Genomic DNA, 72,089 nt, shown 5'->3' with positions numbered 1-72,089 from the left:
GTGCATCCGTCTACGAGAAGGCAGAGTCAGCCTGACATGCCGAATGAACAAATATCTCATCAAGAGACGACGGTTAAAAATTAAACAGTCGGTTACGCAATTGCAACGTGATTTTCAGATGTGTGTGAATCAATGTTTGATTGACGTTGGGGACATGTCCCTGAGCTTTGGGGAATGACAAAAGACAAAAAAGAAAAGTTTGGTTTGTGTGTTTGGTCTTTTGTCCTTCCCCCAAGCTCAGGGACATGTTGCCAACGTCAGGTATACAGCAGCTCGCTTGCATTTTGCTTCTGTGTTCAACAATGGTTGTTATAATGCCATGGCGATCACAGATGCGATCGCACAACCAGCAACCGTAGAGGAGGTGGTCTTCGTCCACACGAGTTCTGACCGGCGGTGATGGAATGTCCCAGGGGGCAGATGTTCGTGGCCTCACGACAGGACGGTGAACTGATTGGTTGGTACGTCGTCGTCTCCTGTGAAATGAGCAGGTAGGCCGCCACAGACGACGACGACGACGAATTTATCTTTTCGCATGACAGGTCACGTGACCGTATCGCGTGACGCCTGCACGTTTTCTGCGGCCGACCACGAGATGCTTGGTGGCTTTGTCCTTAACAGCTGACGCTGTAAACTGATTTTTAAAAACAGGCTGCTTGGTAGTGCTTGACAAAAACGATAAAATAAAGTGCTTGACAAAGTGCACGGTTGTCTACTGTAGCATCTGAAACCTACAGTCCGTTTGTGGCCGGCAACTTCATGGGTACGCGCCCGTCAGCAGTTATTTCAGGAGACATTCAGGAGCCGTGTTCAGCCGGTTGGATGAACGCCGTCGTGAGAAGACTGAGCCGTCATCCACCAAAAAGTCCGCTGCGCGGGTCCACCTGAAGAATCGGGAATCCACCTACGAGTAGCTTTCGTATAACGCAACAACCAGGAAGTGTGCCATCTGTCTCAGTGCCAGGGACAAAAAAATTCCGCTACCACGCACATCATGAGACAAGGATATACATTGCATATGTTCAAAGTGGTTTCCGGAACTAGAAAAAAGCATGCAACGCTTCAGAACCCATGAATATTCATCGCTTCATCGCGCAGCGTTCACGGCGTTGAGAGCGATCTCACAGTCAAAGCTATACCAAATGCAGGATAGTCGCCGAGCTATGTTGACAGTATTGTCGTCTGTTCGCTTTTTGGCATGCCAACGTGTCGCATTGCGCGGTCGCGGATGAGGACGAGGACAACTTGAGGCAACTTTTAATGTCAAGCTGAGCCGGTGTACCAGGTCTAGGGGCATGGCCCAACATTGTGGATGTCGCTGGAAGTGCACAACGAAATGCTAGAGCTGCTGGTGGTGGTGGGTGATGGTAACAGCTTGCCGTTGTTGGCCTCACAGCTATGGGGATCGTCACGACTGTAGCTGAAGTTGATAATGAGGTGATGATGAGGGTGATGATGACCGGAAGATGTGGGAGTAATGTAGGCAAGCTCGGTGGTTCATTGCGTCGTCCGATTAGAAGCCCGAGTTGGACTTGAGTCATTATAGAGGCCTCCAAGGGAGTCTCGTTACGCAGAGAAAGCGCCCTATATTTGGGGCGCTCATGCGTATCGCGGAGAGGGTGCCGCCGGAGGTGTAAAATGGCCTGCAGGATACCATTCCTGCAGTCTGCAAGGAATTTTTGGCGCACCCCTTCGTGGGCGCGGCAGCCCTTTAGGATGTGCTCGATGATTTCAGGCTCGTGGCTGTGTATTACCCACAGCATGATTCACTTCCTAATGAGAGATGTACATGATGCAGTGTTTTATGCGGTGATTGCTGACTTCCGACAGAAGCACACAGCTATCCTTTTGCCTCACGTATGTTAAAGAAGGTCTGCAAGTGGAGGAGATATTTGTTGGATTTGGTGTGATCGCGGACACCAGAGCGAATACCCTCTTCTCAATTCTAAAAGATGTACTCCGTGGATTCAATCTTGAATCGAAAAGTGCCGTGGGTAATGTTATGACGAAACTGCAAATGTTTCCCGCAAAAGCGGTGGGCTTCAAGCCCTAGTGTAAGAGCCATGTGTACGTCCGCTGCCTTGCACACACACAGAACCTGCTGTTGCAAGATCTGTGCAGGAAAACTGATGTGTGTCGGGACATTGCAGGCTCGTTTTCAGAGCTGGTAAATTTGTGAAAACTTCTCCAAAGCGCCCCAGTTGGTTCGAGCAGTTTCGAAAGGAAGGAAGAACTGCCCTCAGGGCTCAGGCTATTCTGCAATTCCAAATGGACGCCTAAGGCGTCGTCACTTCAAGGTCGGTGTCAATAAGTATTCGGAGCTATAGTCCGACTTTTTAATTTGTCAACAACAGCGATCTGTTCACACCATTACCACCACTAGTACCTGCGTCTGAACTACAGAATCTATACGTCGTCATTCCCGCTATTTCTCCCACCGTCGTAAATTTGATATCTCATCATTTGCATCGTCACTTCACACGTGGCCCCGTTTGTCTCAATATCGCTACCACTTTAATTCCGAGAACGCATTACGTCCCGTAAATAAACATGCGCAAAATTTCGCTGCTTTTCGCACCCCGTCGTTACGATGTCGTAGGGGAGGAGGAAACAGAAACGCGCAACATTGGGTTTAAATATGACGTCACCATGACAGGTCCGATCCTTCGAGATGGAGAAATGCAAAGCTAGACGAGGAGTAAGCGCATAGCCTTAGGCGATGCGGCGAGGTTTTTACCTTGCAAAGTAGACATAGGCGGCGCATCTGTAGCACGTATGAGTTCGGTAAGCAAATGCAAATTGCGCCTTACCTTTTGAAATTGCCTTGGTTTGCATGTCCTGCGTTTGCACGGCTTGCGTGTTGAAGGTTCCTGTCTGTCCCCTTTAGCCATTGATTTATTCGGGATCTGTTGTGGCAGGAATGAATACATTCCATATGCGGCACTCGTAGGAAAACACTCACACACACACAAAAGAAAAAACGTACACGTATCACTATTGTCGCAAGATGCATTTGAACGTTTCCATTCTTCCTGGATTTGCAGTTTCTCGCAACGATGCTGGTGACGGAACAGAGTATGCAGGATGTTGTACTCATGGACGGTCGTTATGCTCTTCAAAGGATGTGCACACACACACACACACACACACACACACACAAATACAAGAGAAGGAAATCAAAATAAATGCGGCGCAACTCTCTTTACTCTTCTCTGCTCGTCTTTACCCTGATCACCCCTCTTAGCCTTCCCGAGACGCGTTTACTCTGCCAAGACTCCCTATACACATCAGAGAACGAAAAAAGATATTATAGGCGACCGTGAAGCTACGGAGACGGAAACTGTTCTTTCCCGCTTTTCTTGTTAGATATGCGATTAGCTGACACGTATTGTTTCAAACTCCCGGGTTTCCTTCCCTAGTGCGTAATTTAGAAAATTTCATTGCGTTATGCGGTGCAGCGCACGGGATACACATCTTAAATAACAGGAAACATGGTTGTTTCAACCGTAATTAGAAAGACAACATCATTTGTGGTTGATGTACGCCGTACAGGGTGTTTTCTTCTTATCCGTTGCAGATTTAAAGGAGAAGAAGAAAAAAAAAGCTGTGAGATCAGCACTGATGCCATTTTTGCGGGCGGGTGACGGGGCCCGGCGGAAGTTTTGTGGGAAGGAACGTGTGACTGCTGCATGACTAATTACCTAAAACTCGTTAATTAACTCTTTAATTTGATGTTTTCGCGAAAATGGGGACAACACAATTGGGGGCGACCATTATTTGAATCCATCTTCTTTCCACCCTCTTTTTCAAAAGCCGTCAGGAGCGTCCGAACTTTGAGGAAGAGGGAGGAAGAAGGAAGACTTTTGAGTTTGAGGGAGTTTTGCCACTACACAAAAGGGCTAGGTGATCCATGGATTCCTGATGTCCAACTACAGACCTATTTAATCTTTGCAACATTAAACAAAGTGATCGAAACTTTACTTCTTACTAGGCTTACGGCTTATTTCGAAAATCACAATCTTTTAGCAGAATCCCAATTTGGTTTTAAAAAAAGGATGTAAAAATTGGTCCATTGAGTTAGCCCTTAGCAATCTTATCGAAAAAAAAATAAGAGAACCGTGGACTCTAGAATGCTTTGTATGGTGATTTTTGTTGACTTAACAAAAGCTTTTCACCTTACTGACCATGAAATTATTTTGAAGAACCAGAAAGATACGGAATAAGAGGACTACCATTGCAGTTGCTAAGAAGTTTTTTAGATGATATAGGAGGCAATACGTTACCATTGGCGAATCTCGATCAGTGTTAGCTGAGTCTAAGGTTGGTGTTGCTCAACGTTCCATTCCACGTCCCTTCTTTTTATGACTTGCCACACTTTCTAGCTAACGATTGTCTGCTTTATGAGATGACACGAATGTATTCATGTATAACAAGACAATTGGATGACTATTTCAATAGGCTAACCTAGTTCCGGATAAATTATCATTATTGGGGTCATCGAATAAATTGGTCCCAAATTTCTCTAAGTACGTCATATTCCACCCCTATCAGAAATGTTCTGAACACTGGTAATTTAACTGTTTCCTTTTCGTCTTATGTACCCGCCAGAGCTGATTCAATAGAATTTCTAGGGATTACGCAACATGAACATTTTAGCTGGAACAAACACGTTGCTGTTGTTAGACAGCATGTTGCAAACTTTATGTGGGTTATCAAGGATAGGACTGGGCATTTTCTTCCTCTACATACCCTCCTGATAAGTTGATAAGTTATATATATGCATAAGTTGATAGTTGGAAGTTTTTATCTTTTTGAAATATAAGGTTTGCTTTCTTGTACGCCGTTTAGCCTACACGGCAAATCCTCCCCACGTAGTTTTATTGTTACGTTTGTCTTCTAGATACTCTTTAAGAAGAGATAATTTCCTCTTAACGATTTCTTCGCAGCCTACTGGTTTCGGACAACATAACAACAACAACAACAATAAATGAAGAAGTGATGATGACGTGGGATGTTTCCCCGTGGTAGCCACAGGACCCTACCCCACTTCACAGTGGTTAATATTCGAGGAGGAATAAACATAAGCTAAACTACATGGGTCCAAAAATTTGGAATTGTCTTCCATTAAGTTTAATGAAACTAAATCATAATTTTGCGTTTCAAAAGCACTTGAAGGCACTACTTCTGTTTCAGCTATAGCGCTGCACTTGCTCAACATCAATGTGTACATACCTGAGTGTAGAGCTATTCTCTCTTTATTTATATTTTCCATGTGTGCGATGTACTTAAGTCCATAGTTACATATTTTCGCGTTTATTTGAGGTGGATCACGCACCAGTGTACTTATTTCTTGTTATTTCTTGTTTTTCATGCTAATTTTTTGCTCTACCTGTGGAAGTAGCAGTGTTGAGATTATTAGTCCCTCAGCATATGCCTTGCACACTACTTGATTCATTATGTTGTGTATATCGGTGACTGCATCACAGGCTAAAGTCGCAGTCCTACCTTAAAATCTGTATTCAACATGAGTCCTAATAAAAATTTGCTGACACCTGAAAAGTCGCAAAACTTTGGTATGCAAATGAGGCAAAACCAGAACTACGCACTTCTCGAGCGCAAAAAGGAATTCGCGTTGGAGGGACACGTGTTTCGTAGGATCGATCTGATTGGAATAAACGCTGATCTGCTGGCGAGATTGACAATTTTCCGGCCAAGATACGCCGAAGCGACGTCGTTTCTGCATGCGCTCGAGATATGTGTAGTTCTGGCTTCGCCCCATTTGCATACAGAAGCTTGGTGATTTATATCTCCAAGCATGTGCTGGTTTCAAGATTTTTGAGAAAGAGGGCAGATTCAAATAATGGTCGCCTCCAATTCTGCTGTCTCGCATTTTCGCGAAAACATCCTCTTAAACTCTAATGAATAAATTGTAGGTAATTAGTCGTCGAGTAGTTACGTGAACTTCCAGTAGACCCAGTAGTTCCCACGGGACGTCCGGCTGGCCGCGTAACCCTCCTGCAAAAATGGTTTCGTGCAGTGCTGCTCTCACAGCTTCCTTAAAAACAAAAAGAACTGTAACTGGTTTAAAAAAAAAAAACATCCTGTATACGGACACTATATATGTGGCAGTTTTGATAAGTGAAAGAAACAAAAGCAGTAAGGAGTTGACCGCAGTGAAGTACAGCAAAACAACTTTACTGCTCTCAGGCGCACATATGAGACGTGCCATGAGGGCTTTTGTAAAGATTCGCATTAAATCAAATACCAATGAAAATGGACCTCGTTTCAAGCGGAGCGCTAAGTGTCGCTCGAACAGTTTATCCACTGAGGTTATACGCTGTAACACGGGTGTGGGCGTGCATTTCTTTATTAACATCGATTTTGTTCATCAGTGTCGAGGCTAGCTTTAGTAGCACTGACACACATTCAGACCGACATACGTAAGGCAATGCCACGCCTCCGTTGATCCCACTTGGACATTTCTCGTGATGTTGCCCAAGCCCACGCTCTCTTAGCAATATATGTTCCTCGACCGGCCTGCCTAGGTATTTCATGTATTGTCAAACTCTTTTGCGACCCTTATGGAATTGCATTTCAAACATACACCTGCCGGCTTGACATAACGTGAGAATACAGAATTCAACGTTCGGCGTGGCGGCACCTATTCGGGCTAGTCATCAACACATCAGCACAAGCTTTTGTTCATGTGCTGTGTCGTGTCCAGCGGCCCGGCCGTGTAGATATAACATCGGCTCATTGGTGCTCTTCAATGTTTTGTTGAACACTGGGAGGTGCTGGGTTCGAATCCTTTCATCGACTGTGCTCTCATAAATTTGCCTCTTTTTTAAATTTGTTTTTTACTTTTCGATATATTTACCAGGTGCATGTGGGCACGGTTCCCACTGAAGACCGCCGAAGGACATCCACTGTCTCTCACTTCTTCCAGCCGTCCTCTCCCCAGCTGTCCCCGTCTCTGCGCCACTCATAGCCAAAGTTTCTTCGAACATTACGCTCCTTACGATCCTTCATTCCCGGCAAAGGAGAAATTGAATACCGACTTCAGCACGTTTTCAAATTCTCACAGCGCCCACCGCTTTGCGCGGCTCCTTCAAGCATCATTGACTTCTCCATGGACGCACGGAGCAACACACACGTAATGCGAGCTGACTTTTCCGTCTAAAGCTGAAACATAGGAAGTGATGACGAATGTTCTAACGGCGACGCACAGATTCAAGCACACACAAAAGCTGAAGGGAATAACGCAAAGGGATGCTCGTAGATGTGACACGGGAGAACGACAGTCGGATATACAATGGGACATTCTGAAAGGTTGCAGCTCCTTATCGTGCACTGTGGAGTGAAGAACCTGCCGGATTTCGATTCTCACGCGTTTGGCGAATCTCCATAGGGGGGCGTCGTCTTTTATCTCGCACGCTTGAAACATGAGACGTGCTGCGAGTAAAATCAAAATCGAAGCCCTCCTTCATCTCGAGCCGTTTCGGAGGATTTAGCTAACGCGTATTCGGGCATGGTCTTCCGTTAATATTGCTGTCGCCTGTGTCAGTTGCGTATGCATAAGATCAGTTGGCTCTTGTATGTTCTGTGCTTGTATTGTTCTGTTATACGAGGGGCGTTCAAGTCAAACCGGGACTTTTCATTTTTCGCAAAAGTAAAATGAGCTTAGAGGCGAGAAATTAGTTTTATTTTTCAACGTAATCTCCAGCTGCACTTGTCCCAGCGTTTCACGAGGGCTTGGATGCCAGCAGCATAGAAATCCTTACCGGCGCGTAGCAGCCATGATCGGACCGCATTCTTGACCTCGTCGTCGCAGCCGAACTGGCAGCCCCCAAGGAACGCCTTCAGTGTACCGAAGACATGGAAATGGCTGGGGGTGAGGTCTGGACTGTAAGGGGGATGTGGCAGCAACTCCCAGCCAAGTTCCTGTAACGTGCCTGTCGTGAGATGTGCGGTATGCGGGCGTGCATTGTCCTGTAGGAGGAGGACCCCTTTGGTGATGAGGCCCGGCTTTCCGAAACTGGAGTGTTCATGAATGATAGTATTCAACGTTCCCACAGAAAGGTCCGTCTTTCGAGCCAGTTCGAGACATGTTATCCGTCGGTTCTTGAGGATCGGGCGCTCCACAAGTTGGATGTTCTAGGAACTCTGACACTGGGCTCTGAGCCGTCCCGGCCGTGACCGTCCTGCATTGATGTACTGCCGTCACGGAACTGTTTGCACCACACAAACGCTTTGCTGCGGCTAAGTGTATCGGGGCCATACTGAGCCTGAAGTCTTCTGTGAATTTGAGATGACTTTACACCTTCATTCACGAGAAACTTCATGATAATTCGCTGTTCGATGTGCGCGCTCACCTCGTTGTCGGCCATCTTGTCCAGCACGTGTCTTCTGTTTTGCGCAAACTTTGGACCACCATGTGGTGAACACGGAGGCCTGTCGCGTGTGAAAATGACGAAAAAGAAGTAGCGCGAGCCATTTGTACACTCAGGAGACAGAAAGTCCCGGTTTCACTTGAACACCCCTCGTATGTTCTGTGCTGTGTTCAGCTGAATTTTTTTGGGCAGCGGCGTACGCTTTCTGCGCTACCACTGTGCTGCCTCATTCAACAAAGAAAACGTGGAACACAGAGTAAAAAAAAGAAAAGACGAGACACCGACAAAACAGTTTTTTTCTTCCTGTTTCTCTAATTTTCTTGCCGTACAGGCAGAAATGACTGGCAATCCTCCTCGAGTTCAACTACTCTCACCAGTTAAGCCCCACTGAACATAGTGGGAAATTATTCAATTCTCTTCTAGTATCCCAGAATCTATCCAATTTTTTCGCGTGCACGCGTGGACTTTTCAACGTTTCGCGAAATGCATAGCAGTATGTGATAGTGAGCACCGCCATAGTGAGTAATATTAACAACGGGATTTGCTTTTTAGTCGTACAATCAGCTGGTCAGGTACTCTATGCGCGTTGATGTTATAGTTCAGTTGTTCATTTGAGTGGTATTTTCGCCGCAGGTAAACAGTATGCTGTGTCATGCGCAATAGGAACACAGTGAGATATTCCAAACACAACAAAATGCCTCCATGCTCATTTGAGACAGCCTCTTCGGAAAACTAGACCCATTTGCTCCTGACAGAGCACAATAATTACTGTGGATGAACAAGGGGAGAAGAGCAAAACGTCCCATTCCATGTAACCACATAAGCGACATTCCCCAGAATACTCCAGCGGAAGATGCGAAAAACATCATTCATTTCAGCTGCCCTGTAAATACAAACGCTGAACGTGATGTCTTCTCATGCACTGATAACCGCGGGAAATATCATGGGGCGCAGCGTCAAGATAATTCGTTGCAGACGACAGGGAGATACGTATTCCAACGCGAAGTAAATACTCCGGCACGGTGGGAATGCTCAGTATGATATGCGGCAAAACTTTTGGACGTGAGCTGCTTTTCTTTTCTTTTTTTCTTTCTTTTTTACAGGGTCAGCTGTATAGTGGAGACTTTCCTGAGATCGCGGTGGCGTCGTCGGCATTCGCACGTCCGCACAAAACCCTGATCGCATGTGCGCTCAGCGCTGGGAGTAAGGAGGAGAATCCCGCCAGTGTACAACCGCTATCGATGAAAAGTGAGATAAAAACCGAAGTACGTCAGTTTTACAGCATGAGGTGTATAGTGCAGACTTTCCCGTGATGGCGTCGGCAGCGGCGACGACATGAGGGGGGGGGGGTAAGGAGGAAAGCCGCACCGGTTTACAACGGCTATCGGTAGTATCACCGGATTTTTGGTATATAGCCGAAAGCGTACACCATAAGGACCCGAAAACACGAGAACTCATTCACGCTCTTTAAAACCCTGTGTGCGGGGCTCCTGCCACCACTATAGGATGGGTCGCCCCAAGACTGTGAAAACATCCGAACAAGTGGCCGCCGCGCAGGCCCAGCACCGAGAGAGAGATAGGGAGCACCAAACGCCTTGCACGGCAGAAGTCAGACGTTCGCGCAAACCAGGCTGGTGCTAGCCATACCCATCGACAAGATCCCGCCGAGCAAGCCAGGAATAAGCGTCGGCGTGACGATGAAACGGTTCGGCAACCATTTCAGCGACCACAAATCAATACTCATCACGCTTAAATAATTTTGTCTACACGCTTTCATCTGGCCTCATTTCACGACACGCTCAGCTGACACTGAATTTCGCGTTACACGAGTCGTAAGCGTCCTGTATTTTTTTTTTTTTTTTATCTTCCGTTTCCTTCCATTAGAATGTTCCGTGGGGACGACAGGAAACGCACACTGAATCGCAGTTTGTGATATAGCATTAACGTGCAGGTGCATACAGTCATATGCAACATTCTGAGGACAGTTGCAAAGAAACAAAAAATTATCCGATCCCGTCCAAGGATCCTGGAATCCACATTTAGAAATCCCGAAATCCCGTGATTGTAAAAACGGCTCGGGATTCCGAACCGTACAGAGAAGGAAAGGAGCCGTCCAGACGCCCCGTAACTGTATGAGACGCCTGCACGGCATTCTAGTAAGCCGACCTTTCGTCAGGCTGACATTTCCGTAATAAACGTGTATCCCCCCCCCCCCCCGCGGCGTTCCTTTTCGCGAGGTAGCGCCCTCATTGGTTCTTAGGGAGTTCTTAGTGAGTTTTCTCGTTTTCCCAGAGTGGGAATACACCTCTACCCGTGAAACGTCATCATGACGTTGGTAGACAGACTGAAACCGAAACAAATCGGAAGGGAAGGGCTGGGTTCCACGAATGGGCACTTGTTCGCTGCCTCCTATTGAAAGAAAGGTAGGATCGAAGGTCGCATCCCTTTCAGGGACCATCGTAATCCCCTCAAGACCGTGGCTTTCAGGCGCGACCTTGTTCGCCCAGCTTCGAGTGTAGTTCAACTCTACCATTTGGTGGCGCTGTCGAACACTATGACGTTTACATACAGGAAGAGGTCTAGTTCACTCAACATCCGGCATCTGCTGTTGTGCTTGTGTACACTTAAAGTGTAGTATGAAACGACATTTTGGGGAGCATGTTATTTCCCCACGATGGTTTCGGAAGTTTATTTCGGTACTGTGTTATTTCGGCACTGTATCTTTTCAGTTCATGTTCAACTAAGATGTGTTATTCAAAAACGAGGATTACGGGAACGTGTTATTTCGGTACCCACCGGCTGTCGTCATGTATTCCGTCGGATAGCTCAAGCTACGGCAAGATACCGTGGTCAATGGTCCAGGAGGAATAAAATAGTTTCGAAATCGACTGGTCGACCGCGACCGTCCCTTCAAGGAAACGCCAATAATGTATGCCACACATTTAGAAGACAATGTTAACGCTCAGCAAACAGCCTTCAATGTTCTACAGAAATATTTCTTGAAAGCATCCTATATTTTTCGTGCTATTTTTTCCCGCGCTCAGCGCAAGTCAAGTCCAGCGCTCAGTCAAGTGCAGCAGGCATCATTTTCAACTCGTATTCTCCGTGATCCCGCGGAAAGGATTGCGATAAAGAAGAAACACACAAAACCACATTTTGTCACCAGGGGGAAACGCGTTTCTAGCGTTCGAATTTATTGCTTCCCAAGAGATAAATGACATAGGGACCCAAACTGAATTTCAGTATATCGGTGCTACGTGTACGAAATCGAATTTTAAATATTTTCTTTGGCAGGGCTAAGATTTAGTGAGGACGGTATTGAAAATGTTATGTTAAACTGGGCACCGAAATGAAGAGTAGTGGGAGTTTCTGACTCTCGACTGTGAAAAATAGAAAAGCGTAGAAGGTAAGAGGCGGGAGAGGCAAAAAAAAGAAAAGAAAGTAAGTATTGGCTCAACTCTTCTACATTGGCATTATGAGATTTCCCTCCTTGCCCTCTGGATACTGCCCCTATGTGTACTTTTCTTGGGATAGATGTTCGCCGTAAGTATTGTGGAAGAAAAATAACCTTATTTCATTTGACCCTGTCCACGTTTCGTCGTTTCACGCTCCCTTGAAACAATCTCCTACCCCTGAGGTTCCTTCCCTTTCTTTGCCATTTATAGCGTATGTCTCACGGCTTCGTTCGTACGTGTAACATTTTATTGCGATACAACATTTATTTTTCTTATTCTTTTTTGACGAGCCACCTCTTTCTTTATTTTATTTTTTTTAGTTTTGCGGGAAGGGTACTTGAGAAGAGGAGAACAAAAACCTCTCTTAGCGTTAAAGTAATGACCCCGCGAGGGCGTTCTACGTGAGGGAAGAAATCGTTTCGAGGATTTGTTTCCTGCTTTACGTTCTGTTTCGCTGTGTCGCGTATATAGAAATAAGGAATAATAAAGGAATTCTTCGCTATTGCGCCATGTGGAAGCGGCCTCACATATTTCGAAGCACAAGCGCCGCTGCATCGCAGGAGAGCAATGCGTGCCATCTGGGATTTAGCAGGAAGGATATAAAGAATGAAGATTCCCTTGGGAAACGGCGATATCAGGACCTGAACGAAAAGGAGAAGGCTGACGGTTGGTGTATGATACTGCCCAATACGAGCACGCAAACTGCTTTTCGCCAGTTGTACCCATTCCGTGAGACGCGGTGAGGCATCCCAACGGTGCGAAACGTATTACGCGAAGGAAGACCGATACGCATTGTGATTAACCGCACTGAAGGGATATGGGTGGAATTTGGACACAGCAACTCTCAGTTCCGTCCTGACGGTGAGCGGCGACCTGTACTTTGTTTTCATCGACGCCACCGCGGTAAGCCAAGTTCGCAAAATTATGTCGTGGTAAAGGGAAGGAGGATCCTCATGGCTTTAGTACTCAAGAACGTGTAGTTTCCTACCAACCCTGCCCGAAAATTCGGAGAATGACTTCAGCGGAAACTGTCTTTCGAGTTCCCGAGCCGCTTTGCGATCCCCCACTGAAGCTCTCGCGAACCCTCTGCGTGTCGCCACCCACAGTTTGAGAAGCACTGCCTTAGGGCGTGTTCGATTTACGGTTTGTTGACAGTGTATGAAATTTACGTTGTCGAGCGAGCAAATATTGTGTAATTGAAATTTTTATAAACGGACACGCTGTTCGCAGCCTATGGATCATGGTTTGCATGTTCCCGGCGAGTCCTTTCATGGTAAGATTTAGGCGACTATTTTGCAGGATTTTCCTAATACCAGGCTGTTCTGCTCGAACAACCTCGTTAACAAGCGTTTGTCCGTTGCTCTCTCCCGGGGTCGGCAATATTAGGCTGGCGCAGAGGTGCGCTACAGATGCTGGTCCACTTTTCGCTGATGCTAATACCGACATGGAAGGAGATCATACGAGGATCGTCCGCCCCCGTGGTGGTTCACGTGCTAATGGCTTACGGCAGAGTGTACGAAGCAGGCCACAGAGCAGTACTCCAGGGAGTTTTGTGCATTGTGATATTCTCCTGGTGTCCTTTTCTTTTCTTTTTACAAAGAGGACAGTGTACATGCATTGGTATTACGATCTAGTACTTCGCTCTGTGCGCGCGCGCGTGTGTGTGTGTGGGTGTGGGTGTGTGCGTGCGGGCGTGCTGTGTCTTCAAAATAGACACATACTCAGTTGATAACAGTTTATGCGATCGATCCAGCCGAGTTGAACTTTTTGTTTGTTTGTGCTTCTCTTTTGTCTGGCTTTATTTTTTCACCCTCAAACGGGTTTTGGAGTAGCCAGTTTTGACTGGGTCTGGACTAACCTCTCCATAAAAGATGAAAGTCACTGAAAAGGTTAGCCAGCTGTAGAATTCGAACCCACATCTTCTGGATTACCGGTCCAGGGCTCTACCAATTGAGCTAAGCTAACACGCCTTCTCAACGACTTCCAGGGTGCGTCATCTGAAGGGACAAACCAGCCACTCTCTCTCATTCATCCTCCTTTCACTCTTACATTTTTCCTCACTCGTACACACATTCATACGACGGGATCGACGCAGGCGGCAACTGCTGGACATGAGAGAACTGATGTTCTGATGAGTGAATGTGTGTATGAGTGAGCAAAAATGTAAGAGTGAAAGGAGGATGAGTGAGAGAGAGTGGCTGGTTTGTCCCTTCAGATGACGCACCCTGGAAGTCGCTGAGAAGGCGTGTTAGCTTAGCTCAGTTGGTAGAGCCCTGGACCGGCAATCCAGAAGATGTGGGTTCTACTCCTACAGCTGGCTAACCTTTTCAGTGACTTTCATCTTTCATCGTTTATTTCTTAGGCAAATTGAGGCTTTGCATGTATTTGTTCCTTCTAAGTTGTTCCAGCCTCAGAACATCAGCTCTCTCATAACCTCTCCATATTTTTCTTTCTATTTCAAATTCCAAATCCAGTTGAACGTTTTCAGGCCGGTCTAACGTTATTCTTCTCCGTGCTTTTCACGGGCAGGAAACGGACCCATTAGAGTCTATAGGGCACTATTCACACACGCACGTTTGTTAACGGACCCTGTGCAGTACTGCAGTACGGACTGCTCTAAAATTAATGCTGCAACCTTCAACCGCAGCGCCAACGTTATCCCCAGCATCTGAGCTGACAGCACATTGGAACACTATCTGTGTAGGCATTCCAGAAGGGCGTAGCCTCAGCGCCTTATCATTTACCCTCTCGCTCCTTCAGTCTCTGCGCCGTAAGAAAACACGCTCGTGTGAATACACGGTGTGTGTTCTCTCTCAGGGTCAAGGGAATGATACCTACATCGAATTTGCACCAGCTCGCTTGCACGCTTCTTCTCTGTTTATCACTCCCTCAATTCGTCTTTTCCCAAAACTGCACGGTACTCGTTGTCTATATACTTGACCTTGAACGCGCCCGAAAAATGCTGTTTAGATAAATCCCCTCGCGTCTTCTATCACACAAATATCTATCCAAAGAAGCAGAAGAGCTGAAATTTTATATTTCTGCCGCTTTGCATTTCTGCTTTTCCTATTTAAGCGTGCGCCCCAATTTCGGTGCAACCTCGCGGAATCACTCAGGTACCTCATTTTCGTCTTAGCTGACGCGAAAAATGACGGGCGCGACAGCTACGGCGTGCCACAATTTCTCTTCTTCTGACGGGAAGACTGCAGCTTCTGCGTGGGCATACTGTTGTAGATTGGATGGAAGGGAAAACAATGTCTGTGACGCCGAGAAAAAGAAGTTCAGACAGGCACGAAATAATACAGAAATAAAAATAAGCTAGAGTTTGTCAGAAGTTTACAGTGAACTGGACCATTAGTGATAGATTGCATGTTTAGCCTCCTGACGACAAGGCGGAGCTTCCGAAGAAACGTTGACTTCACTTTGATCGCCTTTTATAACACCAGAACTAACAGTTCCCACAGCTCGTGATAAATTACTCGAGTTCTGGTTCACTATAAACGTCTGGCAAAGTCAGCCATCTTTTGTGTATGTACTGTACAGGGTGTCCCGACTAACATGTATCAAGATTTAAGTAAGAAAAAGGGAAATCACGGAACGCTCTACATAAATGAAACGTACTGAATGTTGTTAGCAGTTATGTATCTTATTGGTCAGTACTTTTATTGTGCGTACTTCATTAATTAGATAAGACTAATTAGGCAACACATTGGTTTACGGGCCGTAACTTATCACCATGTGTGTTATAGGAAACAATCGGCTCGAGCATTTTGAGCACTGTGCCACACGCGTCTAAGTGCGGTACCTTTAATGGGCCATCGCTGACGGTAAATGTTTCGTCACGTGGTCACTGTGACGTAGTCCTAGAAAGCTACGGACGCACCTACACGACGGTTGGCCAAAAAATACTGGCAACTATATAGGGACCGTGGGACACCTAAAGGGGGCGCGTTGCTCCGTCGCGACAGCGCCGCCAGTGGCGGTCTTGGAAGTATCCGACGTGATACCACGCCGCCCGTTCTATGCATTCTCAGTGGAACCGTAGCTTGCGTGGCGACCGCTGTAATTAGAAGGGCTGATTTTCGAAGTGCAAATAATGTGGAACCTTTCTGGGGCGCGAACGAAGAGAATGGAGGCAAACTGCACAGAATCAACCACCGTATTTATAATATATCTAACAGTGCGGAAGGATAACAGCCACTCGCGTCTGTCTGGTCAAAACAGTTGTTAGTGATACGTCGAGAGGATGGTTATTTGACTCCTTACAAAGTCCTGGCTTGCTAGCGAAGGCTATATACGTTTATTTCTCTGATTCCAGCCACTTGTAATATGGTTTTAACTGAGTCTTGTATTCATTTCGTCCTCTTTGCACACACATAGCTTCGTCACTGAAATATACATCGTGCGTCCGTTTTATCCATACAAATAATCACGTGAGGTCACAACTTATTGTCTAAACTTGTACTGCAGTTTTTCTAGTATCTTCAGATACAATAACGCTAAAGAGATCCTCAAAGAAGAAATTATATGAGTTTTTACCTCGGCTACCGCCGTAGGCTTGCGGCACGACAGCTGTGAAATGGTTGGAGCGTACATACTAAAACTAAACCTTTTGGGCAACGTAGAACTTCCGTTCTCACTGTGAGACTCGTCAACCAGATTACCGGGAGCAATATCGGCTCTGGGCACTGGCGATGAAACACCTCAATCAATATCACGATCCAGCGGCGTGTCACCGTCACGAAAGTGTCAACTGTAAATCATTCATCATTTTGCAGGTCCTCATTCAGTTTCATTGAAACTAGAACAAAAGAAATAGAATATGTTGTGCACACCCCATGCAATGGCCGAACGTGCGTCACAAACGCTATTCGGTGCGAGTCTAGTGCCCTCGGTGGTATTGGAAGCATAGAAATCACGAGAAATGAAACATCAGGTCCCTAATGAAGAGTTCTTTTAGGTGCTGGCACAGTTAGCGATGCAGCAGTTCCAGTGTGGCAAAAAAAAAGACACCCGCACTTCACATGTAAACAAAGCTGGCTACCCGGCGGCTATCACGCAAGGTACTTTCTCCGGAGGCCGCATCGCGGTGCCACCAGTTTGTCGCACACTCCCTATAGAGCACACGTCCGCCAGTGGCATTCAGTTATTTCATTCCCGCATAGAGCACTCCGTCGTTTTTTAGCGCTGCCAAGCTACATGAAATTGTAACCAGCATCGTTTCTCAGTGGCCCTCATTACGCCGGGTGAAATGAAAGTTGGCGACACCTCTGCGCGTGCGTTGCGCTCTTGAGATGACATCCAACGTTGCGTCCCTGCGTTTCACGAGATGCGTTTTTCTGGTGCAGAAAATGACTGTCGTAATGCGATGTGCACCAAAAAAGAGACTGTGTAGGTTGTATATTTCTGCATGCAACCTGTGGCAAGAACTGTACGTTTCACGGTGACGGACGTCGAACGGAGCCAGACACTTTTACGCTGACACACAAATGGACATTTGCACACCGGTCCATGATTGATGACGTTGTCACGAAACCTCCGTAGCGGTCTTTATGTTTGTGTAGTCGTTTTTAGGTCTGAGAGCGTTTCAGTTCCCTCCCTAAAGTTCATTCACATTGTGTTATGTGCTGACACATTCCGTTCCGTTGTGTACATAAAGCGCAAGGAATGCGCTGTGTGCGGGAGAGAGATTGGAATACCGAGCCGTTTTTACAGTCCTGGGATTTCGGAAATGTGGATCCCAGGACGGGAGAGAATGGACAACGTGAACAGATTCCGCAGAAAGAGAGAGACATTTTGCAATATTTTGCCTGATAGATCAGAACACTCCTGCTTTCGTTGCCGTTCGAATGCTACCTGAGGGCTGTTCTCGGCTATGACCCTCGTAATTCACGTGAGTCAGCAGCTAACGTCTTTGCCATGTGTCGTGGATGACGAGGTTGATTCAATTTCGTATCGCAAATTGTATATTTCGGGGAAGGGCCGAATAACATGCCGCCAGCGTAGGTAAGCAGACCGCTCGTCTACCCAACGTTACACCCCTCCCCGGAGAAGGTACGCTTGAAACCAAAAGTCGGTAGACACTGGTCTTTCTTGTTCACTTGTGCTACCTAATGTCCGTTGCCAAGAAAGACGAAATATACTATCCCGGAATCACGGGACTTGGCCTCGTCAAATCCCGCGATTTCGGGACATGTAATTATGCCGAAATTCCAGAATTTTGAGATCCCCTCACCCGAACCCTATGTGGAACCGAGTGACCACAGTGTAATGCCACTTTGATTCGGAGGTTGTGTGGCGCATTTTGTGGATATTCAGATAAATATTTGCACATTCAATACGTTTTTATTACTACGTCTTGTGTGTACTTTCGTGTTGTCACCGCGAAGCAACCAGTGTTTCCATGGGTTGATAGGTATCGTGCAGATGTACGTAGTTTCCGTTTTTCCTGTAACAAGAACCTAGAATTTCTACCATTTTAATTTGATGTATTGATTGTTTGAAAAATAAATAAAGAATATGCAGATGTCAGACCCGGAAAGTCGGGTCATGCTACTCCAAAACTAAAGTAGAAAAACCAACCCCAACATGAGCAAGAGGCATAAAAAAGTACAAGGATGGTGAGCATTACTGTGTTCTCGACTGGCCTCAGAGCAGAGCAGCGGTTCGAGAGCCTGTTAGTTTACTTGTGATTCTCTTGGCTGTAGCTGGAGCAGTGAAACGCACTCCGCCGCTGCAACTTCAACGAGTGGGGTTAGCCGGTATGCTGCTATACTTGTGTTCTTGGTGTTAATGGTTCTTCTGAATATATCACGGTTATGCCGCCTTTTTCCAGACAAAACTGACCTAAGGAACAATGCTGATGTGACAGTACGGCTGTATAGGAGGAAGACCTAAATGTTGCACCCAAGGGGCTGCTGTAGTCGCTGCGCTGAAAGGCATTGGTCAGTACCAGTTGAATCGCGTATCACCTTTGGAGTTCCAGCTCGCCACTGGCAGATCATCATGTTTGTGCTGCATGGGAATTCTCGTGAGAAAACGTAGTTGCCTTATGATGGAACAGCAGGAGCCGATTCTTCAGCTTGGGTTCCATTGACTCCCGTCCATTATACCCAACGGTGAAGTATAACAAGCGCTCATATGAACTACAGGCAGGGATGGGCAGTATTTAAACATATTGTAATTAAAATACTATTTAAAATATTAATACATGTATTTATATTTTGTATTTAAATACAGACTTGCAAAATGTATTTATAATTATACTTAAAGGCCAATTTTCGGGTACTTACTCTTGTAAATACTTTATAAATACTCGTAAATACTGATGCACGTATACTGACTCATATCTGAAAGTCGCCTTGCAATTGACCTTTCCAGAAGAAGGGCGAGTTTGGGGCGCAGTTATACCATGCACACTTAAAAATGAACTTCACCGCATAGCACGCTCCTAGTCAACCATCATCTCGAATGATATCGTTATCTGCCCTAATTTGTTGAAAACGGGAGGCGTACGCGTTTGCGCTAGCGTATGGGCATTCGAAAAACCATTTTAGATGGCAAGTTTTTCACTCTTGTTGCAGACAGCGGTCGCGACTTCCCAATTACCTTGTTGTACGAAGCAGCTTCGTCAAATTTAATACAAGCATTTGTTCATCGGCACCTGTGGAGATGTTGTTCTCCTTTGCGAATCTGATTCTACGGCCGAACAGAAGATACCTAAAAGATGCAGTCTTCCAGAAACTCCTAATATTAAAATCGCCATGATAATCTAACAAATAAATGCTATATTGTTTCTTGCTCATTTGTTGTTATGATCATCGTTATTTCTGCAATTCCAGATGACATTTTCCTCACAGTATTTATGGCAGTAGTTACGGTATTTAAATACTGTATTTATATTTTGTATTTAAATAGTCATGTTGAAAAGTATTTATGAAGAGTATTTAAATATCCCTGTCAACAAAGTATGTTGTATTTATATTTAAATATTCAAAAAATGTATTAATGCCCGTCCCTGACTACAGGCCGGTGGAAGAGATTTTAAGAGAGAGGTGACTTCTCTCGAAGGATGCGGACCTCAGCGCAGTCAACCGATTCGACAGACCATCTTCAGGTGCGCTATTGGGAGTGGCGTCGTCGCTTCGAGAACCTTAAACCTGGCTACTGTATGTCTTACGCAGCGGCTGTAATCGCCATACCGGTGACCATTCCGAACCTGTACATGGATGTCTCAGGCATGAACGAGCTCATTAATCAATGTTCATATGAACAGACAGCAGACTCGGAATCCGAAGTACGTGCTGTCACAGCACCAGTGACAATGGTGGCCATGCATCTACTGCAGCGTGTGAAGCTACTGGTGCGGACACTGTAGAGCCCTGCAAGGAGTCGGTGCCCAGCCCCACAATCTCGTGAGGACGGCTCCGATCAAGATGAGCTGTAAAACGTAAAGATGAGCTGGATTCTGCCTATATTCGTGATGGCGGAAGTAGAAGCACGCTACGTCGATCGCAACGGAGGCGGGTCGCAACCTGCGGTTGAGGTTACCTTCATGAAGCTGAAGATGAAGTTGAGGGGTAGTATGCGCACCACTGCTGGGAGTTTGTGAATCCCGGTCGCCGAGCTTCGGTGTCCGATTACAGTGAGGATTCTGGTGAGATTAATGAAGCAGCTCATTCGCCATTCGCATTCTATGGCGACACATAATGCTAGGGCTTTCAATGTGCGTGGTATGTGTCACAAGCAGAACCGTTTTGAAGCATTTTGTACGTCACCAAATTTTGACCTTGTCGACCTTCAGGAGACCGTCAATAAGAGGACGACGCGCTGTATCAATGTGTATGTCTCTATGGTGACATCAGAGAGGATGTCTTTGTCTTCCTATACTTTCGTCTTCGGTATCCGTTCCTCAAGAACCATTCGTTCTGGGTGACTTTAATTGAGTTGTTCCAAAGGTGCCTTCATCGGAGGTTGCTTCTGTTAGTCGTCCAATATCTGAGGAGAAGGAGGAAGCGTGCGCTATCGCGTCGTTTCAGGCATGGAAAGCTCCTGGGACGGTTGGGTTTAGTTTCGATAAAACGGCATAAATGCACGCTAGCTGGTGGTTAAACCCCATACTAAAAAAGACTGAGTGTGGACACACGAAAAATACAACGCGACGCAGGTGACTCAGTAGACAGACGACTGGTCTGTGTTATATTTTTCGTGTGCCTACGCTCAGGGCTTTGTAGTATGAAGCTTACTTCAGAATCAATAGTTCCGTACAGCCCTAACTCCGGTACTAACCTCAGTGCATAGGAAGGCTTATGAGGCAGGTGTGTTGACTCGATCGCTCTGAGATACGCACACTGTTGTTATCCTAAAGAACGAGGACGATGAATGACTCAAGAATGTAGAAAACTACAGACACGTAAGAGGTTGCCAATACCATAAATACCAATCAGTACCAATAGACCTACCACGAAAAAGCTCCAATTGGCCGAAACACAGCGACTGCGGCGGTGTCTGGATATGAAAAGCTTCTAAACATGCATCGACGGGCGTTCGCTGCTGCCCGCGTGAAACATCGTGGTGCTCCTGTGCCAGAGTTGAAAAAAATAAAAAATAAAATAATAATAACGTTCGTTATCGGAAAATGCAAACGTCTGGTTTATTTTATTTCAGTCCGATTTATTTGATCTAAATTAGTACATAGCAGTAAGAACATCAGAATGTTTGTTATAACAAAGGTGCCAGGTTTGTGGGATTTATCCGAAAAACTCCACTCTTCGGGGTTCCAGGTTCCGGGAGTTCAGCAAGAAGAACCATGCATTGATTGACGGGGTTCGTTGCTTTTTATGTGAAGATTGCCTCTCATCAACGGGTTACCAGCCCCTGCGACAAGGAAGTGTGAGTCTCTCGACCCCGGCCCTGCATAGAGCAGTCTTTCACTTTACAATACGCGAATCTCCATCCTTGCCTAGAGGCACGTCGACATTGGAGTCATTGCGTAGGATGCCCCAGAGGGGCACCGTATTTAGTCACTCTGCTCGACATCGGGGCATTTTGGCCGTTTCTTCGGCACCCATGGTTTTCCTTTTCTGTGAATCCTGCTTCTGGACCTCCTCAAAGTGCACACGGGAGCACAGATGACACGCAAATTGTCTTCTTCAATGGACATCTGGTTGCTGCAACGCGAACAGTAAGGCATAGGCGCAAGCGAAAGCTGCTTTGCGACCATTTGCCAAGCAATACATGGATTCCGAGGTGTTAACGTCTGGACGTCCCGTAACGGTAAGTCCCGTATCAAATAACCGTAACCGTAACAAATCAGTTTATTCTTGACTCACTGGCGCGCTGTGGAAACCGGTTCTCCGCTCGAAAGTTCCCGTACTAATGGTAACGGTACTGTGATGTTACACGTAAGGTTTGTCTGCGCAGTGTGGCGACATGTTGCGCGTGCCGCAGGGTAGGACTGCGTTCCCGCCCTGCGTACTACTCTGTGTTGATTCCCCGCCGCATCTCATCGTCATCATCTATTGTTGTTGTTGTTGTGTTGAATCCGTGCCGTTACATCCATCGTGCTGGTACGTGCAAAAGCGAGACAGTACACCCACCATTCCTTTACATTCAACGTGTGCTTACACACATTTTTGGTTGATGGAACCACAAGTCACTATATCCATTGCCAGTGATGGCCACTAACTACTTCTACAGTAGTAGTAACTATAACTACTAACTACTTCGCGATGGAGTAGTTTAACTAGTAGTTCAACTACTTTTCAGGGGAGTAGTTAAAACTACTTCTTTAACTACTGCAATGTATTTTAACACATCTATTTTAACTACATCTATAACTACTTACCGTTGTCCATCAACACCAATCCCTTGTAGTGTTCTTGGACACCTAAATATGAATCACAAGCAATGATAAACTTTGGCTCAAGCCATTGCTACGATCGTCAGATACAAAGCTTGCGGTGGGATTCTCTCTGTGCCTACGCGATAAACTAAGTTGCAGAATTATTTCACAGCAAACGAAGCTTACACATTTAAGCTTAAACATTAAAAGTGAAGATTTAGTACACATGCACGACACAATTGCTCTGCACCTCCGTTCTCATCAAACAAGTAGCTCAAGGTAAAAGTCGGAAGCACAATCGTGCCGTACAGCTTGCGGCAAAATCAGAAGTAGTTGGCGCCTGCGGTAACCTAACTACTGTAGTTAACTACTCAAAGTAGTAGTTTAACTAGTAATCGCCACTACATTTCTGCAAGTAGTTGATAACTACTTTTTAACTAAAATCAGGTAGTTTAACTACATGTAGTTAACTACTGGCCTTCACTGTCCATTACATCCAACGCGTTCTTACATCCAAAGTGACTGCACGTCCAACGGGTGTGCATATACTTCGAAACTCTCAGAAATGCATAATACATACATAAAGGGTAAGGAATAATGGTAATTCCTGAACTGGAAGAGAACCGAACCGAAACTGGTGTAATTACTGCCAGACGGAGTACATACAAATTCACGGGTTGAGACGGACTTGCACAAGACCTCAATGTGTACAGGGTGCTTAATGAGAGTATGGCACTGAATTAAAAAAAAAAGAGGCGGAATTATATAAACATTTGAAACCACTCGGGCTATATATGCTCATAAAGGTTTTCGCTATACATTACAGCGGTTTGCATATTTGTCACATTTGCCACACAGTGCGGAAGTATTTTGCATGGTGAATCCTGGTGGAGAGCATGACAGATGAGGCAAGGTTTCGAACCATATTAGTTGTCACCTCCTTGCTTGTCACCTTTAATAAAAGGCTTCAGAAGGCTTCAGTCTTATAGCTGAATAGCTTAAATTCTCCGTGGTCTCACAAAGTAGTAAAAGTACTGATTGAACAGCGAACGTCCGAATTTTACAGGTAAGGTTCAGTGTCAGTTAAATCCACTCAGTTGTTCCGTCCATTGTGCCGATGCGTACACACCATGTCGAGTGTGGTGGCTCATGTACGGGCCACATGTAGTGGCCAGTGTTGTACATAGCGGCGATAGTAGTAGCGCCGCTACAGTATGCACTACTTTTTTCAGTAGCGGAGTAGTGATCGCGCTACATTTAAATTGGTAACCGAAAAAGTATTTCCGCTACAAATACAGGTAGCGGCGGACTACCGCTAGTTTTCATAATATGGAAGACATGGAACATAGAGAGAAAAAGTGAGATAACGATGATGCATCGAATTTCTTCTTGTCATTCCATTTATTTATTTGTTAATCGGGCAGAGTGATGTGACGATCTTTCTCAATTTCAGTAACTTTTATAAGCTAGGTGTGAGCATTTTCTAACTTTTTAGCTCACATTTGCGAAACGCCCACAGGTATGTATAGCATGCTGCGTAATATTGGCTACGAAGCTAATTTCAGTCAGACAATCAGTTGCAATTAGTTGCAAAACTAACGTGAGCGTGTTGATAGCACATTTAAAAGTGTTTTGTAGCTTCATTGTCGGAGCACATAAACAAAGCGTCACGTCTTTTGGAATAGAAATACGAAAATATATCATAAACACAATGAGATATCCCTAGAGTCGTTCATTCCACTCCAAAGCTACCGCCGAACTTGGTTTAAGGTGTTGTGCCTCAGGCGAAGCATATCTGGTGAGATAGAATTACCTAAGCTTACACAGGTTACCGTACGCGGTCTAGTTATTTTCCCATGTGACAAACGTCACACTGTTGGTACGTGAGCCACACGAAATGAATAAATAATATTATCTGGGGAGTCCATGTACGCCAACATGCTTATTAATGCTCTTTGTACACTTGCTTGGTGGTTGTACACATGCGATTAACCTTAAACAATTGATTGTTGACAGCGTATGACATGTTCAAGGAAGAGTTACATGATATTTTTCTCTCTCTAAATGTTTCATTATGAAGGTGATCTCACATGGGTAGACTCTCACTGAGGAACTCACACCCCCAGAAAAAGCATATTGAACGTAGATTTTCATGTAGTCAAACGCTTTGTAAGCGAAGCCGTCGTGTGGCTGGAAGAAGGGAAGCAGGGGGTAGGCAACAACATTAACTCCTAATTCCTGTGAGACGTAAACTTTGGTGCAGTATGCCAACAGCACGTCGTTGGCCCTGGCGAGAGCAAACATTATGCTATTCGTTTGATGTTCCCAACTCATGGTAGCCTCTTATTGATGATTGGATGAGTGGTCGCTTCGATGGCAGTTGCGCCACTTGATCACGCTGATCAATCCGTTGACAGAAAGCAGACGGAAGAGTTTGAGGTTGGGATCCGCGGATATCTCGGACAAAATACTATAACTGCAGAAAAATCGTCTTCTGCTTCAAATATTGTGACAGGTAAATTATTAAATGCACGCATGCGCTATGTGCACTAAATTAAATTAAATGCGCATCATCTCAAGGTCAAGATCAATGTGAGATAATATATATTGGCTGTAGTTAGGTAGTTGTATACTTTATACTGCATGTCAGCTATGTGAGGGAACTTAAATATTGCGCCGTCTTTAGACACATTCGACAACGAGATGCCTACGGTAAGGTGTTGCATAGAGAAGGTACGGTAGCGGCATAGTAGTAAGTACCGGCATAGTATTGAAGTTACTTTTATTTGGTACCGGTAGCGGTATCTCGTTACTTTTTTCAAGTGTGTAGCGAGGCTAGCTTTGCGTTACTTTTCTGTGGAGCAGCGGGTAGCGGTATTTCATTAGTGAGATTTGGTAGCGGGTACAACACTGGTAGTGGTCCATTACCCTCTGTCTTTCCCGCGATGATATACGCACCATGCAGGTTCACAGTACCAGAACTTCCTGTCGATATTCAGCTTTCAAGACATTACTATACGTCGCTCACTTCCTTGTACTCCCTAACGTTACGCATGATGCCGGATGGAAAATAAATATGTGCAACTGGGCCTTCATTTCTCGGACAATGGAACTATAGCTGTTTCGACGCGGTCATCAATGATATATCACATTACAGGCCGATGCAGTTCTCGCATTTTACGTACGACTAAAAAAAGAAAAAGAACAAGAGGAACACAAAAAGGAACAACCTTTTGTCCTTTCGGCTCTTTCGTTTCCTAAAATTGCGTGCAATTAGGGGACGACGTTAATGTGAGGGCGGTCGTTCTTTTTTTTTTTTTTTCGTGCGGTAGGTATGGCTTCCCGCGAGCATTAAATTTCACTGTTATCTTCATTAGGGAATTTGGAACTTCGTTTTTTTTCTTTTTTCGTTGTGTCCTGGCACGCTACTAATGAATCCTTGGAATTGCACTCAGAGTATCATACGTTATACGGGCATTACGTGTAATGATGTTTTCGGAGCAGCTGCATTCTGCGGCATTCCATTTATAATTCATGATCACATGTGCGTGACAGATGATACACGCAGCCATATAATAGACGAGTCGCGGGGTTCAGTTGTAAAGCGTTGTTAAGTAAGTAACAAAAGTGACATTTACAATCATGGTGCGGGTATGCAGGTACAAAAAATTGAAGGACGATTGATGTAATAAATGCTGCGTAAATTCGTTAGCATTAGACGTATTCTCTTATGTATTTTTTTTTTTCGTTTGCAGCCGACCGCCCACCCGCCCACTACATTTGTCCACCCCTATCCACATCTATCCACCCCTAAGTATCAGAAACTATCACCAACTGTTACTAACTACCACTGACTACACAGCCACAACAGCTGCACAGGCCTCCTTCCTCGCCGGTCAGTTGCCCGGAGAGAGAGTCGTCTTCCCTCTACCAGTGCGCATGCGCAGCACGCGGATAAAGGAGGAGGAAGGGAGGAGAGAGGTTTTTTCCGAGGCTTCACGCAACCATTAGATGGTCACGATTTTCCAACTTGGGGGTTCTAATGCTAACGCATTGAAAGTTAAAACGTACAGACCGATGTTGCGATGGATGCTATGCGGCGTGGCGCGGACGCGCACCCCACCATTATAAATATTCATCAACTGTGACAAGCGCAGTATGTACTACGTTGACACAATTTCGCGTGGTAGTAAACACCGTCCTTATTATTTTCTTGTTCGATTAGTTGGTTTCCGCATGTATACAATATACCACAATCACATAATCTGTTGTAACACTCAATGAGCTACAATATCTCTTCGCGATTGTACGTGGAGTCAGACAAACGTTCTGTATTTTTTAGATTTCCTATTCCTCATTCAACGCGTTCTGGGTGGTGTCTGTTAGTCTCAGACTGAGTCATTGTTGAAAAACAGAATAGCAAATATCTGGAAGCATAATCAAATCTGCTAAAAAAAACAATTTTGTTGCAACTAAAACACGACTAATTTTCGACTAATTTTCTCATAGCCGCCGAAACTTCGACTCGCCTTAAATATTGCTCACGTGCATCTAAAACGTGTATAGTCATGCTCACGAAGCTCTTTTTGAAATGCGATAGGGTCGTCGCTAGTAAGCTTCAACATCTATCAGGGATTTGCGAAGCGACCAAAATGTTGTCACTTTTTTAGTTAGAAAGATATCGCTATCTTTCTAACTAAGGCCAAGGTTTATTGTAGAAAAATATATCTTATTTGCTTTCACCTCGAGGGAACAGCCCTCGCAACAGCAAAGTGCAAGCTGCGAAGCGATATGAGACACTCTACGGCTCTTGGATGTCCGAAGTGTAGAGTCCCACGGTGCAGGAGTTATATATATACCCTGTCTTGCGGTCGTAAATGTTTTAGGTGCCATTTCCATTGTTTGTTCTGTCGGTGGTGCAGCAACATTACAACCTCTGCACAGTACCCAGTCAGAAGCAGGAGGATTACGAAGGTGGCACCCACTGCCTTTCGTGGGCCCACTCAGACCTTACCGTTGTTTACGTCGCAACTGCTCAAGCGAGTAGCGGAAGCGACTTGCAGACCGAAGTGAAACATTTATAAGAGGAGGCCACAGTTAGGCTGCAATTAACCAGATGACATGTATGTAGTTCTGGACATGTTATATTGGAATAGGTATACGGTGTTAACGCAGGTACGGATTCAGGCTTCGCAAACATTTTTAGACAACATTAAGAGGATCTTCGGTTTAATGGCATAGGAAGGACAAGTGTTCGACAAACGTTTTATTGCAGAACCGTGATTGTCCTATAGTCATGGCATTTAGCATATCAAAGTATGTCTTTTAATTGTTTTCAAGTGCTCGCAAACAGCCTAAAGTGCGGTACAGCAATGTAGATAAACACACAAACACATAGTTCGACATTAGCTCAAACAAGCGGTGATGAAAATATTCACACTGAACAAACAAGCAACCAATGGTTCGATGGTTCTTAGAAGAAAGGATCGCGGTTTAGGGCGTGTACTATATTGTGAAATCATTGAATAAGTGTCATTGGTAAAGCATCCTTCAAGAGACACAGGGTTTGCAGGACCGTAAAAAATTCACCGATTTTAATAAAGCTGCACAGTCTACGACCCCTCGAAGAATGAAAGAACAACTGTACGTCAGCCTTTCTACAACATCCTCATATTCGTAATAAATTCTCTTTCCAACGCACCTGTCATAAAAATTTCGAGGAAATTTCCGATGAACTCTCTAGATCTGGTTAGATTGCGTTTTCGTTAAATTATTCGAGGCAATACCTAGCTTGCTTCGTACAAGGCTCTCATACAAAGGTCATACAAACGGTCCTTGGAACCCTTATGTCAACCAGGTTATGACACCCAGTGACTGTAACGGTGAATTCACGTGGGGCTTAAAGGAAAGTATGCTAGATTTGAAATGCTGTTAAAAGCACTTTTGAGGGCTCTGTGTCCCCGTCGTGTCACGCTGCTTACAGAGGTTTCTTTGACGCGGCGCCGGTTCAGCAGGGAGATATAAAAGGATTGTGAGGATTACAAGAGATTTAGCAGATATGATCCTTATGATATAAGGTCCTTACAATAACGATTCCGAAAAGATTATAAGCCAATAACCTGATTCCTTTAAAGTGGCTGACATGACGATGTTTATGTTGGATTTGACAGCTTCCTTTATCGTATCGTTTTCGTAGAGCGCTTCCGATTGCTAAAACTCAAGGTGTGCTTCTTTTTGATTCCGTGTGAGCGCCACGAAGCAACTGTGGCTGTGAGCGGCGTGCAGACGTGAGCAGGTGGAGAGGCAGAAGGGCAGGGCAGGGGGTTGGTGTGCGTCGTGGGCCGATTTCAGGGTGAATTGTGCCGACCTTCATCTGGAAGATCTGCCAGAAAACCCATGGGAAACTTTAGACGGCACAGCCGGTGGTGGGGATTCGAACCCACCACGTCCTAATCTTCCGCACGACCTTGGCTACGACCATCAGGCATCGGAACCGAGACTGAACCCGAACCGAAAATCCCTAAAAACCCGTATTTTTCGGTGAACCGGAACTGAAGCGAAATAAATTTAGGCGGTTAGCGGATCGCGAAATGGTTCAGACGTAATGTGCGTTGTGAGAGATCGGAACTATGATTTACACAGCGCACTGAGCCGCACTGCCTAACAAATTCGAAACCGAAACTGAACAAAACAAAGGTGCAACGTATAAGTGCGCCAAGTATTACGTACTCGCCGCTACTCGTTCATTCAGTTGTGTTAGTTTTGTGGTCGTCCTTTTGACAGTTCTAACCTTCCGTATAAGCGAGTTTTATCGTCCAGCAACGCAAAGTCTTCATTTTGGGCTGTGAAAATAACTGCCAGTCCCTGAGCAGGATATGACAGGGTGTGAACATAGAGAGTACAGTATACGCTAGCGTAACGTTGCATCTGAAATGCAGATCTGTAACACACAGTGTTGCTGTGGGCCACTGCCGTGTCGGCAATAACAAAAACAAAAGTACATTTGAGTTATTTGAGAATTGCAAGGATGATAAGACGATAACAATAATTGTAAGGAGGATTGAGAATGATAAGGATGATTGAAGGATGACTGTTCCGATCCCTGCCACCAATGCCGCGGCCGCTCAGTGTCTCCACAGTACGTTTCACGTGATGTCGTCCGCGTCGTCTGGCAACACGGACGCTGCGGAGCATTCGCACAAGTATTGGCGGCGAGCGCGACCTACGGGGGCGCTCTAAAAGTCACGTGATCCGCCGGTAGTGTGGAAACAGCGTGATGCGTGTCTGTAGCAGTGAGCGCGTTTGGTCGTGTTTATACGGTATTGCGCTGTTTTTAATTGCAAATCGTCATCAGCTACAATTGGAATGAACCTCCAGAACTAGCCGAAACATGAAAAGTTTATAATATTATGATTATCTTGATAATCAAGCTGCGAAACGGAAAGCAAGCGCCAGAAAAATTGGTGCACTATGAGGCATGTTCGGAGCATTTCGCCGAAACGTGCGTTGGAATGAAATAAAAGGGTAAGGTACTACTTGGTTGACAGAAAAGTGCAACAATGAAAAAGCCATGAAAAAGCCGGCAAGAGAGGAGAACTCGTCATTGTGCTGCACTGTCAGATATGTTTTTGGGCGATTTCGTCTATTGTGCTATCGATCTTCTTAGGGCTTTGCCGTTGTCGCAGGATACAAATTAGGTCTCACACCTGAAGAAAACTTGTATCACATCAGTCACATATCTCCAGCTAGTCAAGTAAAAATAAAGGTGTTACACTGCTGTATGGTTTCCACTGTAGAGTAGTTCATGGACTTTAACATTACAATGTACAATATAACAATAATAATATTAATGAAACGAACAAACACGAATACATACAAGTTCCTGCTGGCGTCCGGAACGAAACTACTACGCACACACAAGATAGCAGCACATATGATCACTGATGACGCGTTTAATGTATGCAATATGGAGCTCCTTGAGGGCTTTCACTGTATAGTGCTAAAGGGGGCGATCAAGTTTGCACCTCACACAATTGCAGACCTGTCGTTATTTGTTTAAATGAAAAAGGATGAAAGCTGCTAACACATATTATTTCGAAAGTTTATCTGTATTGAATAACTCTGTACTAGCTGCTAATGTCCACGTATCCTCAAATGTATTGTTACACGTTGCACGCATTCTATGTTGTAACCTATGTTGTGTTCTATGTTGTAACCTGAAGAAGTGCAGTCTCGTGCACGAAAGTCTCGTTACCATGCGTAAATAAATAAGTTGCTCCTGCCGTTTAATATCACCAATCTTTTCTACTAAACATACATTGCAGACGACTATGAAGGAAATTGCCTCAGGACGACTAGCACCAGATGGCTCGCGTGGCGGTGGTCAGAGTGCGTGTTCGGGTACAAGGGTCGTTCAAGGTAGACCGAGACTTTATGTCTTTAAGTTCAATGAAAAATTCGGGATGCACCAAACTACGTCGGTTTTCCAATGTATTCACCTTGCGCATCGAGACACCGCTGTCATCGCTGTGACAACTCTTTGATGCCTTGGCGTAGAAAGGAGTGGACTACTGTCGTGGCCACTGCAGGACATCTGTCTGGAGGTCTTCATCTGTGTGGAACGTCTTTCCTTGAAGGTGCCCTTTAGAGGGCCCAAACAAATTGTAATCGCTTGGGTCTAAATCTGGGCTGTAAGGGGCGTGGGGCAAAACGTCCCAGGAATGTTCGGCCAGGGTTGCTACTGTCAAATTCGCCGTGTGAGGCCGAGCATTGAAGAAGAATGACCCTTCCGGTCAACATCCCAGGCCCCTTTTCATGTGGTTCACTCGTCACCATATGCCGTCCTTCACCACACTGTCCGTACCATTCGTGCCCTCTTTTCCTTCCCCATACTGTGCCTGTAATCTTTGCAAAATCTCAGCTATAGTGTGACGTTCTCCTTCACAAGGAACTTGATTACGCGTCGCTGTTCCAATACTATAGACACACTGCTCGCCGCCATTATAGCTACCGCTGCTGCACGGGCCGCTGACCCGAGATGGATTGCACTTCGTCCTCCGAAAGTTTTATTCAATTGCATTTACTCACTATTTTTCTGGAGCAAAAGTCTCGGTCATCCTTGAACGACCCTTGCAGATCTTTGCATCCTGTCACGTTGGAGACATGTATATTCCATTACGTATCAGCGACCTCAGATGCCTGCAAGTACGAAACTAACATTATGATGCAGGATTACCAGGAAGTCCCTGAAATGGCGTCTGTCGGCAAAGGCAAACTCTATGGCTGACCGTTTGACGTTATGAGTTGTATTGCTCTTCCTGTGCATAAGGGATCTACAGTAGAAAGCACTCTGGCTCAAGTAACTGCATGAGATCCTGGATAGCATGGAATATCAATAAAAGGAAATCCCAGCCAAGCACAAAACAAGCACCTCGCAAGTCTGAGAACCCTAGATGCACCTAATCCATCAATAGGACATGAACAGAAAGTGACGTGTGTCCTTGATGATGATGACGTTCATATTCGTTCACAGTAACGTCATCCGTCAATGGTAATTATATGTCAACTGCGGTAACCGTTGTATCGTTTTCAATACTTCCCCCTCTTTTTCTGTGTTGTGGAGCGTGTGTATTGTCGCGGAGACCAAGTACGTATCAGGTCGGCCAACTAGGCCATGACGTCCAGTGCTGTTGACCGAATTGTTCACCTTAGATAAAATCCTTTTCCGTTGTCACCCACCGACACAGCCAGGGCGTTCCACATTCATTGCGATGTGCCACCCGACTGCTTTCGAGTTATGTTGCGCCCAACTATGTGTTAGAAGCGTTGAGGGTGCTCTGCACAGAGCCGTCTGATCCGAAAAAAAGTTTCATTTCAGTTTACTAGGTGCGGGGCCCTCCATCTGACAAAGAACAACAACAACTTTATTTTCGGCCTTGGACAAAGAAAGAAACGCATATAACGCAATCTGACAAAGAAACGCATATAACGAATGTTGTTCAAAGTTGACTATACGGCCTCGCATCGTCAGAATCCTACGCAATGAATGTCACTGCAATCTACATGCCTCGCGCTCTATTCTCGCGAAATATTGATTCTCTATTTGACGCTGTAGTATCCCCAAAATAATTTATATCCTTGAGAAGTTTCACGTCATGGGACGTGATATGAAATTGTACAGCTCGATTTAATAACTATCGTTCTGATAGCAGCGTAACGGAAATCAAGCGTGAACTGGATTTACCTGCACTCGCAAAGCTCCTCAAGCTATTATTATAAGGCTCCACTCTTCCCTTTTTCACGCCTGTTTACGGTCGTCGATGCGCCAGCCTCCTTCCTACTCATACCAGCGCGTGCTTCGCGGTTGCAAAGTCGAGCCCTATAACTGTGCGACCCATTACTTTTTCAAGCATACACCCCTCACTCATCAAGACATTGGTATGACATAGCCATGAAGTTGCACCTATCACTCACCATGCGCATTTTAAAGAGGTATTTTTTCTAGTTGTTCTACTTTTATTTCTACTTCTACCTTTTCTTCTACGGTACATAACCTGCTCCCCGTTTTGCTTCCATGTATTCATTGTTTTATGTTAGTTTCTTGTGTTTTTTTGCGTGTCTGTGCTTTTCTCAAAGGCTTGTCGTTATGAGTACATCTGGGTTTCACCTAGCTTTGGTCCTTTGTTTTTAATGCAGCTTTAGTGCTAGTATTTAGCAGTATTGGGACGTAACTTAAGTAGAAGCAACTAGTTACTGGACAGCAAACTAGTAACTGTTAGATTAATCGTAAGAAAGAAACGTAAAACTGTAACTAGTTACTTTTTTCCAGTAACTTTCAGAATCATTAGTTTCTTCATCGCAATAATTTCCGAATGTGTTGGCATTTACTTTCAGTATGTTTTGCCACATGTTGAATTTGAGTTTGAATGTAAAAAAAACAAGGGCTGCCGCGTCCTCTGCATTCGGAAGTGGCCCTCGACTCCAGGCTGCCCCTGGTGCAGTGTTGTGCCTGCTACTCAATTTAGGTAGCGAAATAGCGCTACCCGCTACCCTATTTAAAAGTAGCGCGATACTAGCGGCGCTACAGATTTACGAATGTAGTGCGATACCGCTACCGCTACCAAAAAAATTGTGGCGCAATTACCCTTCCGCTACTTTGTCGCCGAAGGCCTACGAATATGTGAAATCGATACATTCAAAGATATGTGCTCTTGCTGATACTTTATTTCTTGCGATCAATACTTTCTGAAAAAGTCATTACACACTTGCATTCAACTTCAAGAGTAGTTGCCGCTCAAAGTTCCCGTCACTGAGCCTAACACGTTTCTTGGTGAACCTATCGGCGCAAACACAGAAAAGTCGTTCGGCAGACGCACTTGACGGAACGGCGGTATTCAGCTTGAGGAGCGCCCGGTGCACTCTTGGATAACCCTGCTTTAGCGATGTCAAATTAAAGTTATCTGGCACAAAGAGGTACTGAGTAAGCTCACGATCAGCTGGATCTGCTGTAGAAGTTGACTCCCCAAAAGAAAATAAATCATCTGCATGGAGCTCGTTCGTGGATTCCTCGGCGCGCTCACTTGAGGCGACCGAACACCTTAACATTTCGTTTACGGTCAAGCTGGTTCCTTCCTTTCGTTGGTTTTCATCCGTGAGCCATGAGAGCTTGAACCTCGGAATTAAAACAGTAGTGATTTGAAGGCTCTGGTCTAACATGAATCGGTCGAACCTAAAGTGAATACCATGTATCGTTACGTGTTTCGCAGTTGAATAGGATACGGAGCATGTAGTAAAATCACCTTTAGACGCTAGAGACTAGCGTCTAATTTATTTTATTTTCTCCCTCAAAAGTAGCGGTAGCGGAGGCGGTTCCGCTACTCAAAATTGTAGCGGAAATTACTTTCCCGCTACAAATAACAAATGTAGCGGAATTACACCTCCGCTGCTGAAAAAAGTAGAGATTACAGAAGCGCCGCTACAAGTAGCGCCGCTACACACAACACTGCCCCTGGTGACACCTCTAGTCTCTACCTTGCTATGATTTGCTCGCAGTACCCTCGCACAAAAGCACAACGCTAGAAGTCGAGCCTCGTAAGGTACTCAATTGAAAGGCGATTTTTGCTTTAGCTACAATATAAAACGTTACCATTACTCTGATTACAAGTAAACAGTTCTGTGATTAGCGCTCCTATGGTAGAAGATTTGGTCCCATTTGTAGTGTCCCAGTTGAGCGGCTGTTCAGCATTGGTAGCGATGATTTGGAATAAAGCGGGGCAGACTTTCAGAGACAAACTTGGAGGAGCAGCTGTTGCTCCAGTACAACCTACACAAGTAGTTCACATTGCACTAGTAAAGAATTTAGGGTAAACGTTTTTGAACTGGAGTCCTTGTTTTTGCAGTTTTTGAAGGCAACTGCAGAGTAACTAAGTTCCTTGTAGCTGTAACCTCGCTAGTTAGTATTTGTGCAGAGTAACCGTACCTGTAACTTTGTTACTTCGTTCGCATAGTAACTGTAACTGTATCCCAGTTACTTTTTTAAAGTAACTTTTCCGAAGACTGCTATTTAGTTCGTTCAATTGTACGAAGAATATGTGATACTATGCGTCTTGTCTTTGCTTGATGTATGTTTGATCCATGTAGTGTTATCTCGTGCTCACCCTCCGTTTTGTAGTACCTGCTCAGCGTACCATTGAGCTACAGACAACAATAAAATAGGGCGCCCAATCTCCCCACGAGGTCTGATAACATTGGTATGGTAACATTGCTCCTTGAATGTCGATCTCCGTCTCCTCATGACACTGCTAGCAGTCATCCAACGCAAGGCACAGAACGGAGACGCGCGCTGTTGTTAGGAGGCAGACGTCAGAGCTCCTCGTGACGGTCACCTCATCTCTTGCAGAATCCGAAATTGTGTAGTTATGAGAGTTCTTTCTGAGTGTCGTAGAAGCGCATGAATGTGCACTGACGGCATTTATATAATCGTTTGCCCCAGTGGCACTTTAACGTAGGTCGCTCGCTGAGGGTACAATAAACTTCATACCATTTTCCTGCAGCAACTTTCCCCCTTTGAGAAGAATTCCTTTGGACCAGGATGTTCGCCTTCTCCTTCACCTCTTCGTCGGATGACAAAAGCTGTGCAAGAGGAAATTAATTTCCTCAGAACTCGAAAGAGGAAATACTCCGACGAAGCCAGATTAGTACTGCAAGGGTGGGTGGTTTATCTGCCGAAGTTCATATTGTCGGACAACAGCGTGCATATTTGTTTCATCTGCAACGGCGCGTTGTCGCGACGGGGGAGTTACACTTGCTCTCTGTTTCTCTCGCATTTTCTCCTCAATGGACACCCGCAGAGATAATTGCGTTACGGCAACCCTCTCATGTTATGGTTTGTCTTGCGTGGTAAGAATTTTCATGAATACATGTCCTTCCTCATTCCAAAAAACTTGCTACGACCATGCGAGCACGATTATCCTCCTTGGCATAGTTTAAAGATGCCGGAAGAGCTGTGCCTTAATACTCTTTAAATAAAGTTTGAAAGGATCGTATATAGCTCGTTCAGCACGTTGACGTCAGCGCACCCTTGCAGGAAGGATGCATAGTATTTAACGACGGCTGTTATCAGCTCGACGGCAGCACGACCCATTGGTTGACAACGGATAGTGGTTGGTAAGCACTCTCAGCACACCACATAGCTTTACAGTCAGGCTGGAAATAATGGCCACCTTATTCAGCCTAGCACTTCAATTGTCGAAGGAGATGTTTATTGTGGCAGCGTGTTTCCTGCTCCTTAAAGTGCCACAAAAGGCTTGGAAAACGGCGTTTATCTTATTTAGTCCATGAAAAGAAGGTACCTCAAGGATTCTATACGCGGAATTGCAGTCCTGTTTGCGAGCGTTGTGCATTTCTATCCATTTTTGAAGATCTGCTGACATCCACAAGTTTCGGTTACGCGAGGAGCAGGTGACGTCATGTCTTACCCACAAATTGCAGTGATGTCATGTTCTAGGGAGAGCGCTCGTCCCTTTGCAACCACGCCGGCGTCACGGGAGGCGGATCATCACATGACGTCACAGTTCTCAAAAATATCTTTTTTTTGCCAAATATATTGTGCCATATATATATATATATATATAGCGCAATATACGAGGGGTGTTGAAGTCAAACCGGGACTTTCTGTCTCCTGAGTGTACAGATGGCTCGCGGTACTTCTTTCTCGTCATTTTCACACGCGACAGGCCTCCGCGTTCATCACGTGGTGGTCCAAAGTTTGTGCAAAGCAGAAAACACGTGCTGGACAAGGTAGCCGACAACGAGGTGAGCGCGCACATCGAACAGCGAATTCTCATGAAGTTTCTCGTGAATGAAGGTATAAAGTCATCTGAAATTCACAGAAGACTTCAGGCTCAGTATGACCACGATACACTTAGCGCAGCAACGTGTTTGAGTGATGCAAACGGTTCCGAGACGGCCGTACATCCGTGCAGGACGATCCCGGCCGGGGCGGCTCAGAGTCCAGTGTCAGAGTTCCTGAGAACATCCAACTTGTGGAGCGCCTGATCCTCAAGGACCGACGGATAACATGCCTCGAACTGGCTCGAAAGACGGGCCTTTCTGTGGGAACGTTGAACACTATCATTCATGAACACCTCCAGTTTCGGAAAGTTAGTGCACGTTGGGTCCCGAGGCAGCTCTCCGTGTTTGACCGGCAGAGAAGACTGGAAATCTCCCAAGAGCTAAGGTACCGTTTCGACATTGAAGGACAGCCGTTCCTTGATCGGATCATGACGTGCGATGAAACGTGGGTGCACCATTTCCCTCCTGAGTCTAAACGCGCATCAAAACAGTGGAAGCATCCGGGCTCGCCAGCTCCCAAGAAGTTCCGAAGCACCTCGTCTGCGGGTAAGGTCATGGCCACGGTTTTCTGGGACAAGGCTGGCGTTGTTCATGTTGATTTTCTGCCCAGTGGTACCACCATCTGCGTATTACTGCCAGGTTCTCAGGGATGTGCATACGGCGCTGAAGCAAAAGCGGCCGGGCCTCATCACCAAAGGAGTCCTCCTCCTACAGGACAATGCACGCCCGCATACCGCGCATCTCACGACACGCACCTTACAGGAACTTGGCTGGGAGTTGCTGCCACATCCCCCTTACAGTCCAGACCTCTCCCCAGCGATTACCATCTCTTCGGGCCACTCATGGCGTTCCTTGGGGGCCGCCACTTCAGCTGCGACGACGAGGTCAAGGATGCGGTCCGATCATGGCTGCTACGCGCCGGTAAGGATTTCTACGCTGCTGGCATCCAAGCCCTCGTGAAACGCTTGGACAAGTGCATCAGTGCAGCTGGAGATTATGCTGAAAAATAAAACTAATTTCTCGCCTGTAAGTTCATTTTACTTTTGCGAAAAATGAAAAGTCCCGGTTTGACTTGAACACCCCTCGTATATAGCCAAAATATTTTGCAGGAATGTAAAGTGTGACAAGGAGATTTCAGTAACGTAACGATTCGAACCCGGCTACCTCCCATTCTCGACGTGACATGGCCAGCACGCTAACCACTGTGCCACGCGAGCTGGTGCGCGATAAGTGCATGACTTCGCTGTGATTCGTCACGAGCTCACATGCGATGACCAGTCGTGTCGTTTCTTTGAAATCCCGGAATACCGAAACGGTTATCACGTGCCGCCGCGTGACGTGTGGAGCGCGCCAACCTCAAGTAACGTCGAACGGTAGTAGACTGTTGATTACGTCACCGGGAAGCTACCGTGCCTAGCGAAACCAATGACACCGTTCCTGACTCAGAATCTTATCAGCGGATTGGGTGCGGTAGACACGGTACTCCGGGAGCCACGTTATCACGCTCTACTAACACTCAGTAATAACGATAACGAACGGTATGTTCAGTTGAGCATCGGGCTCGTCAGAACTGATGAGCCGGTGCGGCAGCGCATGGCAGCAATGCAAGTCATCGTCGTCAAAGTAGAGGTTGACACGGGACGCTATGTTTGGACCCGACTCGGCCCGGACAATCCGAAATCAGGCCCGATCCGAATCCGTGAGAGAGTGACCAGGCCCGCCCGTCGCCCACCCGCCCGCTAGGAGATGCGGAAAAAAATATTGTAGGAACCAGGGCGGCAAGAACCAACCACCTTGCACAGCACGAGAGACCGATACTCGTTCGTTCCACGAGCCTCTCAGTTTTGCTGTTCAATATTGACAAAGATGAAAATGGTCCAAACGCCAGGGAGTGGACATTCATTATTCCGAAAAGAAGAGGCACACTGGCACAACAACAAATAAAAACAGTTTCAAACACTTAAAACATTCTTACGTTTCCGACTGCCACGCCCTTTTCTTTAATAAATAACGAACGGCCGATTGAAAGGCTTTTTTATTCCTAATGAAGGGTCCCTTATATGGGTCCCGAAACGCCATTGGTTTTTAACCGCTTCTAAACTGTTTTATTTGTTGTCTGCCGGTGTGCCTCTTGTTTTCCGAATAAAGAGAATTCACAATGCATAGAACAATCCAGGCCAGGCCCGGACAAGGCCAGAGCCGGACAGGCATAGGAGGCACGAAGCCGGCCCGCTTGTCCGGTCGGTGTCAATCTCTGGTCCACGGGCTGCCACATCCGTATATAACAGGGCTTCTAGTCCTAATTTTGGCTTCTCCGAACATTTTTTTAGAGTCCTTCCTTGCTACTAGAAAGGGAACAATCTGGTCTCGAATGCTAGCATCTCAAGCTGCTGGGCATGAGGTCTGGCCATGCTGGTCTCGAGCTGTGTTTCCCGTAGTGTCTTCTCCGCGTTCTTTAACCATGCATTCGTTCCAACACGCTTTTTTTGTACTCTCATTACTCAAGTTATTTTGGAATAAATCGCACTCAACCCTTTGTAACCATTTTTTTTTCTTCCGCCTTGTACCCAAATAAAGGCAGCGAAGAGTTTTCCCATGACGTACCTAAGTTGAAAGTCACATCCAGTCACCTGTTCACGGGGCCGCGCCCCGAGTTGATGTAAAGCAGGGAGTAGTGTCTGTCGAATTCGGAAGTATAGGCTCTCTTATTGGCAGGGTACTATGCCTCACCTCGAACATCTCCATGATTGATATACGATCTTGACCCGCCAGCGTAAGTCACACCAAAACAGCTATCCGCTGGTCGCGGAGACGGGCGTACTGCGACATCACCGCGTCCCCTAGTGTGACTTAGCCTCCCTCATGTGAAGTTAAGTTGCAGTCGAATGTAGCCATTTTCAAAAAATGGACGGAGGTGCAGCCCACTTGGCTTTGTGGCAGCTCTAACGGAAGGACGTTCATCCTTTCAGCAAACAGTAAACTAGTAGCACGTTTTATTGAACAGGTAAATACCCTTGCTCCAGAGAGAGAGAAAAAAAGAAAACATTGTAGATCTTGTTCACTCCCTTTGGCACAATTGTGGTGAAAAGTCATGCTCGAATGCCCCAAGCCGCCCTCCATGGCTCACTCGGTAGCGTGTCCGCCAGCTGATTCCAAGATCGCGGTTTCAAACCCGACTCAGGACGGTGGCAACTTGGTGGAAGGGTACAAGTTGCTCAGACACGCCATCCTCCGCGAGGGACGTTAAATGTGGTGTGCCGTATGTCGAGATTTTGGCGCACGTTAAAGAACCCTCAGGTGGGCAAAATTAATCCACAGACAGGACCACTGTGGCGTCGCCCATGATCGCAGTTGTCTCGTGACGTAAAGCCCCGAATTATTATTATTATTATTATTATTATTATTAGAATGCCGCAAGCTCTGCGGTGAATGTACATCGTGTTCGCCAGTGCAGCATGTCCAATTTCGAACCAACAACCATTTGCGAACCAAGAGTAATGCTGTGCAAGCGGTGAATGATGTAACGCAGTAGCGCAGAGAAGCATACGGTGACGACGGCGTGACTAGGACAAGCGCTAACTTATTACGAAAAACATTAGGAAAACAGTTTTCAGTTATGCGCGTGGCGCGAGCTAAGGAATACCAGTTCCTTGTCACTGAGCATGATAGATGGAGTGCTGACAGAATTGGGACTTAGTGAGCTTATCTTTCCACTAACGTTTGGAAGCGGGGCAGTTGGTATGTCATCCTAAATGTATTAAACGCAGCAAAGGGCAGAACAAGGGATAGAGAGACTAGAAGCACCACACAACACGACTGCGTACTCACAACTGACAGAATTTTAATGGTGGCACAAACTTAAATACCAGTTTTTCTCAATCGACATCATCAGCAGTTCTGCAAAAAGGGTATCAGTACTGTGCCTACTTATCATTGTTTTAGAACACTGATGTTTGCATTATCTTTCCAGCCTTCAGGTCCCAATTGTGTCAGAAGCCTATCTATGATGCTCACCCACAAGGAATTGGTATTCCTTAGGTCGCGGCACGTGCATGACTGAAAAATGTTTTCCCAATGTTTTTCCTAAAGCGCGCCTCACACTAAGTGAACAAAACGCGAAGCAACAGCAAAGCATCAACAAAACACGAAAGCGAGACTGCTGGCGAACAATGCCTCCAGAACGCGTTCGACGAACATCGTCCCCACGCTGCAGAAGCAGACAAAAAACATCGGAGCACAGCAAATACTTTGTCATTGTCTCCCTATTCATCACCTCAAATAAAGTTGTTGTTTCAGTTTCATTGAAATAGTGAAATAAAATTTGCATGAAGAACATGTGCGCCGAAGAAAAAGCTGTGTTTTGGACATTGTTTGATTTTCCAGATGGAAAACAAGGCTGCCGGCAGTTTCATCGAGAACAATCACTGAGAATCGTGTGGAAATTGCGTCGCAGCGTCATGAAGGTGTCGCTTGCAGAAAAGATCGTGTTAATTCATATTATTCGTGAAGCCCCCTACGTCTGGAGCATTGAACCCACACTGTACGTTCTCATAGCATCCCTGCGCCACACGGCGTTTCAACAATGGCCTGTCTCACCATCTTCGTCGTCGTGCCCTATGACTTTTTCTGCTGTGTACAGCTGTGTCATAAACTGCAAGTGCCGCTAAAACGTCACAATCCTCGTTGCCCATGGAATCATCAGCCACATAGCACACCACTATCGTCAGAACGTCCTCCACGACGGATTGTTATGCTAGCGCGTTTTCACGAGGGCTCGTGCTGCGTGAACAAGTTTCAAAGCACCGGCAGAACATGAAATGTTTTGCGAAGCAATGTTCGCCAGCACTGTTGTTGTTCCGTGTTTCCCATTTTCCCAATGTGTTAAGACCATGAACAAATGCAAAACATCTACGCGGTCATGGTTTTGATCGCGTATTCTGCTTTGTTCGCATAGTGTGCGGCGGCCTTAATCAATCAGTTGGAAATTAGGGCTTTCCCTCGTCACTTCGTCATCCTTGTATACTCTTCTGCGCTACAGTGTTACTTCATGTCGCACCAAATAGCCCAATCTTCCACCCAGACTTGTGCGTATTTACAGTATTGTATTTAAGATACTGTATTTTAAACACTATTTGTGGTATCTTGGTATATTACTCAATACTTTTTCGGAGGAGTATTTCGTGGTATCTTCTACACAATACTCTAGCTACTTCTTGGATCGCCTCTCAGTTTTTCTCTCTTTTTTCATTGGTACGCTTGCTCTCCGGGAATTTCCATTCCCGCGTCAATTCGACCCCCTACCTTTCTGGAAAATCCGAATGCAAGAGTCAAGGTTTTATTATGTGTGCCCTGCAGTTGCAACAGATTTCTGGCATATCCTCCTCTGGCTTTGTTCTAGCCTTCTAGGACGTCCCTGCTTGGCAAACTTCCACTCTCTCTCTTTGTAATGTATTACAGATCGGTCAGTGACTGCCGCAGGTCCTGTTGGGGCTTTTGTATTTAGTGACATAAAAAAGTCATTCTGCATGAGTTGTTCATGGAACATGGAAGTTCGCAGAATTGAGCCAACGAAAGAGGCGCGTTCCCTCCCCTGACCAAACCATCGGACGTTTTTCGGATATGTTTCGGAAACCCATGATAATATTGCAGTCAAATGCAAGCTTTGTTTCCCCAAGACGACGATGCTTTCGACCGGGAAGACATCAAGCTCACGTGTTTCAAACTGCAACGTGTGTCACACTCACGTTCATGTGTTTTTCTACGACGCCTACCGAAGTATCTTAAAGGGGCACTAAATGCAAAAACAACTTGTTCTCAAATGAAAGTACGTGTTTCAATTCGTATAATGCAAGCAAAACTAGTTCACACAGCGCTACCGTTTAGAAGAAAAATGCAATGAAAATAGAGCTGTCTTTGGCAGCAACGAATGGGATCCCCAGGAGGCAAAGATTGGCGGAATCCAATGAGACAGCAGGAGAAGCGCGCGCATAGCTATCGTGGGCGTGTGGATTCGGAACGGGTCCGATCATTGTGTTCCGTATATGCGCGGCATGATGCGCACTGCTGCATTTTTCAATACCGATTCACTAATTGTAGCTCACAACAGTTCTCGCGAATGTTCCACTGACAACATTTATCTTCACGTCCTTCCGACAGCGACACCAGTTCGCTTCGCAAGGCGCACTATGTTTTTCGCCGGGACTGCTCCATGGCGTGGCACACGTGTTCACGCGCAGCATGGACTAAAAACACCGATGCACGAGCTGAAGCGGCGTTCACTGCTTGGTGCCGAAGCAAGAAAGAGTCCAGTGTAATTTCGATTGTAGCTCCGTAACGGAATCAAAGTTTTGAATTATGATGACAAGTACGAAACTAACATAGCGTGTAACGTTATTTGAAGTGAAATGGATTTTGCATTTTAGTCCCCTTTAGGTGTATATCTTAAATATTTCCCCTGTCTACGGTTTTTGCTGCCCTAACTTGTTACTTTAATTTCGAAGTATTTATACTCTATCTTAATTACAATTTTGCGGCAGTATTTGCTATCTTGTTTTAAATACATTTTGAGGTAACTTGTACATGTCGGCTTTCACCCTCTTGATGAGAATGGTGGGATAAAATGGTAAATCTGGTTAGAACCATGGGAGTTGATACCACGGAACCGTGTTAATAGTATGATTTCTTGGTCGGAAGGGTCACTCGTTTACGGTTATTATGTTTTTCGCTAATTGAACAGGAACAGAATGTTTTGAGAAGTTTGACCATGCGCCTTCGCCTCTCTTTCTTTTTCTTTTTTAAGGGAAGGGCAAGCCGACCCGTGTATGGTCAACCTTCCCCTTGTACCTTTACAATAAACATTACCCCCTTCTTTACATGTCCCCTCTCTTCTTCACCCTGACTATGCGATCTCCCACTAAAAAACAACAAAAACAAGAAAAACGTGCATCATACAATGGTAAACGACATTCGCTTTGTATGCATGAGGACCCACGTGATGAAACACTTTTTTGTGAGATGAAATAACTTGTTGCAAGAACTCAGGTCTTGGATTAGATTAGAACTTGATTAAATCAGAGACCTAGGTTAGGTACTTTCCGTATTCTTTTGGAATACACACACACAAAGATACATTGCACGGTGATGGAGTGGGCGATTCACCGCCACTGAGGCGGTACACTGCCCTATTTCGCGTTGGGGGAGGATGAAGGGATGATGATGGGGCTTTCAAAGAGCCGTCGCCAGACCGGTGGAGCACAAGTACTCCGCCAGAAGACGAAGGCCCTGCGTCTGGTGGGCAGAGTTCGACCACGGACCGAGGATCTTCGCTAGGTTGAACGGCCGCTTGTCAATGCGTTGCATAGAGAGTTCCATTAGGGTACGCTCGTGGTGGTATTGCCCACAAGCCAGGATGACGTGGCTGAGGTCGCCGTGCACTCCACAAGTGGGGCAGAGGGAAGACGAGGTGGAGCCGAGACGGTGTTGAAAGGCAGGTGTAAAGGCAACGTTGAGCCTCATGCGGTGGAAGAGAGCAGTCAAGGGGCGCGGTAGTCGCGGAGGAAGGACGAGAGAAAGTGTGCGGTCTACATCAGAGAGAAGGGAGTGAGCTATGTCGTGTTCCCACTGAGCCTGTATCTTGGGACCGGTGAGTGTCGAGAGGAGGTGTCTTCGGTCGCCCTACGACATCATTATCGGGGAAAAAGCTGCGTGCTGATGGGCGTTCAATGCGGCTCTGTCTGCTTCTTCGTTGCCGCTGATACCGACATGTCCGGGGATCCATTGCAATACTACAGTGTGCCCTGCAATGGTCGCCTTCTTATAAGCTTGCAGGATCTAAAAGACAACAGGACCGAGGAGTCCACGTATCCCCAAGTTGGCCACACACTGGAGCGCGGGTCTTGAGTCTGTAAAGACGACCCAGGACTGAGCTGGACTGGCTGAATTTTTTTGCACAGCAAATAGAATGGCGTAAAGCTCGGCACACGTAGACGATGTTCTGTGAGAAAGACGGTGACCACAGGAGACTGACTGAGATGGAATGACAAATGCCGAGGACGATCCACCCCGAGTAGATGACCCGTCAGTGAAAACTGACGTTGACGCCGTCTAGTTGTCGTTCATCATGCCCAGGGTGAGCTGCTTTGCGACACACGGGGCTGTATCCCTTTTCCTTCCATGCAGGCCAGGAACAGTTAGGCGGGTGACTGGGCTTGCCAGAGACCATGGAGGGGCACTGGGAGCCACTGTCTTCACTACGAAATGCGGGACGCTAGGCTTCAGCTGAGTCATCACCTAGCGGACCTTGCAGTGCTTGCGCCTCAAGATCTTCGATACGAGCGGGTGCCGCCGATGATGGGATGAAAGGCGGGGAAAAGTCGGCAGGTCTCACCGTAGCGAAGAACCTCCAGCGGGGTGTCCCTTGCTTCAGCAATAACTGCTCGGGTCTCTGCTGCTCGGGGGACGCCGAGGCACACACGAAGGCTTCGCGCCAGGAGGCACTGCAACTTATGATCTGAAGATGTCGGCAGGCCATTAAGCACCGGCAAACTGTACGCGAGGGACCCTCGAGCCAAAGCCCTGTGGACGGCCAACAGAGAGATCGTGTCCCTGCCCCATCTCATGCCTGTCAAGCGACGGATCACTGCAATCCAACGGTGAATCTTGATCTCCAAGCTTGCAATGTGCCTCCGCCAAGAGAGCCTAGCAACCTATGGTGAGACACGTGCTTCAACGGTATGCCAGCAACGGAAAGCTGGAAGGGTCTCATGTTCCGCCTTGTAAAAGGAAGTACTACTGTCTTTTCCGTCGGTATGTCTAAGCCCGCCAGTGACAGGTACTGCTGGATAGCATCGAGAGCGAGTTGGAGGCGTCGCTGGAGGGCAGGACGGGATTTACCGCTGGTCCAGATACAAATGTCACCAGCATAGATGGAGATAGCCACTTTCCTACCGACGCAACCTCGAAGGCCAGCCATAACAATGTTAACTAAGATGGGGCTCAGAACACTCCCCTGGGGTACCCCATGGGTCAACTCAACAAAGTCTGTATCCCCCTGGCTTGTGCGGACGAACAGTTCCCGTCCATTAAGGAAATCAGTAAGCCATGAGAGAGCTCTGAAAGGCAGGGCGGCATCAACAAGGCCATGGAGGACAGAAGCGTGGCTGACAGTATCGAACGCCCGCCTAACATCGAGAAAGGCAGCCAGCACAGTCTTCTTGCGCACCTTTGCGTCTTCCACAGAAGTGATTAAATCGAGTACCGAGTCTATTGCTGCTCTGTGCCGTCGAAAGCCTGACATTTCTTCCGGGAAGACGCGGCGATGTTCGAGCCACCACTCCAGTCTAGCGAGTACCATGCGCTCCATCAACTTCCCAAGGCTGCTAGTCATGCTCACTGGTCGAAAGGAGGAGAGCTGCGATGGTGGTTTGCCTGGCTTCAACAGCGGAATAACACGTGCGCGCTTCCAACTGTCGGGTACTTTCCCTGACCTCCATGATCTATTAAATACCTCCAGCAGATACTTCACACATTTCTGATCAAGGTTGCGGAGAGCCCTATAGCTGACGATATCCGGCCCAGGAGATGACCGAACCCGAGAGAGCAGCAGCGCGCTTCTGAACTCGGCCAGTGAGAAACCCATATCCATGTCCTGGTCAGTTACTATGGGCGCAGCTTGAATCCGTTCGACTAAGGTAGTCACGTGGGAAGAAAACCACGTTGTACTTGCAGCCTTCGAAGGAGCGGCAATGGTGTTGCAGAAGGCCTGAGCCACCTCTGCTTCGGACTTTGAGGAGGACAGCGCAAGCGCACCAAAAGGATGCTGGTTCGTGGGAGGTTCGCTTAAACTTCTTGCCACTCGCCAGATCTTCGCAGGGCTGTCAAAAGATGACAACGATCCGCAGAACTGCCTCCAGCGCTTACGATCAATCGCAGCCAGCTCCTTAGTGACTGCCTTGCACGCGCGGCGGGCTTCTTGGATGTCTTTGAGCAACCCAGTTCGACGAGCTGTGCGCTCGGCACGTTGGCGCGTCTTTTGGAATGGGTGGCAAAGCAAGCTCGCCTTTTGTGGTGTTTTAGAAGTAGCGCTTTCTTGTACGAGATTGTTGTTCTTTTTTGGAGGTGTAAAGTGAAGTTGATGGACGGTTTGCACGCCCATTGCAGAACATCGACTCCATTCGGTGTATTCGAGCGTTGTTATGCGATGCAAGTCGAGTGCATCACATTGGTCCACAGTTATCTTGTGCGTGGGAGCGGATACTCAGTTCATGGCAGCGTCAGTGCAGTGGGGTAAAATTGCATAGCGAAGGTTGCGCTCTTAGATAAGCACGACAGTGCTCTGAACACTGCGCATTATGCGATACACATTCATGCACACGTACACTGAGATTATAATGACGTGGTACTGCTGTCCGCAGTCCTGCTGGCCGATGCCCTAGCAATGAAAGCCGGTGAGAATGACAAGGGCGAATGACTAAAGAGACGCTAAATGCTCAATTGGAAACAGCTCGATATGATTTGCGTTTCCAAGCGCTTTTCTCATTATGAATGTACTGCGTAGCAAATTACGGTATATCGTCGGAGTTGTTTTGCCACATCGCGTGGTTTCCGCTAACGTGTCGACGATCGACAAGGTGTTCTTTTTACGAGGAGTGCAGACGGCCATCAAAAAAGAAAAAAAAAAGAAAATACAGATTAAGACGTCAGATGAAAGTGTGTGCGTCAGTTTACCGAATCGCACGAAATGTTTTGATGTGTGCAATTTGTTTAAAAAAAAGACTCACATAAACATTGCTCCGCCCGTTCACCCTTAACTCGCCACTCCGGGTGTAACGAGGAGGAGAAGCATGATACCTCGTCACCGATGACGTTACACAGTCCGCGCGTTCTGGTTCGCTGGTTAATGCGGGTCAGAGCCTTTCCCTTTGCCGCCGTAAACAAGTTTTGCCACTTGAATTGTGAATTACTTCTCATGATGCGTCTTACTGACCTGCTTAGGAGTTTTATAGAAGGAAAAGAGGGCGTTAAAAAGGATTTCTGTGCTACTTTAACTCCGTGTTAGCGCCGCGAAGCGACTGTGGCTATGAGTGGCGTACAGATGTGGACAGATGGAGAGAGGACGCCAGGGAGGAGTGTCGGACAGGGGAGGGTGGGAGACGCAATTAACGGTCCTAGGTGAAATTTAGTTTCTCTGCCGCTGGTCCATCCGATATATTTTACTTAGCAGCGGCCATCTATCCCTTTCCTGCCGCCGTATAGGAGGCAAGGAGTAGGAGAGGATCTGAAATGATTTTCCTCGGTTCTGACAACTGTTATTGTTTTTAGCGAATTTCGATATAGGTGATGTATATGCATATGCAGGTCCTTGTATGCACATAAAAGTATATTAAATATATTCTGACCAAAACATTAAAATCACTTTCGGAAGGACCAGCGTCATGGCCGAATGGATACACCAATGCGCTCGTTGGTGGTAGCTCCAAAGTCACGCTAAAGACAGAGCGGTGACGGGTTCGAATCCTACCACCGGCTGTGCTGTCGGAAGTTTTCACTGGGTTTTTCAGCACACTCTCCAGACGAAAAAACAACGACTTTATTGCGAGATGATGAATGGGGAGTTTCATCGCCAGGGGCGATACTCTACCCCATTGCTGGTGGGGATGCCGGGAATGAAATAATGAGCTCCTTCACGATAAGGATCGAAGTCCTAGTGTATCCAGAAAGGTGAAGAGAGCTTTGAGGGCAGAGCGTTGGTAGGCTGGATGTGGTCAGGGACCAAGCAATTTTGTGAAAGAGAGGGGGCGAGAGCCTAGGTCGTTAAGGGATCCGCAAAGTACGGTTCGGTAAGGTTGGTGGTGTGGGCAACGTAGAAGAATGTGCTCTAGATCTTCAACAGCACCGCAGTGACTGCATTGGGGAGAGTCAACTTGTCTCAAGCAGTAACGCCACTGCGCTGTAAAAGCCACATCGAAGCGCGTTCGATGAACTAATGCGGCATATCTTGACGAGAGGTATGTCGAGACATGTGGAAAGCGAGCGCTGGATCAACTCTGCTTAGCATGGCTGGGGGGAGAATGTCAGCGGTCCATTGGCGGGTAGCCAGGGGAGTCACGAGGCGTCGAAGTACGGAACGACGATCTCCTCTCAGCAGCACAATACTCGTCCGTCTCCGAGACCAGAGAGCTGCTTCTGCGGCGCTGTCGGCCTGTTCATTCCTTTCGACACTGCAGTGGGCTGGAACCCATTGGAGGGCCAGCCTGTGCCCTGCTTCGTAGACAAGGTTGTAAGCCATTAACACATCCATCACCAACGGTGCGGATGAGCCTCGGATGACAGAATTTTCAATTGCTTGAAGCACAGATGTTGAGTCAGTGAACACGACCCATTCCCATGGGGTAAAATCAACGATGTGCTGCAGATACAAAAGTATGGTATAGAGCCCCGCAGCTGTGGATGAGGTTTGATGCGAAAGACGACGTCCTTCCACTACGCCTTCGGATGGGATGACGAATGTTGAGGCGGACTGCCATTTCGAGATGCGCCATCGCTGTATGCTGCGGCAGAGGTAGAAAACTTCGTGTCTAACACAGCATAAAAATGGGCTCGAAGGAAGGCTCTCTTCGTTCCTGAACGTCCGGATGGATGTCGCCACAGTTCCTCGTGACGTCTGCCAAGAACACATACCTCGCCCCTCCTAGCTGCCTTCACTCCATCTGTTCACCGACTGTACACTAACACCCTCACACTGTTCATCCTCACAGTTGTTTCGAAGTACTAACGCGCGTTCAAAAAAGAAAAAAAGGAAGCGTTCATACCCGGGGATTGAGCGAATGCAGCGACAGCTGTTGTACGTATGCAATTATCCATGAAGAGATGGTGCAGTAAGAGGTTTTGCTTCCTAGCACATACAACAGCTTTGGCTGCATTCCCGGGTATGAGCGCTTGATTCATATTTTGTAGAAAGTAGTCGTAAACATCTTACGCTGTGGTGAGTACCTTTATTGATGGTTCTGCCATTGAAATGTGATGAAAAGGGCTTTATGATCACTGAAATGGTTGGCTGCTGGTAGGACCTGCACGGGTTTGCATTTATCATTGCATTTATCGTTGGTGGGCAACGTCACCACTGACGCCCTGGGGAAATGTGCGTCCTGGACCGACTTCTAAGGGAACGAAACCGCGGCGCCTCCTCACGTGCATTTGTTTTTAGCCAGTAGCAGACGACATTCGAGAGGGCGCCACATCTCACGGAATTGGTTCATTGCAGGTTCAATTCTTCTTGTATTTCTGTTTCATGGAACTGGGTGGGGGGAGCCGCCCCCTCCCCCTTTGCCGCGGCGACGACACGGGCACTTCTAAGTCCTGCGACAGGAGTCCGTCCCGGGTTGGAAGCCGCTCAAGTGACGTTAAACTGTCTACACCTCGCACATCCCAAACTGAGATTCTTCAGGGCCTATAGACAGCGAAGGTGCAGGGTCTCAGCCAGATGGCGGCAGCAGCCTGCGCATGGACGTTCAGGACGCCCGTGAACGGAAGGGCGATGCGGCGTTTCAACTAGTGACCTATAGGAAAAGTCGACCAAGCGTCATACCAGTCGTCGTACCATGCCAAGAGGAAGTCCGACATCACCGTATCAACAAACAAGGAACTCTCATAGTTCACTTATCATCCGAACATTCGGCGCACCGGCTGCTGGGTCGCCAGACACTCACAGGTGTCACTGTTCAACCTATATACCGGAGTCATACCTGCGCACTTTGGGTAGAATTACTGGCATACCTCGCCGATACAGCGAGGAACAGCTCTTAGAATACTTCAGTCCCAATGGAGTCATTGGCGTCAAGAGAGAGATGGCATACTCCCGCGAGAGCGACGGATCTGCAAACGCAATCGTCAAGTCTAGCGTCCTCTTGACCTTTGAACCTGGACACGTGTTACCTGCGGAGATCGCGCTTGATTTCACATATTACCCTGTATCGGAATACGTCGACCCCCCTGTTCAGAGTTTAAAATGCCAGAAATACGGTCACTACCCTCAAGAATGCCGTGGATCACAGCGATGCAAAGTGTGCTCTGGTCCGCATGACTACAAGGAATGCACAGCTCGGAGTGAGCCGAAGTGTGCAAACTGCGGCGGGCATCATACCGCGACTTATCGTGCATGCAGAGTTGCCAAGGCGGCTGTGGCCGCTCATCGGCGGTGAACTCTGAGTGGGAAGCTACACACCGCTCCTCTGAGACCTAACTGTTCACACCCTGGTTGTGCAAACCTTTCTACAGCCCATTTCCCGAATCTTCTGGGCAGCAGTGAGCTGCCCACACGCGAGAGCAAGGGGTCGTCGAAGTGTTTCGCCTCCGCCGTCAAGAAACCAAAGCCAACCGCTCCTTTATCTGAGTTGCCACCTAAGGAAGTTTGCCGGCGCACGACCAGCTTGAAGCAGCAAACCCCCCGTGAACCTGAGGGACAAGACAACGTCTTTGATTCTGTACTCGTTATGCTATTTGCTGCGCTACGCGCCATCGTCCAGCAACTCCCTGCGTCAGCCGACCTACCAGCGGTTCAAGCCGTGCTTGCTCTCGAACCTCCACGAAGTAGTCGTGGCCCCCTTGGAACTCGCAATGAATAATGCAGCACCACTTGCATCAACAGTTCAGCATCAAACAACGGCTATTTTTCAGTGGAACTCGGGGAGCCTGAAGTCGAAGACGTCGGACTTTCGCCAATTTGTATGGAGGCACAAATTTCCCGTGCTCTGCATCGCAGAATGTGGTATCACCAAGGACTTTCGACTATCTAACTACCTTACGTTCATCTCTGAGCCCTGTGGTAGGACAAGCCGTGCGGCGCTTTTTGTCCGTTCTGATATTCCGGTAATCCAACGCCATCTTCGTGTGACTGGGAGTGGAGAATATGTCTGCTGCACAGTTCGCTTTGCCTCTTTTGACTTCACAATCGTCTCTCTCTATCTCCCGCCTTCGGTCAACTATAACGTGAACGAACTGGGAACAGTTATAGATGAGCTCCCTGCGCCTTTTGTGCTCTGTGGGGACTTCAACGCCCACAATGTGATTTGGGGCAGCACATGCTGTGATGCAAGAGGTGAAAGACTTGCGGGCCTGTTTGCCGACAGGGGTCTTTGTGTTCTAAATGATGGCTCCCCGACGTTTATTCACACCACGTACCTTTCATCGTGTCTTGACCTCACCGTTGTATCGCCATCAGTAGCCCGCCGGTTTGTATGGCGCGTGGATGCTGACACCCTTGGTAGTGACCACCTACCAGTTTTCATCAGTATACGACATGTTCGTTAGTCGTCTGCCTCACATTGCGTTAGACGGACAAACTGGCAAGACGCCATCAAGATTGCTTCTTCAAGTGGTGGGCTTCGAAATGAGCAGGACTTCCGTCCTGCAGTGGCTAATGCGACGCAGGAGGCTACAAGGACATTCCAGCTCCCTTTTCATTTCTCTGCAGTGAACGCCGAATACGAGCGGCTCCGTGTCCTTCGTCGCCGCGCGGAACGGCATGCGCGACTCACCCGTCTACCACACGACCGCCAAGAAGCGCGACCTGTGCAGAAGGCTCTCCACCGGCACTTGTGTAGACTCGGACGGGATCATTGACGTCGTTTTTCGACATCTCTGTCTCCCCGTACCCCCATGTCTCGGATTTGGGGAGTGCTCAAGAGACTTTCTACTCCTGTGGTTCAACGACACCCGTTCCGCTCCCAAGTCCTTGGCTACCTCGCGTTGTGAACTGTGCCTTTCGGAGGACTATTGCGTGCGAATCACAGCGCAGCCTCCAGGCGTGCTCTCATCAGCTCAAGGTCTTCAGGTATGCAGTCTTCGAAAGACCCGGCTCTGGACCTGCCCCTTACTCTTCTCGAGCTCGACTCTGCACTACGGGACTCTCCTCTGCTTACCTCCCCTGGAGCATATAAGGCCCTTCGGCATCTTCCCCTGTCAGGGCGAGCATCCCTCCTACCGATCTTCAATGAGAGCTGGAGCCAAGGGGAAGTCCCTAACGAGTGGAAGACCGCGATGGTGGTCCCTTTACTGAAACCAGATCAATCACCGCATCACATCGATTCTTTCCGCCCAATAGCTCTTACAAGCTGTGTGGGGAAGACCTTGGAACGTATAATATTCAATCGCCTGGGCTGGTACCTTGAGAGCACGGGTTTTTTCCCGAGGAGATGGCGGGTTTTCGCCCAGGCCGGTCATCAATGGACAGCGTCATAACTCTAACCAGTAGGACACAACAGGCAAGGGCCGAAGGTTTATTGACAGCCGCTGTCTTCCTCGACGTCAAGAAAGCGTACGACAGTGCCCTCCATAGCGCAGTCGTGGCGACGCTTTCAGAAGCTGACGTCGGGGGCTCCCCTGGTCATGGATTAAAAACTTCTTGGCTGACCGCTCCCTGTTTGTGCGCACCGCTGACGGGGACACTGCGACGTTCCGCGTGCACCGTGGTGTCCCACAAGAGTGTCCTCAGTCCCCTCTTATTCAATATCATTATGGCTTCTCTTCCTGCGCAGCTTCATAATCACACTCACATTACAATATATGCTGACGACATATGTATCTGGACTTCCGCCGTTCGGCGTGACACGATCCAACGCCGGCTACAAGGTTATTAAACATCATTTCAAGATACCTCTTGCACCGCGGCTTGCCTCGCCTAGCAAGACAGTAGCCATGGCATTCTCACGAAGATCATTCCATAAGTACCCGCTTTTCATTGATGGCTCACCCCTGACCATTGTCACGACCTGCCGATACCCGGGGATTAATTGACCGTGGCCTGACGTGGTCCCAGCATGTGAAGCTGCTTGCTACCAAGGCAAAGTGTTTGGTAAATGTACTCAGGTGTATTGCTGGTGCATCGTGGGGCCCGTCATGCTCTGACCTCTATCGTGTCCATCAGGCCCTGGGGTTGGGGAACAACAACAACAACTTCATTTTCGACCTTGGAGAGTGGAGACTTTCATCGCCACAGGCGATACTCTACCCCATTGCTGGATGGAATGGGGGGAATAAAATAACGAGCCCCTTCACAATAACGATCGAAGTCCGATGGTGTCCAGAAATGTCAGAAGAGCTTTGAGCGCAGAGCGTTGCTGGGCTAGATTGGGCCAGGGACCAAGCAATTTCGATAGGGAGAAAGAGCGAGAGTCCAGCTGACGAAGAGACTCGGAGAGTGTGGTTCGGGAAGGTTCGTAGTGAGGGCAATGAAGAAGAATGTGCTCCAGATCCTCAAGAGCACCACAGTGGCAGCAGGTGGGAGAGTCAACTTGTCTCAAGCGGTAACGCCACTGAGCTGTAAAGGCCACATCGAGGCGCATTCGGTGGATTAATGCAGCATCTTGACGAGATGTGTTTCGTGGCATGCGGAAAGCGAGCGTGGGATCAACTCTGTTCAACATAGAGGGGGGAAGAATGTCGGTTGTCCGTTGGCGGGAAGCCAGGGGTGTCACTAGGCGTCGCAGAATTGAACGGTGGTCTCCTCTCAGCAGAACAATACGGGTCCGTTTCCGATACGAGAGTGCTGCTTCTGCGGCGCTGTCGGCCTGCTCGTTCCCCACGACACCACAATGGGCTGGAACCCACTGGAGAACTAGCCTGTGGCCTGCGGCGTAGATAATGTGGTAAGCCATTAACACGTCTGTGACTAGGGGTGCGGATGGGCCTCGTATGCCGGAATTTTCAATTGCTTGAAGTGCAGATTTGGAGTCTGTAAAGACTGCCCATTCCCGGGGTGGAAAATCAGCGATGTGTCGTAGAAAGAAAAGGATAGCATAGAGTTCCGCAGCTGTGGAGGAGGTTAGATGTGAAAGGCGTCTTCCGTGCACGACGCCTTCGGATGGAATGACGAAGGCTGAGGCGGACTTGTTGTTTCGGGATGCGCCATCAGTATATGCTGCCGTAAACGTAGAAAACTTCTCGTCTACCAGAGCATGAAAATGGGCTCGGAGGACTTGAGGGGGGACCTGATCTCTTCTTTCCAGAATGTTTGGGAGGCGTACAAAAGTGGGCGGTACCGGTAGAGACCAGGGGGCTTCCGGCGGTATAGTGTCCTTAGTTATGTAGCCAGTGAGAGTCTGGCTTGTCCTCTGCGCTACTCGATAGAAGTCGCTTTCAGGGTGGTATCGAATTTTCCTGAGTAGCGGGTGGCGGGGAATGTGAGCACGCAAACGGAGGTAGTGCCGAGCCGTTTCCCGTTCACGGAGAACCAATCGGGAGCTCACCAGCTTCAGCCAGTACTTGCCGTGTTTCAGCCATTCTTGGAACTCCGAGGCATCGACGAAGGCTTCGAGCAAACGGGGACAGAAGTGTATTTAATGAAGTTGTTGATATCCTGTGCAGAATAGGAAGGCTGTAAAGCACAGTTGCCCTCACCAATGCCGCGTGAACCGCGAGCAGGGAACGCTGATCACAGCCCCATCCTGAGCCAGAAAGATGTTGAATTGCGGGGAGCCATCGCTGCACTTTAGTTTCAAGGTGTTTAATCTGCCGAGCCCAGCGCAAGTCCGAGTCGATTACCACGCCAAGGAAGCGGTGAAAGCGTACCGGTTCAAGTTTCTTTAAACCAAGCCAAAGAGGGAAATTGGCCATAGCTTTACGCGTGAAAGGGAGCTCGACACACTTTTCGGGTGAAAGGTCCATCCCGAGGTGCGTGAGGTACGTATGGATATTGTTTAAAGCGAGCTGCAGGCGGCGCTGGAGACCCGGGCGTGATTTTCCTACTGTCCAAAGGGCGACGTCATCTGCATACACGGAGAACGACACTTTGCGAGGAATTACTGATTGTAGGCCGGACATCACCACGTTAAAGAGTGTCGGGCTGAGAATGCTTCCTTGGGGGACTCCTTGAGGAACAGGATGCTGAGGGCTTTGGCCTTGGGACGTACGGACAGCGACAGTTCGGTCCGTAAGGAAGTCTTGGAGCCAGATGAAGAGGCGACCGGATACTCCAAACGAGCGCAAGGCGTGAAGCACACAAATGTGCGAGACGGTATCACATGCGCGCTTGATGTCGAGGAAGACCGATCGGACGATCCGTCGATGGGCTCGAGCATGTTGAACTGTAGAGAGTAGGTCGAGAACTGGATCCATGAAGCTTCGGTGGCGACGAAATCCAGCCATTACGTGAGGGAACGCACGTTGTTTTTCAAGCCACCAGTCGAGGCGATGCAAAACCATTCTCTCCATCAGTTTCCCCATACAGCTTGTCATGCTCACCGGGCGAAAGGAGGATAGGGCATTTGGGTGCTTGCCTGGTTTCAGGATGGGAACAACCAATGCCTCCTTCCATGTATGTGGTAAAGATCCTTGTTGCCAAGACGTATTATAGACATGAAGGACAGCTTGGAGTGACCGCCCGTCAAGGTTTCGTAGGGCGGCATAAGTGATTTTATCGGGCCCAGGGGACGAGGCGGCGTTCACAAGCTTCAACGCTGCCTTTAGCTCGATTAGTGTGAAGTCGCGGTCCATAACTTCCGGGGGACGGGGCCAGTCGTGGTGAAGTTCAGCCGTCAAACTGTGGACAAAACTGCGGTGTAGGGGCGTGGTCGAGGCAGCCGCCGGAGTCGTGAGTACCACACAGAAGTCCGTCGCAAGCGTGTTTTCGTCTACACGCTGACCGATAGCCAAGGCCGCGAGAGAATTCTTTTGAGGGGGCGCTTCCTTCAGAGATCGGATTGTCCGCCAGATCTTTGTGGCCAGATCGAACGGTGAAAGGTGGTGGCAAAACTTACGCCAACGCTTCCTGTCCTCGTTTTTAAGTTCTCGTGTTACTTTAGCTTTCATCCGGCGGTATTCCACAATGTCCGTAAGTTGCCCTGTCCGACGAGCCGTTCTTTCTGCTCGCGACGTAATGCTCGAAGGTGATTAATTGCGGGGGAATGGCCGACATGGCCTGTTACCCTTTTAAACATGACCACCGCGTCCTGAATACCGCGGGTAATTGCTTGAGAGGGAGCCTCTGTGGACATACCGGTGTGCACAGATGTTCTGAGGCCCGCACGAAAACGTCTCCAGTTTGTGAAAGAAATCAGTCCAGCAGTGACTGAGAGGGGCAGTCTGTCGTGCGAAATATATAGAGGAAAATGATCGCTACCTCTAGTGTCGACGTCCGTAGCGCACGACAAGTGGCGAATTATGTCGGTTAAGCACCACGAGAGGTCCAATACATCAAGTGGCGTTGGGGATCGCATGTAAGTGGACTAGCGGTTGTTCAGCAGGTACATGTTATTATTCTCAATTGCTTCCAACAACCTCCTTCCCCTACTGTCCGTCCTTCGGCTTCCCCAGGCCGAGTGATGTGCATTGAAGTCCCCTAGCACAAGCGCCGGGGCTTCCAGAGAACCAAGTAAGCGTTCGAGGTCACTCCGCGGGACCTGTACCGCGGGACGGATATAGATACTGACGACCGTTAACGGCATGGGGCCAAGGCGGATCCTGCAGGCGACGTAATCATAAGAGCGATGACAAACTGAGCAGATGGGTTCAGCAACGAGGTCATTGCGAACGTATAGCGCTGCTCTGCTCTCAGGGGAATGATGAGAGCGATAGATTGTGTATCCATTAACACGATGGGTACAATCCATGCTGTGTTCGCATATAGCTATGAAAGGGAACTTGTACTGTTGTAGATGTAATTTAAAATCTGGGAGCTTGTTACGCAGGCTTCGAGGATTCCACTGCATAGCCAGGTCCTTTTTATACAATTCCGTCATGCTGATGCGAAGATAATGCCTCCAGTGCCAGAAGCGCTTGAACCTCGGGCAGTTGCGACGGACCAGGAAAAGCAGAGACAATGGCCTTAAGGGCAGCGAGTACTGCTGAGAAGAGTCCCAGAGAAGGCATATATTGAGGGGCTGATGAGGGTAACTGTCTCCTCGAGCGTGCTGGTTCCGTCACATTGGCGTAAGTGTTTGTAATCTGTCTTGATGGACGAGGAGGCGGTGGGCTTGTGATAGGCGTAGCCGCGACTGTGTTCAGCGACCCTCGTTCACCTGGTGCAGATCGAGGGGGTAGTGCAGGAAATTCTTGTGCATTTGTACGAGACGGGACTGTGGCACTAGCATCCCTAGGAGCGTCAGACGGAAGTCGTAGGGTCCGGTTTTGGTGCCTCTTGGTGGCGGCGGTCTTGACAGGACATAAAGAAAATGATGCGGGATGACTGGATTTGCAGTTATGGGGTTGGGGACATTGCGGTACAGCTTACCCATTCTGCATGGTCTTAGTCGAACCCAAGAACAGGAACTGCTCAACATCCAGGCCCGTAGTCTCCGTGTCTGTTTGGGAGTCCCCAGAACACCGGAGACGTATTCTGTCTTGGCAGAGGCGCGAGAGCAGCCGGTTCACATACTGCGGGATGGTGATACCCTTCGCGCTTATACACGCTACATTACACGGCACCCGCTCCACTCTCTTTGTCGCGTTGATGGGGACTGCCCGGCGTCTGGTTTCGGCAGTGCCATTGCCCGCCTGAAAGGGAACATTCCATCTCCCGCGTCTACACCATTCTATGTGTCGTAGTCGGCGTAGGATAGGCTCGACCGAGTATAGAAGCAACCCTTTAATATATATATGAACATGCGTTACATGGCTGTTGAGTTAGATTCGCGTCTTGCCTCGACGGAGTCCCGTTCCAATCTCTCTTACAGCGCACGTAGAGCACCGGCTCCCTTCAGAAACACTTTCCCTCTCTGTCCCATGGCGCCATCCGTTGGTGCGCCTTTTAACCATTCACAACACTATGCACCGGCGATGTGGACTCTCGAAAGACCCTGTATTCATTCTAACATCCCTGGCCTCCAACGCAAGAAAGACGTCCCCACAGTCGTAGCCCACCAGCTCACACTGGAGCGCCTCGCCTCAACACTACCGACTAAGTCGCCATCTATACACCGATGGCTCAGTAACCCAAGATAGTTCGAGCGCTTCTTTCTACGTTCCGGATGAAGACCTGGGGAATGGTTTCAAACTCCCCTATACAGTGTCCTCGACAGAAGCCGAACTGTTTGGCATCCTGACAGCACTGGAACATATTACCGAATCCGGGCACGGAACGTGGGTCATTCTTACCGACAGCAAGGCATGACTAGATATTGTTGTCGTCATCTCACTCCAGCATAATAAGCGATTTGCATACCATGACACTTCAAAAATTCGATGAACTCATCGCCACTGGTTACAACATCACGTTTCAATGGGTCCCTGGCCAAGTAGGCGTGTATGGAAATACCCTAGCAGACGCAGTAGCGAGACGCGCTGGGTTTGATGACAATTCGGCCCTGGAACCTCTGCCGCTTACAGCCTCCACATGCCGTCTATACATACGCCGTCGGTGTGCCCCATGTGTTCAGCAGTTCCGTGCCGAAACTACGACTTAAAACTCAGAACGGCGTAAATGCAGGCTAGCCGGTGGAGTTGTAGGTCCCTATCATGGGACTTACAACTCATTCCTACGGTCTATCGACCCATTGATGGAGTTCGTCATCACTCATCACTTGCCACCGCAGCCGTAAATAAGAATCCCTTCTCCACCTCCTACGACTCAACGTTGCCCGTACACCCTGACTTCTCTTCAAGATGGGTCGGCTAAATTCACCAAACTGTAATGTCTGTGGTGTGGAAGCTGACATCCCACACCAACTCCTGTATTGCCAGCAGCACCTTCAACATAGGGACACCCTCCGCTGCCGTCTGCTCCAGACTGGCTGTAACGACTTTTCGTTGGCCGCTCTTCTTGGCCCCGTCTTGCACCCCAACCAGTGCGCTGTCCACTGCCGTTCTCCTCGGTTATCTCCGAGTCTCAGGACTCGTGAACTGCATGTAACATTGTGGTAGGGTTTATTCTCTTCTTTCTTTCTTTCCTTTTCATTTCTTTTTGTTTCTTTTTGTTTCTTGTTTTCTTTCCTTTTCCTTCCTTTTTGTTTTTCTTTCCTTCCTTTTTCTTTTGATTCCCCCGTTTTTCTTTTTTCTTTCCTTCCTTTTCTTTTTTGATTCCCCTTTTTGTTTCTTTTCTTTCTCCTACATTTTCCTTTCGTTTTCCCCCTTCCCCCTTTTCCATTTTTTCGGAATAGCAAGTTGGCTCTTTGCATGGCTAACCTTTCCTTTCTTTTTCCTTAATTAACATATCCCTCCCCCCCACCCCCATCCTTTACGTACTTCGTCATCATTTTTTGGCCGGGTATGAGGTGGTGCAATAAGAGATTAAGCAAGCGCTCATAACCGGGGGTTGCACGTCGGGGTTGTTCACATCGTCGTTATTCGGCACGCTGCTGCTGGCTAGATACACTGCTTACCCCAGGACTGAGCGCTTAACAGCTGCCGCTGAAAAAAAAAATCAAAACAAATCAAGTATAGTTCACTGCTGTTCATAACCTTTGCTTTACAGGAGCATAGAAAGGGTATTCAAGCTGTATAAAAACCGCTCGTATTTCGTGACATGGTCCATGAAAAGCATACACGACAAATATTTCGCCGCAATAAGGTCCCACTACCACGCAATTTAATCGTAAAAAAACGCTGCCGTGGCCGGAGGTTTCCGGACATCATCTCCAGGCCACACCTCCAGTCCTGTGACGTCACACCGGCGGTGCGCCTTATCGCTGCGAAAAATTCGTCTGCTCTTCGAAGAGCAACGTGCTATACTTGTTCACTGCTATTCATTCTAAGATATCAAACAGGAAAATAAACGTTTTGAAAATTTTATCTGTTTACCCATGGCACCTTACGGTGGTTCTTTTATCATCACTGCGTGTGTCTACGAGAAGAGAGTACCCAAGCAGCACAATGTACTGAAAGTCGAGTGCAATAGGGGTGGACGGTATGTGTCTTATCAATGTTCTTTACTTTCACGAGTCTGTTCAAGGCCTTCCTGCTACCCGTCCACCCCTATTGCACTCGACTTTCAGTACATTTTGCTGCTTGGGTAGGTATACCGCATGTACGTCGGCATCGACGTCTCATATGTGGCGGTCTTCAATGTGGCTCTTTGCGTTTTGATGCGTCTCTCGTTTTCGTTCCATTTAATCAAGGTAGAGCATAGAACCTGTATAATTGCCTGTGCGCGTGTGTTACACAAGTGTGTGCTTAATTGGGAGGCCTGCAGTGCTAGCGTGTGGAGTTCGAAGCTGCGCAAACGAAAACAAAAAGGACGCGCTGCTTTCAGATGCATCAGGTTCCGGCAAATGAGCTAGCAAGAAGTAGGTGACTTCCCTTGATTCAACGCGACGATGCTCAACCTGCCACTGAACTCCGAATATGCACTCTACATTTCAATGAGACTGATTACGAGTCACCACCGAGCGTCGTGAAATCCGTTGACGCCGACTTCTGAATCTCTCTGAAGCGAAGCCTTGCTCTGTCGGTAAATCTACCTGACGCGAGCAAGCAATGCAAGCGGCAAAGCAAGTCATGGACATTCGCTGACCTCACTTAACCCCCAAGAAGAAGAAGAAGAAGAAGAAAGAATAAGCACCTGCACCGCAACCCGAGCTGCCGAGCACAAACGTCTGTCACAAGGAACTGCGAGAAACGTACGCAGCAGACGACGCTCCGATCTCCGCCACCTCTGCCGTATCGATGACCGATCCCGGCTGACGTCACACCGCGATCCCTCCTCTGAGTGGATGCAGGTGCTTCGTCACATCGTGACGCGCGTTCTCTCGCTTATCACGTGGCCTCCACAGAAAAGCGGAGAGTATCGCGAGAGAGAGGGATTAAAATGTCTGCCGTGGGCGTAATATGTTCGCTAGGACAGTATTTATGGTGTAAAAACATAATACAGTGGTTACACATTTGAACGCGGTCAAACAGAAAAAAATTTGTTCTCTCCACTGTCCATGCTCCTTTAAAGGACGATGGAAGCGAAAATAAGTTGCAAGGCTGGTTACTTCATATTGCGGTGTGTACCAAAACAAGGTGGATTATGTATATTAGTTGAAATGCCGCCATAATCGCGATATAAAATTCGGCAGCGGAGCACTCTGAGCCCCTGGTGAGGGTCGCCGCGCCCCCGTAGCAGACCACGGAAGTGACGCACGTTGCCTCTCCTGTTAGAGTTCCTGACTTTCATTTCGCGGATGTTTTGCGATCGGAGGTTGATTTTTGCGACAAGAAAAATTGTACATGCTTGTGAAGTGCTTCCTGGCTCGGTGACCTCGTTACCTCTAGGGGTGAGAGTCTTGCTGCTTACATTACTAGAGCGTTCGGCCAGCATATGTTTCAGAACAAACACGCTCAACTAGTCTGCAGTTGTTTCCGTGGCCGTATTGGCCACTGGCGCTGGACTGGCAATCCAGAGATGCGTAGTTCAAATTCCGCCGATGCCTGACTTTTTTGTGACTCATATTTCAGTTGTTTCCGAAAGACAGGAAACTTGTTCTCGCGCGAATCCGTCTATGCCTACTTGGAGACATGTGAAAAAAGACAGGCAGTGCGCTGACATACTGTTGGCGAATGGTTCAAAACAAATCCGGAGGTGCTTATTAGCCATGGCTTGTCAACGAAGTACATCAGGCAAAAAGATGGAACCCCTCCTGTATTTTCACAGAAAATGAAGGCAAACATCTTTACCTCCACTTGGCGTTTCGGCGTACGTCTGATTCACGCTGCGGGAAAAAAAAAGGAGTAGAAGAAACATAGGTACGAACCTATCTCTCATCGGATATATCGCCTTCAGACTTCCTCGAGATCTCCGAATCGAACATCTTGAGGCGTTGTTTGGAATTCGTCGTGTTTATCCCGTTCACCTGGCAGCCGCACATGGAGCTCGAGGGGTATTTGACGTCACGCGCTCCTCAGATGTTTGCTTTTGCTTGCTTTGCTTGCTTGCCGCAATGCTTTGCGCCAGCGAGCGCGTTCCATGGGCGATCGTGTCGGGTGGGCGGCCCAGCGGGCTCGTAATCGTCAAAAATATGCCCATCCGTACACCGTACTCACGAGATACCGGTGGCACCATAAATCTGCGTAAGATTTACACCTTGTTCGGGTCCTTTCTTGTAATTGACAAATTTCGCTTCCGTTGACCTTTAAGTTCGGGGGTACAATATCTGATCTTATCTTCAATTGTTCGGTTGTTGTTGTATCTTCACTCGTGGTACATGGGGACGAATCACTGTTCAGTTGAACGACTGAATCCGGCACAATAGCGAGTTTTAGTATAATATACGCTGTCGGCTTTGTGTATGTAAGGGATTGCGTTAGTGGTTCTGCGCATGCACTATACACAAGCAGCGCTCTGTGCATTGCACAGAACCACCACGCTATCCCTTACGTACGCAAAGGCGACAGCGTGCGTTATACTAAATGTCGCTAATGGTGAATTTTAGTGCATCGTACGCTATCGCCTTTGCGTGCGGAAGCGATAGCATTGGTGGTTCTGCGCACGCGCGAGACAAAAAAGAGAGCTCCGCCCATTGCGCAGAGCCAACCTTCTTTGCGTACGCAAAGGCGATAGCGTACGAAGCACTAAAACTCACTAATATCACAACTTGTGACATCTGCCACGGAGCCTGTATCTGAAAGCCATGTTAAGTTTCACTGCTGTTGAGACGTCCTTATATAATGTATTGTACGGCAATGCACCCGCGTCCGTGGGCTGCAGCTAGAGGTGCGATGCTTGAATAACAAACAGATAAATTTATATAAAAACATTTACTTGTCCTTTCTTCCTCTTGGCGTGGGAAAAGTGCCCAAAATTCCCAACACAGAAAATGTGTATAAAGTACTGGCAATCTATAATGCATAACCGAATCCAAAATTGTCTCTCTTCAAACATCTCAAAAAAAAAAAAAGAACAATGAAAAACGAAACAAACGAAAGAAAACTGAAGCAGTTAAAAATTTCAGGAAATTTTCTCACCTATTGATATGCAAAACGAAATTGGTCAAGTATTCGAGTACTCTGCAGAAGAACCAATGTAGAGACTGGATATAGACTACAACGGAGCTACCACATAATATTTCACTTCGCAATGTTTACGTGCGTGCGTTAAAGTATTACAGGGTTTTGGTTGGTTCTCTACCGTCTATGCCCTTTCGCTCGGCGCATGTCTGGTAGCGGCATCCACCCAACCGCAGACATATGACGGTGTACCAAATGGGAGTAGTGAAATCCAACAACAACAAATAGATTATGAAAATCCAAAACTTCGATGCTTGCCTTGAAATTGAAATTTTAAAATTGAAATGAGGACGTCTCGTGAAAAGCCATCTTGCTTCTCTTCCTGCTCGTTAGAGCGTTAGAAAGCGCGACTAAACCAGTGACAGGTAGTGATTGAAGTGCTATTTTAAGTACATTTCTGAGTACGTGTATTTTACTTTAAGTACATCTGAAATTGTGTACTTTTCCATGAGTACTCAAATACCCAATTTGTAAAAAAACATGACTCATCAGTAAATCACTTCCGTGTCTGAAAAGAGAAAATGCAGTGCCGACCGCCTTGAAATGTCGTGAAGTCAATATAGATGGGTAGAAATCCAGCGAACCGGTAGAGATGTAGGAAGGGAGTTGCCTCAGGACAGAAGCCGCCGATATTTCGAACAGAGACCAATAGTAATTCTATATCTAGACTTCAGAGCGGATAAGATTGACATACTATTGATTGATTCCGCACCGCACGATGGCCGCACATGTAAGATCCGATATCGCATCCACAACCGCGCTAGCTGAACTGCCTGTAGAACTGGCGAGCCAGCGCGGTAGCGTTAGATTACCATAGTAGCGTGTGGCAGCAAGGCTACATCGTCGTCGTTGTCGTCCACAGGCGGCCACAGGTGTATCCGCATCCGCGCGGATATTGAGCATAGCTCGGCATTTCGAGCCCCGGAACTCACGGTCACAATCATCGGATAAGGCGTAAGCTCAGCCGCAGGCTACGAACTCACGTGAACGTCGACATGGCATATCGCTGAGCTCGATCATGCCACATATTAGCGCACTGACCGGATAACATCACACTCGCGACCAGAGCATAGGTAATACCCCTGTCAGGCGGCAAATTGAATGTTATTCCCAGCGAATGGCATTCGCACTGAATGACATTCGTTTCGTGTCACACGGTGGAACCAAATGGCAATACACACATGCGAATGATATCCGCCCAGCGACTGAGTCCACTTTTCCCTCTCGCACCGATTGCGTACCCTCGCAGTAGAGAGATAGCAAAAACAACAACGATAAACCGTTTGAAGAAATGAAAGACGAGAAGAAATGAAATGTTGCAGTCCAATATTTTATCACGAATTTGATAACTTTTGACACGAAGGAAGGCTCAACATTGTTTTTCGGAGACCTACCCTCGTTCCCAGTCGCCATGTTGTGCGGTGCAGATAGGCTTCTTACTTGTCTTTGCTTGTCATACTAAGCCAACTAAGTGTCGTCGAAAACGGAACGGTTTTCTGAAATAATCTAATATCTCGCTACTTTCGAGAAAAATAAATAAAAATATAACTAATGTACCTGTATAATGCTTCATATGTTCGGCCCTGGTGTCTTAATTATCGACAGTGATATCATTTGCGAATGACATTCTGTTTCTTCCTGTAGCTCGATGCAAGATAAACGATTGACACTCGGTGCGACTGTCATTCACTGGGAATGCCATTCAGTTCGCCGTGTGACAGGGGTATTATTTTGCCGATCTCTGGTGACAGGAGTGATGTTATCTGGGGAGTTGAAATGCGCGGCATCATCAAGCTCAGCGATACGCCATGTCGACCTTCACGTGGGTTCGTGGGCACGCGGCTGATCTCATGCCTTATCAGGTGATTGTGATCGTCACTTTCGCGACCCGAAATCCCGAGCTATGATATTGAGCATAGCTGCACATACGCGGTCATTTCACTTATAGCAAGTAATCTACATGACGAAAATGTCGCGCTACAATCGGTCTTACTTTTCAGGATACAACCGTTCTCAGGAATATTTCTTAGTCTTAGTCGTCTCGATTACATGATCGAGACGTCCAAGATAAAACGAAGTAAAGAAAAGTGTGTCAGCAAGGGGACCGCCGCCCTTCCTGAAAAGCAAACAATCTTATCGCGAGCTCGACATGGTTTGGGTAGTGTTATATCTCCGATAATGGCAGCCAATACGGCGAGGGAGTGCCTGCGCCCTGCTTGAGAAAAAAAGCTGTGTCGTTGTACCATTTCGTGGTGTGGTTTCAGCAAGGAAAGTCGGTTGGAAGTTCCGGCTGTGTTGTCCAAGTTATTCGTCCTTAAAAAGTTTTCGTCCTCGAAAAATCATGGCCGCGCCAGCATAAAGTACGTACCAACCCGTCCATTTCTTAACTAGAATAGAACCTTCATCGTATTTATCTTTCAAAAAAATTTTTTTTTTGAACATTTTGTGATACCAGTACAGGTACAATCTACACAGCTACATTTGCTTACCAATTTAAGGCTGCAGTTTTCTATTTCTCATCGCCAGCGAAAATTTACTTATATCTTCGCCAGTGAGAGGGCCACTATCATCAAGGGGCGGATGTTTCTGCTCGCGTCTGGTATTCTCTTCCCAAGATGAGCGAACACAACCTAATCTGCGAATCGGATGCAAGGTGCAAGCGCACAAGGAATGTGAAGACTGAGCAGCTCCTCCTAATACGATTTGCAATCGAATTCTGGCTGTCCCGTGGCGCTCGCCTCATACCTTCGCATGAAGGCTTCTTTTCGAGTAAGGCAGTGGCGGAATAAGGTTAAAGTGCAGTGTGGCCTTTCTTTTATCGGTCACTACGATTGGAAGGAAATAAAGCGGCTTTCGTTTACTGCGTTAGTCTTTTTCCGAAGTGGCTGCGCCATTCGAACTACGAAAACTGAGATGTCTGGTGGAAACCACGATGTGCGAACAGATTATAGTCAAACCTATATATTCCATATGAAAAAAAAAAAGAAAAAGATGTAGAAAAGGAAAATGGCGCCGAGCAATTTTGAAGCAATATGTTTTGTTTCGTGGTGATTCGTTTGATGGTAATATCGGAGAAGTGAAAAATAAATAGTACATCTATGGGCAAACTGTAAGGCCAGATTCTTTTGGCAGAATGACAGCCTTCCTAGATCAACCCTGCGGATCCATGTTTCAATTTGCTGCTGTTGCTTGTTCACACCAGTCACAACCTAAGGAGAATCAGCGCATACTTTACGTGACGACGTATGCAGACTTATCACCTATACGCAGTTGCAGCGGCTCCATTTTGGAACGTCTCCTATGTATACTCCTCCTATAAGGCTCTTCCATATATTTGGAACGGCTCCATCGAGAGAAGGACAGCTCTCCGGCTACCCAGTTTCTTCCGTGTCACCTTACCCCAAATAGAATCCATGGAACAACCCGTCAGCATACATTCCAACGTAAACGGACTTCGTTCACAGAATAAAATCGGACTCTCGAGAAACCGCGTAAATTTACTAGCAGGTATACAGGAGAGCCCTCACACGAGTCCACGACTCTTAATTGATCGCCTTGGCTCGATTGCACCGCGACCGCGCTCTCCTGTTATGCAATTTCTCCCGGTCATGCTCCTCGAGCGAGGTACATCCCCAGTCTTATAAAGAGGGGCGCATCCAGATCAATCCAAATCTGCCGCGGAGAACCGTATCAACGACACTCACACCAAGGCACACGTTAGTATTCGCAGATGGATGTGTCGATCTCTGTGCCAAATGTGCCACCTGCGACTGGTACTGCCACAAACGTGTCCTGGCAAGAAAGATCTCTGCAGTACCGAACGTCCGCCACAACTCGAGAACCCCTCGCTATACTACATGCAGCTGCTGCGGTGCAGATGAGAAGGAAATCAGCAGGGCAGTCATCGCCGCTGACTTACAAAAAATTACGAACCCCGTGTGTGGCAGCATATTGGCACGCTGCACAGACAACTCGTGGCGCAGAAGTATCTGTGGTGGTGGATTGCCTCACACATTGCAATCAGCGGCAAGGAACGCGCTGACCCTGTAGCGAATGGAGCTTACGTCAGCTGCACCCTGTCCTTGCCAGGGCATGAGGATTGCGTTAGACGCGTGGTCATTAGATAACTATTTCAAAACACGGCGCCCTGAGAGCTAATAAAACTTTTTGGTAACGCCATTTCGCTCTTCGTATCTCTTTCATAGCGAATGCCAACTGTGACGTCAAAGTATCTTGAAAGTAACGACATACTTTTAAGAGTATCTAATACTCTATCCATAGCCTCCTATATACTACATGCCTGCCTAATGAGGCGAGGCAAATGCGGCCGTTCACGCAACCGTATGGGTGCGCCAGTTTCTAGGTGCGAAACACGGACAGTCCGAGCAGTGACAATCTTTGCCTACCCCGTACTTGTACGCTGCCGTGTGCTCGGTGCATACGTTACTCTACTGTGCTTTGCGGATATGAGCGTCCTGGAGCGCATGCTGTGCAGGCTCTGTCATCGGTCGATAAGCCAGTGGTTATCGAAAGACGCCGTGCCAGTTAGCGTTGATACAGTCTCTTTTGGGCGTCATGTCATTTCTCCGCCTGTCAGACGCCACCGGCTGTAATCTGCAATCTGTTTGTAGGAAGATGCGTCGTGACCAATATTGCTGATACCGCATCGAGGTAGCTATCACTGACCTAGGAAACTAGCGCATGTGGACGGCCGGCGCCTTTGTGTTCCGGAATCATTGGGCAGGCATGGGGGGGGGGGTAGTATATAGGAGGCTATGACTCTATCTTACTCTACTCTAATACTCTATCTTAAATACTTTTAACGAATGGGTATTTAGTGCTCTACTCAGTTACTTTACCGCCCGTACTCAGCAACTTAGCAAGAGGTGAGAACTCCTCTCTGTAGCAAATTAGTTACGGGTGTAATAGGTGTAAGATTGTTCTTCTACGCTTCGTAATTCTATTTACAAGTTCTTGTTCCAAATACTTCTTCTTCGTAACGGATTCAGCCTTAATACAAAAACGCCAGTAGTAGTACCGCCATCCAGTCACCTCTATTCATTGTTACGTCATTTGTAGAATTGTAGCACCCAGTCAGACGCCAACGTGGAGGTACACATAACGTCGTCTGCTCTAGGTTGGTGAGCAGTCTAGAAGCAGCGAAAAAAGTGACGAACTTACGCGAGTTGGTAGGATATAGCCTAAAATGTTGTTGGACAGAAAATGTGTAACCGTGCTACACTTCTGCTCGTCATTCGTTTGACACGCCTTGTTTTCTACGATGTGGTGTTTAGTGATTGCTCTAAGTGTCAGATCATCCAGTGTAATTCACTTTTCTTTCGGACTCCGACGACGACACCACACGCCGTGGGCATTTCGTCCACAAAGCACGATTCATCATACAAAAGGTGTCACAGCCAACACGTTTAAATTGCCGTTTGGTGCTGAGACGGTCGGCGGTCAAGTCGGCAGAGTTCATAGAGTTCATACTTTCTGCTAGTATCTTGTACAAGCCTGCGAACTAGCAACGAAAAGGCGCGGGGGGAGTCGGAAAGGAAGGGGGGGGAAGTGAAAGTGCTGCTCACCCTATCGAAAATGTGTCTAAGAGACCTCTCAAAATTTCCTGAGAGGCCTGAGAAGACCTTTCAAGAAATCCTGAAAGGTCTGGTAGAACCTTTCAGGAAGCGCAGAGGGGTCTGAGAGGACCTTTTAGACAAAATCTGGAAGACGTTGTAGAATCATTCATGTAGCCCTGAGGGGTTTCGAAGGACCTCTCAGACAGCTTTGCGCCAGTGCGTTGTGCAACACCTCCCAGAGCAAGTTGCTACATGTTTTCCGCGCCGCGGGACATGCTACCTCGTCCGCTTTGGAAAATAGTTCGCAAGATTTCACATGTTTGTGCATTATGCCTGCAAGGAACACGTGCCGTGATAACCTTGTATTGCCGTTCCCCCTTGAAGCTATTGTTCTTGCAATCCGTGGATTATTGCACTGACGTAAGTGGAAGCGTTTCGGCCAGTCGCCAGCGGTTCAATCAGTCTGTTTTGAAACGTTGAAGTGTGAGGACGTCGGCCGCGGATCTCAAGTAATTTGCGTTTTGTCTTCGGGATTCTAACTGTTTTTGAGGTATGTAGACGATGTCTCAAATATGCTTTTGTGAGTGACAGGCATTCCTGTTCGCTTTACGCTTTTACCACTGTTCGCAGACACGCACTATGAGCGCCGATAGGAAGATTACCAACCACGTTACGTTACCAACGGCGCTTTGTGCCAAACGGTATGTTTTATATTTCGATGCCTACGCACGGACATTTTGAAATTGTATTTCTTACAGATGAATCTCGTACGAAGTGACAGGTAGTGAGAACCCAAGGTGGTGAGAACCCAATCTCGCCAGTTAGTTGCCGTCTTACGCAAGCAAGGGAAACTAGAGGGTGCATCGCGAGTCCCTATAAGTATACGTAAAACAGACGAACATGATCACCGAGAAGCAGAGTACCTCAAGAATATTTTTCCTCGCCGCTGTACGGACATTGCGAATATGTGTCCCATGAGTTCACGCTTTGTGGAATACGACAGTATATGTTGATGATGACTTGTATACTTTCGTAGACATGTAAGTGCTAAATCTAGTTTCTGTTGCTGCTATTTACCGTTATTTGTAGTTTCTTGCGAGCGATCCTTCAACAAATATTAGATATTCACAATTCTGCAAGACATTTGAAATAACTGTTAGATAATCTGATAGCAGTGTGCATGCCTTGAGTGTATCTGTACAATCGAAGGAGCTCAATATATGTGGAGTTTTGTGACATGTTCTTGTCTGTATCTATCTCTGGTGTATCATAGCACTGGTGTATCATAGCGCGCCGCTTATACATATGTTTCAGCTGTGCCGTTGGACGTCATTGGTCACGTGCATGCCATAGCCCGTGGTACGTCACGCAGTCTTCGGCTTCGCTTCGGCGCTCTTCGGTTGTGGAGAGCGTTCTTTAAAGCTGTGCGGAACAGACCCTTGCGCGTGCTCTCTGGGTTACCTGCGCTCATCGTTCTTTTGCAGCAGTTAATTTTATTTGCTGTAGAAGACGTTGCAGCGAAAAACGAAATATTTTTGGGGTCACTTCCATGATCCTTTAAAGTTATTTCCGGACTTTGCCTCACTTACGGAACCACTACCACTTCTCCGAAAGAACATGACGTTCGTCTGGTTGGAAGAACAACAGAAACCCTTCGACATACTGAAGAATTTGATCAAAAGCGGCGCTACGTTAGCAATATTGTTGACCCTGCTATGCCGACGGTTGTGACTACTGAGGCTTCTGCAACGGCATAGGCGCCGTGTTAGAGCAGGAACACCCTGATGTACTCAGCACACTTGCATTCGCGTCGCGGACTCTACCTCACACTGAAGGAGGATACTCTGTCGGTGAAAAGGAAGAGCTGCGACGTCTGGACCTGCGAAAAGTGACATATTTTACTTTTGGGGAGACGGTTCACCCTAGGTACAAATCATCAAGCCTTAACAACTCTCCTCTTCAGCCAGGGCTATGGCCGTCAGCAAATGCGCATAGCCTGTTGGGTTGTTCGCCTTCTTCGCTATACGAGAACGTCTATACAAAAGGGCAGGAAAAACGAAGTGGCTGACGCGCTTTCGCGTTTAAAGGGAGACTTCGCAAGGATTCGAAAAAAAAAAAAAAAATAGGTGAGCATTGTACCGAATATGGACCCCCCCCCCCCTCGATACCGAATACATCATCCACATTCATTTTACGCGACTAATTAATTCATAAATGATGACAATAGCAAACCGAAATCGAAATGCGAAGAGCAGAAACCCTACGGCGGTTCGTTCGGAGGAGGATACCGTGATGTCCCCAAGCAATATTCGTCTACTTCGAAACCTGCATTCTCCCTTGTTGGATGCTGTATGATGTCAGCAGTGTATTGCTTTCAGTGCCCTCTCACTTCACAGAGGCGAAGCGCTCGCTTCTTATTAAATTCGTTTGAATAAAATCTGCGCAGTTTTCAGAACGAGATATTTCGTAAACATGTTCCTGACATCCCAAAGGTTACGGATATACCACAACTTTTGTGGTGGTTTTGTTGCGGGGTCCCACTTTAACCTTACACATTCAG

Source organism: Ornithodoros turicata, chromosome 2, assembly GCF_037126465.1.
Source record: "Ornithodoros turicata isolate Travis chromosome 2, ASM3712646v1, whole genome shotgun sequence".
Taxonomy (NCBI): Eukaryota; Metazoa; Arthropoda; class Arachnida; order Ixodida; family Argasidae; genus Ornithodoros; species Ornithodoros turicata.
Note: the sequence above shows the minus strand (reverse complement) of the source record.